The 72,089-nt window shown below is 37.3% G+C and overlaps 2 protein-coding genes and 1 pseudogene across 2 annotated transcripts; all 3 read left to right on the forward strand.

Annotated features, from left to right (window-relative positions):
• The first annotated feature begins 31,100 nt into the window (after positions 1 to 31,100).
• LOC142446866 (olfactory receptor 52K2-like) lies at positions 31,101 to 32,025 on the forward strand (annotated as a pseudogene).
• A 10,187-nt stretch (positions 32,026 to 42,212) lies between these two features.
• On the forward strand, positions 42,213 to 43,157 carry LOC142446867 (olfactory receptor 52K1-like). Its single transcript, XM_075548602.1, has one exon. The coding sequence runs from the start codon at positions 42,213 to 42,215 to the stop codon at positions 43,155 to 43,157; it is 945 nt and encodes a 314-aa protein (XP_075404717.1).
• Positions 43,158 to 67,956: 24,799 nt separating this feature from the next.
• LOC142446868 (olfactory receptor 52E4-like) lies at positions 67,957 to 68,904 on the forward strand. The gene has a single exon (XM_075548603.1). It carries the CDS (start codon positions 67,957 to 67,959, stop codon positions 68,902 to 68,904), a length of 948 nt encoding a protein of 315 aa, XP_075404718.1.
• The last annotated feature ends 3,185 nt before the right edge of the window (positions 68,905 to 72,089 follow it).

The raw sequence follows: 72,089 nt of genomic DNA on the forward strand, positions 1-72,089 counted from the left end.
ACCAGATACAAAACAAAAGGCTTTGTGATATATAATGGAAAGAATTCTAATGAAGGAAATTTATTAAATTCTGAAAAAGCACAAATCTGGTCACCACTATGCAGATGGGTCTGAAAGATATCTAAATAGTCTATGCTGAAAAAATTGATAGTACAAATGTCATAGAATAAAACACAAAATTAAGCCCTGTTGAAGTGACACCCAGATTTCAAGTTTGTTTTTACATAATTTTGATATTATTATAAATTGATTTCTATTAAATTAAGGTGACATATAGATTTATATGAAAAGCATGTTTACTCATCATGAACATATTTATTTATTAAATGTAGAAAACCATTGCTGTTGAGTCAAATTGAATTCATAGTAACCTTATACTCTTAGAATAGAGCTGTGCTATACAGAATTTGCAGGTGCTGATTTTTTAGAATATATTTGCAAGTCGTTCTTTCTCAATAGCTCAGGGTGAACCAGAATCATCCATCATTCGGTATGCAACAGAGTACTTTACCTAATTTAAGTCACCAAGGCACTAATAAACCAGCTAACCTAGAAGAAAACAAAATAAGGACAATATGATTTTAAGAAGGAATCAGAGAGAACATTCAGAATTCTAATGTATTTATTTAATACATTGTCTTATGTGGAGTTATCCTGCTGACTCCTCGTCCTTTTTTACTTCTAAGGCTTACCTACTGCAAATCTAATCTTATCGCCCACACCTACTGTGAATGTATGGTCCTGATCAAACTGGCTTGTGACAATAATAGGATCCGCAGAATCTATGGTTTAATTCTGGCCTTCCTTACTGGTGGACTGGATTTCATATTGATAATTTGCTCTTATATGTTCATTCTTTATGCTTTGTTTCAGCTCCCGTTGAAGAAAGCTAGGTGGAAGATCTTGAGCACCTGTGGTGTGCATGTTTGGGTCATCTTAGTGTTTTACACTCCTGCCTTTTTACCCTTTGTCACCCACAGATTTGGAAATAACATTGCTCAAAACATTTATATATTTATAGCAAACATTGATCTTCTTCTTCCTCCCATGTTGAGTCCTATCATATTTAGTGTCAAAACCAAAATATCTGGGATAAGTTTCTTAAATTCTTTTCCAATATGGATAATTGATTTTATATTGTTGTTGTCAAGGTTGTTCTGACTCATAGTTCTTCTATACACCATAGAATGAAACACTGCTCTGTCTAATATCATCCTCAAAATTGTTATGTTATAATTCTATATGATTTTTAATTATGTAGCATATCCAAGCAAAAGAGTGTGGTTCTACAACACAATGTGTTGCTTTATATTGAAGTAAATTAACTTTATGTAGGTATTTCACGTGAACATTGACTTTATATTTACTTGTTTGGTGAATATATAGTCTCGGTCTAGCAAATAGAAAGCAGAGAATATTTTATCAGAGATATTACTATCTGACAACTGTGGCAGTATAGCATGTGCTAAAGTCAGGTAAAGCAAGCCCTCCACTGTGCCCTTCTTCTTGAGGAGTTCTCTGCTAATTCTGGGCTTCTTCCCTCTCCAGATGAAGTTGGTAATCAGTTTTTCCATTTATTTGAAGAAAGATGAGGGTAATTGTATCGGGATTGCCACATATTTGTATAATACCTTAGGCAGAACTGACATCCTTACTATTTTGAGTCTTCCAATCCACGAGCAGGGGACATTATTCCTTTTTTTTTTTTTTTAGGTCACTCTTGGTTTTTTGTAATAGTGTTCTGTACTTTTCCTCATATAGATCTTCTGTTCTTTTAGTCAGGTATATCCCTAGATATTTCAATTTGTGTTTGACTATTGTGAAGGGTACCTTTATGATGTCTTCTTCTGTGGTTTTATCTGATGTGTACAGCTGTCTGATGGGCTTCTGTTCATTGATCTTGTATCCTGCCACTCTGCCAAACTCCTCCATTGCCTCCAGTACTCCCCTTGTGGAGCTTTTGGGATTTTCCATATATAAAATCATTTCATCTGCAAATAACAATAGTTTGACCTCTTCCTACCCCAGAAATATACCTTTGACATCTTTTCTTTGCCTTATGCTGTTATCTAAAACCTCCAATACTATATTAAATAAGAGTAGGGACAAGTGGCATCCGTGTCTGGTCCCCTTTTTTAGTGGGATTGTGTTAGTCTTTTCTCCATTATCCCACATTGACTGTTGGTGTTTCATATAAAGCTTATATTGTCTTGAGAAATTTTCCTTCCATTCCTATCTTCTCAAGTGTCTTAAACAAGAATTGGTGTTTGATATTATCAAATGTTTTTCTGTATCTATTGATATTATCATGTGGTTCTTATAGTTTTTCATGTCAATGTAGCAAATGATATTAACTCCCTGGTGGTCTTTTTATGTCAGTAATTTTGTACCCAAACTGGTACATTGTTTTGCATAAAATTTGTTGTTTTATATTGTAGGCCTGTAATTCTTAAGAAATTACTCATTTTAATCTCTTTAGTAGACATTCTAGATATGATAAACTTTAACAGACAATATAAACTATAATATAATAAACATAAAAATATAAAAATAAATTTTGTTTCAATAATGTAATCAATGTATCGCTCAATTCTGTGAGTAATTCTAAATCTCTGTCAGTATCATTTATCTGGTCTAAAACCCTTATTGTGCTAAAGTGACACTTTTTTGTTGCCGTGGACATAAAATTCCAGTCAAAATAAATTTTTCCAAATGACAGTAAAAAGGCAGGCAGGCAGGACACTAGAGACTGATCTAGGGTCAAATCTGAGGTGATATTCTTTGATACAATGTAATACTCACTGTTTGTATGTGTATGTTTCTTTTAGAATTGCAGATTTGAATTTTCCACCCAGTTCCGCCCCGTGCTGCAACAGTGCACACAGAGAATGGAACAGAGCGGATCGAGGAAGTCTGATGACTCTGTGATCATAGCAGAGGACACTGCTGGATCAGGGAACAGTTAAGAGACTTCTCTGCAGTGTAATCACGAGTGTGGCTGGGGTTACCGCTTCTGACAGTTAATATTTACTCTGAGCAACAGTAGGGATTACCTACAAGCAGGTTAATGGTCTTTCGCATGTTGAACCATCCCTAAGTCACTGGTATGAATCCCACTTGGTCATGTTTTTTATTTGTTTTATATACTTTGGTATTCTGTTGGCCAGTATTTTGTTAAGGATTTTTGCATCGATGTTCATTAGGGATATTGGTCTGTAGTTCTCCATTTTTGGGGGGATCCTTTCCCAGTTTAGGTATCAGAGTTATACTAGCTTCATAGAAGGACTTCGGGAGTTTGCTGTTCCTTTCTATATTCTGGAAGAGTTTGTGTAAGATTGGTGTTAGTTCTTCCCTAAATGCTTGGTAGAATTCTCCAGTGATGCATCTGGTCCAGGGGATATTTTTGTTAGGAATCCCTTGATAAGCTTGTCTATTTCTTCTATTGCTATGGGTCTGTTGAGATTCTTGAAGCTCATTGAGGATAGTCTAGGGAGGGATTGTTTTTACAAGAATTTGCCCATGTCTTCCAAGTTGTTGATTTCTTTGGAGTACAAGCCTTCATATTACTGTATAATAATCATTTGGTTTCATTAGGGTCTGTTGTAATGTCCCTTCTTCATCCCTTGCTGTTGAAATGTGTTCCCTCCTTTCTTTGGTTAGGTTTGCCAGCAGTCTGTCGATTCTCTTCATCCTTTCAAAGAATCAACTTTTAGCAGCATTAATTTTTCCATAGTTTACTTATTTTCCCTCTCCTGAATCTCAACCCTGATTATTATTATTTCTTTTCTTTTACTATTAGTAAGATTGTCTTCCTGACTCTACTCTAATTGTTGTAAATTTTGTGCCAGCATATCAAACATGAGTCTGTTTTACTTTTTCAGGTGTGCATGTATTGCTGTGAAACTTCCTCTAATAACTGCCTTTGTTGTGTCCCATTTTTTGGTACATAGTGTTCTCATTATCATTGGTTTCTAGAAATTTCCTAATTTCATCTCTGACCTGTGCCAGTATGCAACCCTTTTGCAAGAGAGTTATTCATCCTCCAATTGTTTGCTCTTTTATTCTTCATCTTCCTTTTGTTGATTTCCAGCCTTATGGCACAGTGGTCACAGAGAGAGGTCTGTATGATATCAATGTGTGTAAATTTATGTACCTTCACCTTATGCCACAGCATGTGGTCTATCTTCGAATATGTGCCATGTGAATCTGAGAAGAATGTCACTTCTTTGTATTTGGATGAAAAGCTCTATAAATATTTATCAGGCCAATTTGTCTATTTGTAGTGTTTAGATCTCTAGCCTCCTTGTTGAGTTTCTTTCTCTGTACTCTGTCTTTCTCGGGGAGTGGTGTATTGAAGTCACCCACTATAAGTGATAAGGCTGTGATTTCTTTTTTCATCTTTTGGAGTGCTTGGTTGGCATATTCAGTGGGTCTCTCATTCGGGGAATATATGATTACAATGCTTAGTTGTTACTTGTTTATCATTCCCTTGAGCATTATATAGAGTCCCTCCTTATCTCTATTTAGGATTAGCACTTTGAAGTAAATTTAATCCTAAATTAGTATTGAAACCCCTGCTTTCTTTGATTTGCTGTTTGCTTGGTATGCCTTTTTCCAGGCTTTGATTCGCAGCCTATTTTGGGCCGTAGCATTGAGATGTGTCTCCTGTAGGCAGCACATTGTCGGACTGTGTTTTCTGAGGCAGTCTGCTAGCCTCAGTATTTTAATGCTTGAGTTACGACCATTGATATTCAGGGTCATTATTTCCATCTGCGGACTCTGTGATGTCATTCTATAACTTTTGTATTGGGTATTTTCCTACCTTCCATTTTTATTAGTATGTTGTGTGTGTGTGTGTGTGTGTGTGTGTGTGTGTGTCATTCTTGCTTCTTTCCATTCTTAAGCCAATCCAACTTGGGGTCTGTTTTCTCTTTGTTGCCTTCTGAGTGAGATTGTTCTACATGGCAGTCTTATTTATGCTTGGTGAGTGTTGTTCCTTTGCCCATACTGGGTCAGAAAAGATCTTTTGTAGGCTGGGTTTCTTTTAATGTATTCTTTGAGCTTTATCTTGTCTGGGAAGAATTTTAATTCTCCATATAGCTTTTTAAAATCTTTTTATTGGGGGCTCATACAATTCCTATCACTATCCATATATACATCATCCATTGTATCAAGGGCATATGTACATTTGTTTCCATCATCATTATTCTAAAAGAATTTGCCTTCCAATTGAGCCCTTAATATCAGCTGCTTATTTCTCCCCTCTCTCCCCACTCCCCTGTACCTCATGAACCCTTCATAATCCATAAATTGTTATTTTGCCATATGTTACACTGTCCAACGTCTCCCCCTGCCCTCTTCTCTGCTGTCTGTCCCCCAGGGAGGAGGATATCTCTAGATTCTTATAATCAGTTCCCCATTTCTATCCCATGTTCCCTCCACCCTCCAGGAATCACCACTCTCACCACTGGTCCTTGAGGAGTCATCTGTCCTTGATTCCCTGTGTTTTCAGTTGCTATCTGTACCAATGTACATCCTCTTGTCTAGCCAGATTTGTAAGGTAGAATTGGGATCATGATAGTGGGAGGGAGGAAGTATTTAAGTACTAGAGGAAAGTTATATGTTTCCTCATTGCTGCCCTACACTCTGACTGGCTCATCTCCTCCGCACAACCCTTCAGTAAGGGGCTGTCCGGTGAGCTGCCGATGGGCTTTGAGTCTCCACTCTGCACTCAACCATTACCGATGGGCTTTGAGTCTCCACTTTGCACTCACACATTTAAAATGATATGTATTTTTTTTTTGTTTTTGACGATTGATACGTGGTCCTTTCAATAGCACAGAGTCAAACAGGCTGGTGTGTTTCTCCCATGTGGGCGTTGTTGCTTCTGAACTAAATGGCCACTGGTTTTTCCTTGAGCCTTTAAAACCTCAGATGCTATATCTTTTGATAGCTGGGCACCATCAGCTTTCTTAATCACATTTGCTTACACATACGTTTGTCATCATTGATTTTATCAGGGTGGTGGGTACCCATTGATATAATTTTTAGATATTTGATGTCTATAACTGGTCCCTTCTATACCTCGTGGTCAGTCATACTGGTGTGCTTCTTCAATGTAGGCTTTGATGCTTCTCAGCTAGATGGCCGCTTGTTTATCTTCAAGCCTTTAAGACCCTAGACACTATATCTTTTGTTAGGCTGGCACTATTAGTTTTCTTCACCACTTTTGCTTCTGCAGACATTTGTGTTCAGTGATCATATAAGGAAGGTGGGCAGCCAATGATATGATTTTTAGTTGTTTGATGTCTGATAACTGGTCCTTCTATACCTCGTGGTCAGACAGGCTGGTGTTCTTCTCCCCTGTGGGCTTTTATTCTCAGCTAGATGGCTGCTTATTTATCTTCAATCCTTTAAGACCTCAGACATTATATATTTGGACAGCTGGCACCATCAGCTTTTTTCACAACATTTGCTTATGCACACATTTTTCTTAAGCAAGCAAAGGCGTGCATCCTGGAATGCAAATTTAATGGAACAACGTGTTCTTGCATTGAGTAAGTACTTGAGTGGAGGCCCAATATCCATCTGCTGCCTTAATACTAAACCGATAAATATATGCACATATTTCTGTTTCCCCACACTCATATAAATATATTTACATATGTACACTCCAGTCCTTAGACCTCTATAAATACCCTTTGTCACCTAATTCTTTCCTCTATTTCCATTTATTTTCCTCTTGTCCCACTACCATGCCCAGCCTTCATTTGGGTTTCAGTAATTTCTCTCAATTACCTTGCCCTTGCTGAATCACTACCAGGCTCCTCAGAGTCTCCTTGCCACTGACTTTGGATCACTCGTTGCTTCCCTGTCCCTGGGTTTGTCAACATCACCTCCCTACCCACTCCTCCTCTTCTCCCATGCCCCCCTGGAACCATTGATCCCGTTGTTTTCTTCTTTATACTCTTCATCCATTCTATCTTATCTGGACAGATCAGTAGAGATAATAATATGTACCAAAGATCAAGCCAGAGGAATATAGGAGATGGGTGAGAACACAGCGATGACAACAAAAAAGGAAACCAATTACCCATAGAAGAATAAATTAATTAAAAGAAAAAAATTAGAAAAACCTGTAAATAGATAAAGGTCTGATTTTTTTTATCTCTAGGCATGTCCTTCAGTCAGGTACCATGCTTTGACCCCAGAGTTTGTCCTTTGTACTCCCTCTGGGGTTCCCTGCTTTGTTCCCATGGTTACTATGCCGCACACATTTAGTGGTTTGACTCAGTGTCACAGGGTCAGTCCGGTCCAGTCCTGACACTGAGTCTCCACTGTTGTCCCCCTTAGGACCCTGGGCCATCAAGGGATGGGGTGTCTCATAGTAGAATCAGCCATATTGTCCACTCTGTCCACTGGCTGTTCAGAGAGGGAATATCATCCTCCAGGTCTGATGAGCCAGGATGTGCTCCACTCTCAATTCCTCCCCATTCATTTGCTCCCATGTGCTCTGATTAGACATGTCCTTCTCCCCTATCTGCAGCTTCAGTGCTGTCCTCTCAAGTAAATTTTTCTGCGGTAACAGGTGGTTGTCCACATAGCTGGTATGAGTGCCGAGCCATCAGACTCCTCCACTGGCTCCCCACTCCTTGCCAGCACACTGCATTCATCTGACACTGGCTTTGTATCTGGTCCCTCTTTCCCTTTGGAGACACAAACAATACCCTCCCCTTGGGTGGATGAGTTCCCTATTCCCCCATCACACATCTTGTTTTCTTTCCCCTTTCCTCCCTCCACCCCCTCTTTAGTTGACTATCATAAGTATCCCTGGATTTGGTCTGGCACCTGCCATACTTCCTGGACCTCACCCCTTGTGTGTTTGTATACAATAGCTTTTACCCTGTGCCCCTTTTGCGCTTACCATTCTGTTCTCTTTATATATATATATTACCTCAGAGGACTCATGTTATACTTGTCCTTTTGTGCTTAGCTTCCTTCACTTAGCATAATTTCCTCCAGTTCTTCCCATGTGGCGATATGCTTCATGCGTTCATCACTGGTTTTTAGTGATGCATAGTACTCCATTGTATGTATGTACAACAGTTTTTTAATCCATTCGACTTTTGATGGAAATTTGGGTTGTTTCCAACTCCTTGCTATTGTGAACTGTGCCTCAATGAACATTGGAACACAGATGTCTGACCGTGGTTTGTTTCTTGCCTCTTCTGGGTATATGCCCAGTAGGGAGGTTGCTGGGTCATATGGTAACTTTATTTCCATCTGTTTCAGAAATCGCCAAATCGATTTCCATACTGACTGTACATACCTACAGGTCCAACAGCAGTGGAGGAGTGTTTCTATCTTACCACCCACAGCCCCTCCAACACTTGGTATTTTCTGATTTTTTTGAATTGGGCTATCTTTAAGAGTGTTAGGTGGTATCTCGTTGTTTTGATTTGCAATTCTCTTATGGCTAATGATTGGGAACATTTTCTCATATTTTATTGCCATTCAGATTTTAGACTCTGTGAAACTTCAGTTCAGGTCCTTTGCCCATCTCCTCAGTGGGCACTTAGGTTTTATCTTATTGTAAGCTTGCAAAGTATTGTAGATTTTGGAATAAGGTCTTTGTCAGATGTGTTATTGCTAAAGATGTTTTCCCAGTCTGTGGACTCTCTTATTACTCTCTTGGTGAATTCTTTCAATGTACACAGGTGTCTTATATCCAGTCTATCCCATTTGTCTATTAGTGACTTCTCTGTATTTATATCCTTCCCTATTTTTGATACCTAATATATTTCCTGTGCCAAAGTTCTCACGTTTGTCCCAGTTCCCTCATGAATGGCCCTAATTGTTTGGGGTTTTATCTCAAGGTCTGTGATCCACCTGGAGTTTATTGTTATTCAGGGAGTGAGGTAAGAGTCTTGCTTCATATTTCTGCAGGTAGATAGCCATTTTTTTCCAGCACCATTTGTTGACAGAGCATCTGCTTCCCATTTAATATGTTTGGTCCCTTATTAAAGATCAATTGCCTGTATGTTGATGGTTTTATTTCTGGGTCTTCAGCTCTTTTCCTTTGTTCTCAATATCTGTCATTAAGCCAGTACCACACTGTTTTTACTACTGTGGCCGTATAATATGCACTAAAATCAGGTAGAGCAAGCTTTCCCACTTTGTCCTTCTTCTTGAGGGTTCTCTGATAATTCTGGGCTTCTTCCCCCTTTATATGAAGTGGGTAATCTGTTTTCCCAATTTTTTTAAAAAGGATGTTGGCATTCGTATCGTGATAGCATTGAACTTATATAGTGCCTTGGGCAGAACTGACATCTTCACTATATTCAGTTTGCCAATTCACAAGCATGGGATATTCTTCCATTTGGTGAGGTCACTCTTGATTTCTTGTAGTACTGTTTTATAATTTTCCTCATATAAATCTTTTGTTTTTTTAGTCAAGTGTATCCCTAGGTATTTCAATTTCTGCTTGGCTATTGATAAGGACACTACCTTTTTAATCCTTTTTTCTGTGTTTTTTGTCAGTCCAATAAACTTCTGTTTGTTGAGTTTGTATCCTGCCACTCTGCCATATTCCTCTATATCTTCCAATACCCCGGTTGTGGAGTTTAAGAGATCTTCAAAATATAGAATCATAATGTCTACAAATAATGATAATTTCATGTCTTCCTTCCCCAGCTGAATACCTTTAATATCTTTCCTTTGTCTTATGTTATTAGCTAGGACCTCCAGTATGATGTTAAATAGGAGTGGGGACATGGGGCATTCTTCTCTGGTCCCCTTTTTCAGTGGAATTGTTTTGTCTTTTTCTCCATTAACTACCACATTAACTGTTGGTTTTTCATATATGGCTTGTATAATATTGAGGAATTGTCCTTCTATTTCTATCTTCGTAAGTGTCTTAAACAGGAATGCGTGTTGGATGTTGTCGAATTCTTTTTCAGAGTCTATTGAAATTATCATGTGGTTCTTATCATTTTCCCTGCCAATGTGGCCAATAATGCTGATGGTCTCTCATATGTTGAACCATCCCTGCATCCCTGGTATGAATCCCACTTGGTCATGGTGAGTTAGTTTTTTAATATGCTTTTGTATTCTATTGAGCAGCATTTTGTTAAGGATTGTTGTGTTGATGTTTATTAGGGATATTGGTCTATAGTTCTCTATTCTTGTGGAATCTTAGCCCCCTTTGAGTACTAAAGTTATACCAGCTTCATAGAAAGAGTTTGGGAGTTTTCTGTATGTTTCTATATTCTGGAAGAGTTTGGATAGGATTGGTGTCAGTTCTTCCCTGAATGCTGGGTAGAATTCTCCTGTGAAGCCATTTGGCCCTGGGGGATTTTTTTGGTAATCCCTTGATTACCTGATCTATTTCTTCCATTGCTATGGGTCTGTTGAGGTTGTTGTCATCCATCTGGGATAGTCTAGAGAGGGATTGTGTTTCCAAATGTTTCTCTATGTCTTCCAAATTGTTGAATTCATTAGAATATAGACCTTCATAGTACTGTGTAATTAACCTTTTGATTTCATTGGGGTCTATTGGAATACCCCCTGTTTTATCCCTCGTCCTTGCAAATGTCATTTGTTCCTTCCTTTCTTTGGTTAGGTTTTCCAGAGGTCTAGCAATTCTTTTAATTCTTTTAAAGAACCAGCTTTTAGCGGCATTAATTTTTTTCCGTTGTCTTCTTGTTTTCCCTCGCCTGTATCATGACTCTGATTTTTATTGTATCACTCCTCTTGCTATTAGTGTGGTTGTTCTATTGACTTTGCTCTAATTGGTGTAAGATTTGTGTCAGTATTATCATCCACACGTCTCTCTTCTTTTATAATGTGTGCATTTATTGCAATCAGCGTTCCTCTGATAAATGCCTTTACTGTATCCCTAAGGTATTGTTACATCGTATTTTCATTCTCATTGGTTTCTAGAAACTTCCTGATTTCATTTCTGATCTGGGTCAATGCCCACTCCTTTTTCAATAGGAAATTTTCATCTTCCAGTTGTTTTCCCTTGTTTTCTTCACTGTCTTCCTGGTAACTTCTCGCTTTATGGAGGAATGATCAGAGAGAGATGTCTGCATACCTCTGTGTGCTTGAATTTACTCACATTCGACTTGTGTCCCAGCATATGGTCTATTTTCTGATATGTGCCATGTGGGCTACAAAAGAATGTGAATTTTTTTTCATTTGGGTGGAAATCTCTGAAAATATGTATCAAGTCGTTAAATGGTGCTATATAGAGCTGTAGCCTCCTTGTTGAGTTTCTTTCCCAATGATCTGTCTTTTTCAAAGAGTGGTGTATAAAAGTCACCAACTATAACTGTTGAGCCTGTAATCTCTTTTTCTCAAATTTTGCAGGTCTCTCGTTAGGTGTATATGTTTATTTTACTCACTGCTTCTTGGTCTATTGTTCCCTTGAGCATTATATAGTGCCCCTCCCTGTCTCATGTTATGGCCTGTATCTTGAGATCAATTTGGTCAGATATTAAGATCGCTACCTCTGCTTTTTTTGAATTACAATTTGGCCTGTATATTTTTCTCCAGCCTTTAATTCTCAACCTATTTTTCTCTCTAAGCTTCAGCTGAATCTCTTAGAGGCAGCAGATCAATGGGTTATGTTTCCTCAGCCAGTCTGTTAGCCTCTGCCTTTTAATGCCTGAGTTTAAGCCATTGATATTCAGTGTTATCATATCCATCTGTGGACTCTATGATGTCATCTTGTACATTTTGTTTTGAATATTTTCATATCTACCTATCTTATCCGTTTGTTTTGTGTGTGGTTTATGTTTGCCTTCTTTCCACTATTGAGCAGATGCAATCCTGGGGGCACTTTCCTCTTTGTCGCCCTATGGGTGGAGTTGTTCTATGTGATGGCCTTTTATTTGTCCTCTGTGAGTGCTGATCTTCTGCCCATTCTCAATCGGCAAAGATATTTTGGAGGGCTGGGTTTTTTTTAATGCATTCTTTGAGGTTGTCCCTGTCTGGGAATACTCTTACTTTTTCCTCAATTTTTGGAATATGTTACTCCATTCCCTCCCCTTCTTCATAGTTTCCGCTGATGTATCTGAACATACCCTTATTGGGGTACATTTATACCTGACCGTTTGCTTTTCACTAGCTGCTTTTATGATCTTCTCCTTTTCCTCGTAGTTGAATACTTTGACAACTATGTGTCTTGGTGAATTCTTCTTGGGGTTCAATCTGGCTAGTGTTTTTCAGCCTCTTGAATGGTTGCCTGATTTTCATTTATTAAGCTGGGGAAGTTTTCCTTTAAGAATTCCCTTGATATTATCTCTGTTGACTTCTTTGTTGTATCTTATTTCTGTAGTCCAATCATTCTAATATTGTTTCTTTTCATAGCATCAGACATGGCTCTCAAGTTTTCTTCTGCTATTTTATTTTCATATTTGACTGCTTTTTCTGTTTGCTTAGGTCTGCTTGGTTATCCTCTAAATCACTGGTGCTATTCTCTGCCTCCTCAAGCCAATTGGCAAGGTCTGTTTATTTGTTATTGGATTTTGTTATTTCATCCGTTAACTCTTGTATTTCCCTTTGGCATGTTGCCTTTATCTCCTCTATCATTTCCTCTTTTTTCTGCATTGCTTCCCTCATATTCTTTATGACTTCAATCCGCATTTTGGACATTTCTTTTTGTGCCAGGTCAATATCTGCTTCTTCTTTCCCCATCATTAAGTTCATGACTAGTTCTGACATTGTTTTCTGTTTCTCCTGCTTTTTCGTTGAACCTCTTAAAACTTGTTGCTGTTTATATGTTTTTTAGAGGAGCCTGGAGCCATCTTCCTGAGTCGAAGAGCCCTAGGCTCTCTCTTGGGAGGGTTTGTATGAGTACTTCTACGAACTACCTTCCGGTAACTGTACTGAGGGATGAGGCTATCTCTATATCTTCCTGTGGTTTCACTCTTATCCTAGCCATCCAGTATTCCATTGCTTGGAATATATGTTGGATATTTCTCTTATGTGACACTGGTCTGTTTGTTGTGGGCCCATGATGGCGTCACTTCCCTGGCTGAACTCTAAGTAGGCTTCAAGGTTCTTGGAGCACATCGGCTGGCCTGTGGGGTTTTTCTCTGCAACTGTAGTGCTGAGGACGTCGTGCAGGTATACCCTCATTGGTGTAGAGCACTATAGTTGGCATAGGAATTACCTTAGACAGAGAAATCTCCTTGGAAGTTGATAGAATGTTCCTGCAGTAGTGTGGAACCCAACAACTTGTGGCCAGGCGTTGCCCCCAGTCACTTGTAAGGCCTCGGCATTTAGGCTGGAGAAACCCCCATTTTTTAGGGAGAAGCCCTGCTGCTTGGTGTGTGCAAGAGGTCTGGCGTGAATTCCCAAACTGCTTGCCAAGTCAATAAAAGTGTGTGGGAGATCCTATAGTTTGACCTTAAGTGTTTCCCTAGGCAGCGGTGAGTGGCCCTGAGGCTGCTAATGGCCTGTGACAGGAAAGAGTGTGAAAGGAGTGGAAAAAGAGAGGAAGAGGAAGACATAGACTGGAGCAATAATGCCAAGCAAATGGACACCCACTCACACATACACACAATAAAATGCACGGAGTGGAAAACGTGAAACAGTAAAAAAATAAAAAGAAAACAACTTAAAAGGAGAACGAAATCTGATGAGGCTGGGGAAGGGAGTAGAGAAGAGATAGAAGAAGTGGAGAAAAGACGAAAGCACAAAAGAAGAACACAAAGAAAGAAAAAAGGGAAGATAAAAGGAAGGAGAAGAGGGAATTTTTTAAATTGTTAAAGAAATAGCTGACACTGTGCTGTGCTCTGTGTAGCACTGACTCGTCCTTTGTGCAGCACTGTCTTAGGGGTCAGTGTGCCCACTAGGAGGACATGGTTGCCCAAGCAGAGTGTAGGGGTCTTGGAATCATCAGTGGCATGTGAAAGGAATGAGAGGGTGCAGAGAGAATCAAGCAGAGTATTGAAGAGAGCAAAGACATAAAGAGGGAGCAAAAAAGAGAATAAAGAGGAAGAAGGGGAAAAACAACTTTGTTCACTAATATTGGCTATGATGGGAAAGTTGGATGAGAGAGAGAAGGTGGAAATAAAGACTAACAGATAAGTGATCCATGGTTGCTTGAATTGGGGCCAGAAGGGTGTAAACCCTGCCCTACAATTTCAGGTTGGCGTAGCCTTTTAATGGCATGTCCCAGTTCTGCTGGGCAGAATTACCCTAGTGGATGAGATCAAATGGTTCCTTAGCAGTGCAGTGTGGTGTAGAGCTTTGTCCCAGCAGCCTTATGTGGGGTACAACACTCCCACAGATGGCAGGCTGGAGTTCCTCCTGCTATTTGGGTTGATTTGCCCTCAGCAGAGGGTATTGATCTGGAAGCCAGTCGTGGCATATGATAGGAGAGAGTGGGCAAGAAGAGGAGAAATGAAAAAAAGATTTTTTAAAAGTGGGAAAAAGAAGAAAGAAAAAGCAACACGAACTTCAGCTCATTGAGATTGTCTGCAGTGGAAAAGATAGAAGGGCTTGTGAATAGATAGAGAAGAAATAGAGAAGTAGGTAAGGAGATAACTGAGACTTGATCACCTGTCTATGAGGCTGGAGGCATTCCAACTCTTCCTCAAGGTAGCAGGGTGATGTACCAGTTTGATGTAGGCAAGATCACACCGTGGCCATGCATCAGTTGAGTGCTTGAGTTGGTTGGAATGCCTGCCTTATGCTGTATGTATAAGGTGACCAGATGTCCCGCTTTGGGTGGGACAGTCCCAAATTTTAACAATTTTTCCCAAGTCCCACAGCATTTGTTAAAAAGTCCCTATTTTTTGGAAAGAATGCATGAAAAGCTAAGGAATACTTTTTTCAACTTACATATTGCTATTTTGCCAGGATATGAGTTTTATCAATGGTGTCCCGCTGGTGCACTGCTTTACAAATGTCAAAATCTGGTCCTCTCCATCTATCTTGATTCATAATTTGGCTGGATAGGGTATTCTTTCTTTTCCTCAATTTTTGGAATATGTGGCTCCTCTCCCTCCCCTTCTTCATATTATCTGTTGATAGGTCTGAGCATTTGGCAACCTTTATATGCGATTGCTTGTTTTTCCCTAGCTGTTCTCATGAGTTTCATGTTTTCCTCAATGTTGGATAGTTTAACTATTATGCAACTTGGTGACTTCTTGGGATTTAGGCTAGCTTGTGTTCTTTCAGCCTCCTAAATGTTGCTTGGTTTTCATTAGTCTTGGGAAGTTTTCCTCCAATACTTCTATTATTATTGTTGCACATGCCTTCTTTGTTGTGTCTTCCACAATGCAATAATTCTAATGTTCCTCTTCATAGCATCAGACATAACTCTTGGGTATTCTTCAGTTTCTCTGATCATCTTATTAGAGCTTTTTTTGCATTTAAGTCTGCTTATCTCTCCTCCAAGTCACTTGTCTGGTTCTCAGCTTCCTCTAGTTGATTCCTCTAGAGGTCTGTGTGTCTGCTACTGGTTTTTGTTATCTCCTCCATAAGCTCATGTATTTCCCTTTGATGTATGGACTTTATCTCCTCTATCATTTCCTATTTTTCTGTATTGTTTCCCTCATATCCTGTATGACTCCAAACAGCATTCTGAAAATTTCTGTCTGCAGCAGTTCAATATCTACTTCGTCTACGCATGTCATTATATTCAGGACATCTTCTATTCCTTTTTATTTCTCCTGGTTATTTTCATTGACGTCATTTGGGCTGATGACTGTTTGCATTGCTTTGTTTTAGAGGAGCCAGGTTTCATTTTTCAGGGAGTCAAAGAGCACTGGATCTCTCTGGGAGACTGTAAGAATGCTTCTTGGAACTGTCCACAGCTAGTTTCACTATGGAATTCTCCTCTGGTGGCTTTCTCCTTTATCCTCCTGTAGCTTCCCTCTCAAGGGGGTACTCCAGAAGGCTTGTGGTTTGCCTTCTTTGGTCTAGAACACCACAAATGATGGGTGGAATTGCCTTGACCAAGTAGATCACTGCAGAGGTTGGGCAGAGGTTCTTCACGTACTTTGGAATGTTGGCAATTGTTGGAAGACCTGGATTAGGCCGGGTGAGGCACTAGGGTGGCGGGAGGAAGATCAGATGAAAAATAGCAGTTCCCACAGACTCAAAGGCAGGAATTTCTTGGTAAGAATTTTGGGGAAGTATCACCTGGTGGAGGTCTGCCAGGCTTTCTCAAGCCTCAGGCTATGCTGCACAGGGTGGAGCTCACCTAACTGGCTTGGGGGCAGGTATAAATGCTCTAGACAAAGGGGAGTGGATTCAAGGTGGGCAATGAAGTGTGAGAGATCAGGAAAGAGACAAAGAGGAGAAAAAAAAACTAAGCCTGCTGACACTGTAAGGGAAGAGAGTGTAGAGGGAAACAAGAGTAACAATATAGCTGAGCCTTGATCACTTCCCATGGGGCTGTAAGGGTTTAATCCCTGCCCTGAGGCTGTGGCAAGTTGTGGCTGTGTTGAGATAAAGCCCCTGGGCCAGATCCAAATGGTCCCAACTCCAGCCAAGACAGTGCAGGGCTAAGTTCAAACCCTAGCCAGCCTCCACTGTGCCAACACCAAATCCCCCAGCCCCTCAAAACCTGTGTATCTGGTGTACTTATCTTACGAGGCTCCTCCTGGGATCCAGCAGTGTTTAATTTCCCTCTTAGTAACTTTCCTAGGTTTATTTCTGTGGAGTCCCTCTGGTGTGTGTTACTCAGTCGCCATCTTCCCTGAAGTCCTCCTATACTTCAGAATATAGATGAAAATCTAAATCCATTTCTTTTTAGACTATATATTTACTTAGCTTTATTTTATTATTCTAAGTCTTACATAGACTCAAGAGTCTTATTGAAGTTGAGAAATGTGAATCACATGTTCACATATGCACACATTCTATTTGGAATACAAAATAAGGAACAAGTGTATGATGATGTTCTTAGTGTTGGGTGCACTGATTTGGTTCTGACATATAGTGTCTCTATGCATACTAGAATGAAACACTGTCATTTATCTGCACAATTTTCACAATTATCCCCAAGTTTAAAACTTTCAGCAAAAGTGTCAATCCATCTCCTTGAGAGTTTACTGCTTTTTTGCTCCCCTCTCTTTTACCATACCTGATACCTTTCTCCAGGGTCTATGATGTGAGGATTTTCATTTTGTTTTGATGTGAATTTTAAAAATTACATAAATATGAATATATCTTAATAGTATTATAGAGTGTGCACTTACTGATACCTTATTTTGTGAGGATGGATAAATTGGCATAGAAAACTCTTGTATCATTATCTATATGTTCCCATTATTTTACCGAGGAAGATTCTATTGAATTGATAAATTGCAACTTATTCAATTAATCTCTGTTGATGCCATTAAATTTCTTCTTAGCTCTGATTTTTAATATTTCCACATTAACTTTTCTTCCCTATACATTCTGCTTCAAATTATTTGGGTAAAAACCTAAATCATTTCATCACTATTTAAATATATGTATTTTATTTTTTACAAATTTTTCAAATTACCAAAACACTCCTAAATAATTCAAAAGAATACATATACTCAATTTTATTTTACATTTACATTCTACTGAAAATTGCTGATATGTGTAAATGGTTTTGTTTATAAGACAGTTCAGTATTGAACAACATTTAGGGACATATTAATAAATTTTTCTCTTTGAATGATTTATTTTTAGGTCAATGTTTATCCATCCAATGAGAGAATTGTCTGCAAGATAACTGTGTTCTCCTAAATTTCATTTTTTCAAAACGTGATTCTGTGATCAATTCCTATAAGGTTAAAAAGCACCCCTATATTTATATATAGCTATACACTATTACTGGCAGTTACTATCATGTACATTTCTACTTATAGACAACCATGTATGCAGGCTAGATCTGGTATGTATGGGATTCTCATGAGTTAATTTTATGAGAGAGGATACCCAGGTCATTTTTCTAAGGTTCATGTTGGTGGATTTATGCTTCCTCAATCTTTAGGTAATAACTGAGTGAGTTAACCATTTGCACAAATCAAGTGCATACAATTTGTATATGTATGAAATGATAACAATTTAAGTTCATAGCTAGTGGGGTAATTCTAACTCATAATGAACCTGTATTTGGTTTCTGAGATTGTAGCTCTTTATGGGGACAGATAGCCTCCTATATCTCAATTAGCTGGGTTTAAACAGTCCAGAGCCTTACCTATAAAGCCACCTCACTCAATCAACTCATTGTCATTTAGTCAATCTTAATACGTATCTGCATATATACATTTAGACATATATTTATGTACATATGTATATGCCCATGCATATAGACATGTGTATATAATCTGGTAATTGTCTAATATTAAACTATGTAGTTAATAACAGAATAGACCTTATGGGAATATATTAATTTTATATTCAATGTTTTTGTTGGTAGAATTCTGTGAAGCCTTCCGACCCAGGAGCATTTTCAGTTGGTAGTCTCTTGATTACCTTAACTATTTATTCTTTTCCTATAGGTCTGTTGAGATTCTTGACCTCTGACTGGGATAATCTATGGAGGGATTGTTTTTCCATGTATTTGCCCATGTTTTTCTCATTGCTGAATTCATTAGAATACAACTTTTCTTCTGTAAAAGACACTTGTCTCACACTTTACAGGTTGAGATACAGGAAATCAGGTGGTGGAAAGCACAGCCCCAAAGACTTACATGTATTTCAAGACAAAGAAGGGGAAATTGGGGGTGGGGGAACAAAATATGGGAAAATAGGAAGATTATAGCACTGGGCGATCAGGAAACTAATCCACCCGACACCGGGTATTGTATATGTCTCTATAGAAGTGAGAGTGTGCATACAGACCCCACCAGAGTGGGGCAAACTTTGTTGGCAACATAACCACATAAAGAAACTCATGAACAGAAAGTTCTATAGGCTGGCCCCAATCTGAGCCAACCTGACTCCCTTAGTAGAGGTTGTTCTGCTAAGAAGAACAAAACTATACCTATAGGTTAAGGAGAGGGGCTGGGCTGACATGCCCACATGGAGGCAAAACAAGAAAGAAAAAGAGTGAGCGAGGTACTAGACACCATATTGGCACACCAAGCACTGAAGAAAATGTTCCCACATGGAAATGCTAAGGCACAGAGACAACTGTAAGGGCAATAACAGCTCGAGGCATGATGCCCCCTCACGGGAGCATACTGTGACAGAAAACAACACTGGGGACCCAAGGCAGGAAGTTGAGTTATGTCTGCCATAACCACCTCCAGTGGGGCTAACCAAGAAGGGAACATAGCAGGTCAGCAATGGGTGCAAAGCAAAGCCATAAACCCCAGAGGAATCACAGAAATACACTTCTGGTTATCAGGGGAAGTTTCTAGAATCCCTCAGGACAGGTGGGGAGATAGTCATTAAGGTCAGCAGACAGACCTGGAATTATGTATGCCTTTTGGGGTGGTTTTTTTTGTTTGTATTTCTTTTTCTTCTTCTTTATTATACCTCTTGTTCTTTCTTTTATTTTTGTTTCATTTTGTTTTGTTTTTGTCTCTGTTATTTATTTATTTTTTTGCAAAACCAAGCAACATTATGCAACAAAACAACAACAAACCACTGACAAAAAACAAAATAAAACACAAGAAAGAAAAGCTTGTAGTTAGTTCAAGGATCGTTTGCTGGCCTTTAGGGGTGTTTTCCAGTCCAGTCTGTTGGGGCATCATGCTCTGACCCCAAAGTCCACCTTCAGCATTCCCTTTGCACCTTGCCACTCCATTCCCTTGCTGTTCCGCTGCACTCCCCCAGTGCTTTGCCTCAGTGTGGCAGGATCAGATCAGGTTCAATTCCCACACTGTCTCCAGTGCTATCCCACGCAGGGCCATGGGTCAGTGAGGAGCATCATGTTTCATAGTGGGGTTGGCCATGTGGTCCTCTCTGTGGACTGGCTGCTCTAATTGGGATCATTGTCCTCAAGGCCTGGTGGGCCAGGATGTGCTCCACTCTCTCCTACTCCCCCTTCATCTGCTCCCGTGTGTTCTGATCAGATATGTCCTTCTCAAGGAGCTGCAGATTCAATGTCGTCCTTTGAAATAAATTCTTCTCAGTAGACTCATGTTGTACTTGTCCTTTTGTGTCTGACTTTCTTCACTTAGCATGATTTCTTCCAGTTCCTCCCATAGTGATGTGTTTCATATGTTCATCACTTGTTGTATAACACTCCATTGTATGTATATACCACAGTTTTTTTTAATCCAATCATCAGTTGATAGAAATTTGGGTTGCTTCCAACTCCTTGCAATTGTGAAATGTGCCACAATAGACATTATAGCACACATGTCTGACCTTGGTTTGTTTCTTGTATCTCTGTTACTTTTGTTTTGCCTACCAATATAAGATAGGTATGGGAAGAAGCCCAAGTAGTAAGCAAGGGGACTGTTGGTTCCAGAGGGACTTTGGGGTGAAAAGCGCAGAGGAAAAGGAGTGGTGAGCAAACAATGCCATAGACAGGGGAACAACTAGGGAATTTAAAGCAACAATGAGGAAGACATAGTGATCCATGTGGTGTTGGAGCAACAGCAATCTAGCTGATAGAAATTACTAAGAGGCAGAAGAAGAGTGAGTGTGATGGTGAAACAGGAGGAAGGTAAAAGAAATTAGGAAAGATGTAGGAGCAAAGGTATGGATAGATGTAGAAACATCGATAAAAATATAGGGTTTAAACATTAGTAAACATATCAATTCATAAATGTAGAGGTATTGGCTATGTACATATAATTATATGGCAATGCATTGAGGAAGAGGACAGACTGGGCCTCTGCTTAATCCCTGCCTCAATGTAAGAACACTTTGCTCTGACAACCTGGAATTCTGTGATGCTCCCCCTCCTGACATGATTACTGAAGATAAAATGGGAGCATAAGTAAACGTGGTGCAGAAAGCTGATGGTTCCCAGCTATCAAAAGATATAGTGTCTGGGGTCTTAAAGGCTTGAAATTTAACAAGTGCCAATCTAGTAGAGAAGCAACAAGTCACAGGGAAGTACACCATCCTGCGTGATCATGAGGTGTCAATGGAATCAGGTAACAGGCACCAGAAGAACTAAAACAAAAGTAAAAAAATCATATTGTTGAGAATGTAGGTGATCAGAGTAGAGACTCAAAAGCCTTCTGTAGATAATATATCCCATCACAGAAGAGTCACATGGAAGAGATGAGTTAACCAGGCATCCTACATTTCCTATGAACCACACAATATTCCTATGGTTTTGAGGCTTCCTCCTCCTCTCCCTTCCCCCCCTACCATGACCCCTGTCCTGCCTTCCAGTTCTGGTTAGAAAAAAACATGTACACTGGTACAGATAAGAGCTCATTGCACATGGAATCCAAGTCAGATAAACCCCTCAAGAAAAGAAATGGGAGTAGCAATACCAGAAGGGTCGGGGGAAGATGGAGGAGGAGAGGTAAAAGGGGGAACTGGTCACAATGCTCACTACATATTCAACCCTTCCACCCAGTGGAATGAACAACAGAAATGTTGGTGAAAAAGACAATGATCAGTATAAGATATCAAACAATAATAATGTATAATTTATCAAGGGATCACAAGGGTACGGGGGTATAAGGGAAAAAAGGAGCTCATACCAAGGGTTCAAATAGATAGTGCTTAGAAAATGATGATGGCAACATGTGCACAAATAGGTTTAATACAAATGATGTATAGGTTATTATAAGAGTTGAGCCCCCAATAAAATAATTTAAAAAATGAATACAGAGTCTTTAATCTCATTGGGGTCTTATGTAATTTCCTTGGTTTCATCTCTCTTCCTGGCTATTGATGTTTCCTCCTTCTTTTCCTTGGTTAGGTTTGCCATAGGTCTGTCAATTCTGTTCATCCTTTCAAAGAACCAGCTTTTTGCCTCATTTATTTATTGCATTATTCTCTTTTCTCTTGTCTTCCCACTCATTTAACTCTTCTTTGATTTTTATTTTTTCTTTTCTTTTGTAATTGGTGGGGTTTTTCTATTGAGTCTATTCTAGATGCTGGGTTTTTTTTGATATCATGTCAGTCATAAGTCTCCCTTCCTTTTTCATAAATGCATTAATTGCTATCAAAATTCCCCTGATAACTCTTTTTACTGTATCCCATAGTTTGAGGTATGCTATAGTCTCATTCTCATTACGTTCTTGAAACATCCTAATTTCCTCTCTATTCTGGGCCAGAACCCGTTCATGTACTCAGGGTCAACTTGTGTCTGAGCGTATGGTCTATTTTCAAAAATGATCCATGTGCACTTGAAAAGCATGTGAATTTTTTGCATGTGGATGGAGAGCTCTATATATGTCTATCATGTCCAGTACCCTAATTGTAATGTTTAGCTCTATAGCCTTCTTGCTGAGCTTCTTTCCCAGTGATCTATCTTTCTCTGTCAGTGGTGCATTAAAGTCACCCACATATGTACAAATATGCTTGACACAATTGATGTATGGTTATTTTAGGAGCTCTAGTGTCCACAATAAAATGAATTTTTAATTAACAAATTAAAAAAAATAAAGTAATCTACCATGATTGTAGAGCATGTGATTTCTTTTTAAACTTTTAAATAGTTTGTTTGACGAATATCATGTGTCCCTCACTAGGTGCGTATGTATTTATTATGCTTACTGCTTCCTAGTCTACTGATCCTTTGAGCATTATGTAGTGCTCATACTTGTATCTTGTTATGGTTTGCATTTTATGGCCATATTTGTTGGAGATTAGGATTCAACCCCCTGCTATTTTTAAATTGCAGTTTGCCTAGTATATTTTCTGCCAGCCTCTTATTCTTAGTCTATATTTGCCTGAGAGCTAAAGCTGTGTCTCTTGCAATTAGCAGATCGATGCATTATGTTTTCTGAGCCAGTCTGCTAACTTATATATTTAGTAGGCAAGTTCAGGCCATTGGCATTCAGTTATTCCCACCAGCTATGGATTCAGTGCTGACATGTTGTACCTTTTGTGATGGGTGTTTTCCCATCTTCCTTCATATTAGTGTGTTATGTTTATGTGGGGGGCTTCATTCTTGCCTTCTTAATGTTATTTTGGTAGTTGTTTTTGGTGTGTTGACTTCTGGACAGAGTTGGACTATATGGCTGTTCCCTGCCTGTCTTGGTTGATGTTGGTCTTCTGACCACAGTGAGTCAGCAAGGATTTTCTGGCAGGGTTGGGTGTCTTATGGTGTATTTGAGTTTTTCATTGTCCAAGAAGACTCTTATCTCAATGTAATCTTAATAGATAGTTTGGCTGGGTAAAGGATTTCTGGTTTGGTGTTTTTTTTCTTTCAGCTTTCCCGAAGATGTAACTCCACTCTTTGCTCTTCATGGTATCTGCTGAAAGGTCTGAGATATTCTTATCTGAGCACCATTGTATGTGACCACCTTCCTTTCCTCTTGCTGCTCTTAAAACTCTTTTTTTCAAATTTGGATAATATAACTATTATGTGCCTTGGTGAGTTCTTCCTGGGATTTAGTCTAATTGATGTTCTCTCTACTTTGCTGGTAAGTTTCTCTGCCTCTTCTCCTCTGTTAGTAAGGTCTATATTCTTGTGCTTTGCTTCTGTTGCCTCATCCATTAGTTCTTGTATTTCCCTTTGGTGCTTGGACATTTCCCCCTATGTTGTGGACTTCATCTCCTCTATCTTTGCTTCCTTATTCTCCCTTGCTTCCCGCATATCCTGTATTGCTCCAAGCAGCATTCTGAAGATTTCTTTTTGTTACAGATCAACATGTTGGTTTTTTCTATGAGGAGCATTAAATTTAGTATTTCCTCTGCTGTTGTGTTTTGTTATTTTTGTTTTCTGGTAGAGAATATTGAGGTATATTGCTTTCTGCATATTGTTTTGGAAGAACTGAGTTCCATGTTCCCAGAGACTGATGGGCCCTGATTTCGTTCTCTGTGTGACTGATAAAAGTGGTTTTGTGAACTACTTGTGGCCTACTATGGTGGTGTATCATATTTCTGTGTAGGGAGATGGTGTATCGACTCAGTGGCCACCGTGGGGGGCTGGGGAGTTGGGCTGATTCTGGTTACTACAAGCATGCCATTGGGCCAAGTTGGGTGTGCCTGAAGCTTGGTCACAGGCCTGGTCTGGACAATCTTGCCAGATTTTCAGTTCTTTAAAAACTCTCCGTGGAGCCCAAAACTGGTAGAACCAGTTTGGGATTTAGCCTCTGGCTTTCTGCACCTGTCCACTTTTCCTGTTTTATGTTAAAATTGTAGGCTGTGCTCTGGGGATTAGATTCTACCTGTATTTTATGTTAATGTTATTCTAATGGACCAGATTACTGTTGACTTACATTTGAAGTTACACAAAGAAACACAGCCTGAATTGAAAGCATTTTACAAAATGTGCATTTTATTCTTTTTAAAATGTGCTTTCCGAGTACCCTGGTATTTGGGCTATGTTACCCTGTCCCCCATGGAAGAAATACCAGATTACCTAGGTGGGTATGGGTTTACTGTGTTTCAATTCTCCTCAAGCTGAACTGCTGTTTCACTCCAGCACTCTCCTGCACATTATCTGTAGACTATACTCAGGGGATCTGTGATCTGTCCCTAGTAAATTTCCAAGGGGATCTTCACTTGCTGCAAATTAGTGTCTAATTATCTATCATTAACCATGCCGGCAGCCTGAGAGCTGGGAGAGGGGGAAAAGCGATGGCTGATGTAGTCACTCCATTCTGGCTTTGGTGGAGAGATGCAAAGTCCAAGAATGCAGGAGCATGGAGGATAGCAGAGAGGGGACTCCAGTGTGAAGTCTTGTGGATACTTCTCAGAGACTATTCAGGGCTGGGATTATGACTTCCTGGGGAAATAAGTGCATACTTTGGGTCTTGGATCTTCGGAGCAGGAAGGGGTTGTGTATGCCACTCTGCTAGATTTTGTCAGAGATTATCAGAGCCCATGGGCAGACAGGGTGAATTTAGAGCATTTCAGCAAGTTCTCACATTGCTCCAGGGGCTAAAACTGCAGGGGGAAGTTTGAACCAGATCCTAGTACACGAAATCTATTTTTATACACCCAGCCTCCCAATATTGTTCTCCTTACCTCTTAATTTTCTGATCTAATAACAGGAGCATCTGACCATTGATTTTATATGGACACCATCTTGACTCTCTTCTCTATTCAGCTTTTTAAATTTAATGCCAGTTTTAGCAAAGTATCTTTTAGTTGCTGTACAAAAAAAGCCTTCAGATAAAATGTAAATACAATATTTATGCTCAAAATGCTCAGTCTTTATTAATGGATGCAGACAATCAATTATTAATAAAATAAACATGGATAAAATGTAAAAGAATATTGTTTAACCAAAAATAAACCTTATTAATAGTTACTTCTAATTGAGGTCTAAATTATGACAAATAGTATTCATGGAAAAATATTAATGAAGCCTTCCTGAGAAACAGAACAAATGAGTTCTATTAGTTTAATTTAATTAATTAAAAAATTTGTCTTAAGGGATGGCCCATATGACTTTGGAACTAGGACCTCCAGTGTTTGTATGGTTGGTGGACAGATGCTGCAGTCTGGAGGCAGAATTTCTTGCTCTCTGTGAAACCTTAGCTTTCTTAATTCCAAATGAAGGATGAGGTTCCCTCACACTATCTAGGGTTATCTCTTAAAACAAACTGATTGTACATGATTGTGTTATGGTGCTTTCTCCAGATAAACAAAATCAGTCATCTTTATCTATAGAAAGCAAGGAATTTATATTAAGATCATGGATCACATAGGTGTAGGCGCAGACGTGGTTAAGTCCAATCTGTTGCAAATGTGTCTATAGGTTGGTAACTGAGAAGATTGTGTAGCTTCTTAATCCAGAAGCTTGGGTAGCTTGTCTGGCTTGTGTATCTTCCAGGGTTGAGGAACCATGGAGAAAGAAGATAAAATATTAAGCAGGAAGATAAAGCAGGGGAATTAAGCAGCATATAAATCAGGAAGTTCAAAGCTGGTGGATGCAGAGACAGATCAACATGCTAGATATTAGGCTCCAATTGCTCCCAGATTTGGAAGGCAATATGGTGGCTTATTGTTTCAAGTCTCGAGAAGTAGATGCAAAGGATGCCATATCCACACTGACAACAAAAGGGAGAGGTTCAACATAACTTACCTTTACATATATGAAGTATACCACACCCACAAGGAGACATCATCAGGCTGTGGCATGAAAAAGAGGTTATACTCCACCCTCATTTTCCCATAACTCCTTGCTACATGGGTCAATACCTATCCTGGAGTTGCTTAAAATATGTTAGGTCACACTATAGTTGTAGGGGAACCATACAGGGGAATGTGGTACAGTCCACCGACAGAAATCTAGCTCTTGCAAAAGTGATAACAACTGCATAGCATATATAGATAGATACACATATCAGGGTTATATACATCAGGATTGGAGAAAGGTTTATTAACATTCTACAAAATGCAAATAACACAACCTTGCTTGCTGAAAGTGAGAAGTATTTGAAGCACTTACTGATGGAGATCAAGGTTTTCAGTCTTTAGTATATACTACAAAACAACGAAAAGTAAATCCTCACAACTGTACCAATTAGTAACATTATGATAAATTGAGAAAAGATTGAAGTTGCTTGGGTCTGCAATCAATGCTCAGGGAAGTAACAGGCTACAGACAAAAGCATGTATTAAATGCATTAAGCTAGCTGTCTAAACAAAGGTCATTAGTTTGAGTATTGATTGTGAGTGAGCGAAGCCACAGTATTTTCAATTGCCACATAAGCATGTGAAAGTTGGACATGACTAAGAGAGACCAGAAATGGATCAACACATTTGAATTGTGGTGTTGCTAATGAACATGGAAAATACCATGAATTGCCATAAGAACCAACATATCTGTCAAGGAAGAAATACAGCTAGAATGTTCCTTACAAGCAATTTTTGTATGTTATCAGTAGAGACCAGTCCCTGGAAAGGAACCACATGTTAGGTAAAGCAGAGGAACTCAAAAGAGAGGAAGACTTTTGAGAAGATGAATTGACACAGTAATGGAAAAAATGGGCTCAAACATAACAATTATGCAGGATAGGGCAGTGTTTCATTCACTCAACAGCACCCAAAAACAGTTTATATCATTTTTAGAAAGAGAGTAAAGCATAAGTGAAAGCAAACAAAAAAATCTTGAAATGTGAATGAGTCTAACATTTTCAAGAAACTAAAGAAACATATGTTATCCTGATGCTCTCTGTACAAATATGACTAGTGAAGATATTTTAGATCAGAAAATCATCTAGAGTAGAGCAGGTCAGGATTTTATTTTCAATAAACGGAAAGTCAAAAGATAATTTAAAGGAGAAGATACAAGCAGTTTAAATGAAATTTTAGAAATATGGTATGTTTTACAGATGTTTCCGATACTCATTTTGTCACAGTGTGTAAGAATAAATGTTTCTATCATTGTGTTAGGCTTTCAGGAATATAAGAGCTAATTAGTCCACGTGTAGTACAGAGGGTTCAGCTCAACTCACTTTTCTGGAACAGTTAATATACTGAAGCCCTTCAACTCACAACTCACATAATGGGCTTTGGTCCAAGGTCAAGGAAGCAAACAGTGGAGTCTTCCCTCAGGCAAAACAGGCAGAGTCTGCTGGCAGGCAGCAAACAGCAGGGTGGGTCAGCAATAGTCACCAACAGTCAGTAACACTGGAGCTTAGTGAAGCAGACCCAGATGGTATACTGAAACTCAAGCAATCCAGGGAGACAGGATCCACCTGCCTCAAGCTCAAGTGACAGCTTGGTAAAGCAGGTCTCAAAGGAGCCTTGAGGTCAATCCACGTGATCCACACATTGGCTTGGCTTACAGATAGTGTAGCACACAGGTTGAGGCAGAGAGCTAGCTAAAGCAGCAGCACGCTGGTCCAATCACCAGAGCGCAAGAAAGACGGGGACCAACTTTGCAGTCATTTATCTTTATGCCCTCCAATCAAAGTGCTACTTGATTAATCTCTGCCCACATGTTCCTATTCACGAGGTTTGCAAAATAAACCTAACTATCACAATCATACTGGAAGGTTTCCAGCAGAAATAAAAATACCAGCAAGATCACCTAATTTAGGACATATTTCAGCAGAGGGCCCATGCTAAGAAAGATCAGAAAAGAGGACCTGGTGGTCTACTTCCAAAAAAACTTCCAGAGGAAACTTGTGAGTAGCAGTGGAATATCGCTTGAGACAGTGCCAGAAGACAAGCCCCTCGGGATGGTAAGCACACAATATGCAACTAGAGAAGAGTTATTTCTTCAAGTGGAACTGATCCTAGAGAAGTGAATGAAATAATAATAATAATTCATTAATAATTGGGTTTTGAAATGGGTCAAGAATATATAAAACTATGGAAATCAGAAGCCATGAAAGTGAAATGGAATGCTTACATATTGTGAGCATTACTGAACTAAAGTGTCCCAATACTAAAGTATTGCCATTTTGAATCAGACAATCAAGTACTTTCCCATGTTTGGAATGAAAATTGAAGAGGAATTATGTCATAGTTATCATTTCAACATCTATCCTTAAGTAAAATTCTATCAGTAATAGAATAATATCATGCTCCTACAAGGATGATCAGTTAATGTGACCATAATCTAAACTTGAGTGGACATAGATACATTGATAACTGAAGATCAGAATAAAAATCTTTTAAAAAATAGGTGATGGCTGTGATAACAGAAGCAGGCTCAGGAAAGTATTATAAATTTTTGTAAGATCAATGACTTCTTAATTGCAAATTCCACTGAGGAAATACAGCTGAATACAGAAGCATGGTGAAAAACTGCCATCTTTACTCTCCTATTATCTGCTTTATTTCTGCCAGTGTCATTCTCTAACCAAACCCAACAGGAAACCACATTATCTGTGATCATAGGAAATAAATCTTGCAGTGTTCAAAACTAACTATGAGGATAAATTAGAACAGATCTGAGGAAAATGAATCCAACTTTTTCATAAATTCACAACCAAACCATAGATTATGATGCTCCATATGGAGAAAGAGCTCCAGTGGGCAGTGGAACTAGGCATCTACCCTAAAGGTCAGTCAGTGATACTCATGAGAGAGTATGTGGCAGTTTGCTTCCATAAATATTAGACTTGAGTATCCTTTGGGACACTTTTTTCTACCCTACATTGTAGCTATCAGTTGGATTCATTTCAAAATGGAAACTCCCTATTTTGTTAAACAAAAACTCTCAGTAAACTCAGGTACAGACGCATGACTAGGAAAGTACTTTTTAGAATAAAGTCTGATTCAGGGTATTTTACTTATGAATATGTGGAATCTTATTAATATATTAATGTTTTTCCTCCAATTACTACACAGACACAGCCCTCCACCTCTAACTTAAATTACATTTATCACAATGAAATATTTATAACCTGGCTGTATGTACTTTAGTCAAAGTATGTACTTTAGTCAATGTACTTTAGTCAAAGAAGTGCAATGAATCAAGTAGAAGAAGGGCCTGAAATCCAGATGCCATCTTCTCTTTTAGTTTCTCAGTCCAGAGCTCGGGTGCACAGCCACCACAAAGACTGAGTGCCTTCAAGAGACCCAGGTGTGCCTAGGGAGTCTAGCAAATATTAGTGTAAATGTGTACGCTCAGAAAACATTCTCATGAGAGAATTTATTCAGGATGCTCCTTATAAGTCTGTCACCCCCGCTTCTCCCCTCCCCCCCCTTGAAAAGAAGTGTAAGGGGACTTGCAGTTATAGGTTACATTAAGCTAAACTCAGGCTGGAAGCAAGATCGTTCATTTGCTGAGGTAAGATAAGCAGGGTCAGGGTTGTGGAAGTGAGAAGAGAGAGCTCAGTGTTTCCGTAGGAAGGAATGGAATGAGGCTCTAGGTCAAGCAACAGGGAGTGAACATTTCATACTCATGAGTCCATAAAAGATCTTCCTACATCTTGACTTTTTAAGAGAAAATGTTATTGACAAAAGAGACTGTGTGTAAGCTGTGATTTGTATGTTTCTCACAATGTTTGTAGTGTAAGCCATCTCCGGGATAAAGACTTGACCAATAATGATCAAAACCTTATTTTGCTTAATGAAAAATTTTATTCAGCTTATTCTATTTTGTTCAGTTAAAATTTTCCCACATTTTATATTATGTAAGCTCATTATATATTGGTATTTGAGACAAATAGTTCTTTTAACTTAGAATTTGGCGGTGGTATGATAATGTTCCAGTATTCCTTTTTATGCAACCTGAGAAACCCTTTCTGATAAGCTGATGACTGTGAGCCAAGAATTCAATAGGAATGTTTTCTTAGAAAGCAGACATTTGTGTCAAGTGTATTGTGCAACTATGAAGAACATAATGTATGCTTCCATGAAAAATCTGATCAACCATTTATAAAGCAGCACCTATCTCTAGGAACCAGAATACCCATGTTTTCCATAGGTACTCCTCTTTTTATTGGATAGTCCTTTTTAGCACTGGTTATTTCCTAGCATATCATTGGATTGATTTAATATGAAAGGTTTAATGATTTAAATGTCTTTCTTTATTGCATTAACCCAATGCTCACCTTTTGGTATTTGACCAACTTTGTCCACACCTCTGTGTACTTTGATAATTCTCAATTAATTAAGCTGCTTATTCTTTGATTCTAAGACCCGTTGTGCTCATATTCACAAGTTTAATCTTGGAAAAGAGTGAAATCAGCTAATAAGAATAATTTTACATGATATTGACCTTTCATTTTTTTGGCTTATCCACATGTTAAAAATATGTCTCAGCTTCTAAAAATACATACTACCACTGTTATACTACCTAAACATATCTTGCCCACTGAACAACACTTTTTGAAAAAAGATCAAAGACATCTAAACAAATGACAATTGTTTAACAATTACTGCTCTCTTCCTTCACAGCTCCGGTGTTATCTCTGAAAAATCACAGTCCATGTGCTTGAAGCATTGAAAGAAGATACTACAGAGAAATTGTTCTATGATGTTTTATTGGAAAATCAACATTTTCCCATAGCCCATAACAATGAAAAGACATAATTGGATTCACATATTTATACTTTTTATTTTTTAAATTTGGACCCAAATAAAGAATATACATTGTTTGCGTCATGTTAGCTTCTAACAGAACCAGTTATCAACCTACCACCTTCATACTGCTTGGCATTCCAGGGCTGCAGGCTGCCCACATGTGGATCTCCATCCCTTTCTGTCTTGTCTACCTGGTGGCACTAATGGGAAACGTTGCCCTTTTATTAATTGTCAAGTCAGACCCTAAGCTGCATGAGCCTATGTACTTCTTTCTATGCATGCTGTCCACGGCTGATTTGATGCTCACTTCTTCTACGCTTCCCAAGATGCTCAGCCTCTTTTGGTTCAATGACAGAGAAATCTATTTTGAAGCTTGCCTCACTCAAATGTACTTCATCCATTCTCTGTCTACCATGGAATCTGGATTTATCTTGACTATGGCTTTTGACCGGTATGTGGCCATCTGCCAGCCACTGAGACATTCTACTGTTCTGACACCTACAGTCATTGTAAACTTAGGTCTAGCCATCGTCTTCAGAGGAGCGATCCTGCTCAGTCCGCATCCCTTTCTCCTGAGGTGGCTCTCCTACTGTAAAACTAACACCATAGCCCACACTTACTGTGAGTTCATGGCCTTGATAAAGCTGGTTTGTGATCCAACCAAGATCCGAAGAGCCTATAGCCTCATGGTGGCCTTCCTGACAGCGGGGCTTGACTTCATCCTGATCATTAGTTCCTATGTCCTTATACTTTTCACTGTCTTCCATCTCCCATCCAAGGCAGCGCGCCTAAAGACTTTAAGCACCTGTGTCTCCCATATATGGGCCAGCCTTTTTCTCATTTCTTACTCACAGATTTGGTCACAATATTGCTCCACATATTCACATTTTTATAGCTAATATATATATACTCATTCCACCCATGATGAATCCCATTATTTATGGCATTAAAACAAAAAGGATCAGGGATGGATTTTTAAAAATCTTAACAATTAAAAGTGTTTGACTTTGCAATGATTTGTGAATCCCCATGTCATCAATAAAGAAATGAGTGTTTAAACCATTAAAAAATGAATGGAATAAGATTCTCTTACATTGCAATGCTTTTCATTGCACATTGACTTTAGGCTAGTAAAGCTTTAGGCTAGTTCACATTGACTTTAGGCTAGTAAAGCAAGGTAAGCATGTTGATTCCAGTTAGCAGTATAATGTACAGAATGCAAAATATAAGGAGAAAGATTATTTGTTTTTATGATTTCCCTAGTTACCCTAAGAATTTAATATATATTTGGGGATTTATTTATTTAATCAATTTGAATGCTTATGTTTTATTTCTTTATTTGCAATCATTTTATTGGTATATAATTCACATTTCATACTATTCAATAGCTCAATCATATTAAATTTTAGGATTCATTAAATGATAATTAAATTTAATTGGGAGGATATTTAGAGTTAGTCTTTGTTGACTATGCAGATCATAAACCTGAAGTTCATAAGCAACAGAGTGGGAATAATAATTTTCATGTTTTCTTCACTGAAGACTCACTCTTCAGATGTGCTGCATTGTCCTCAAATTAATAAAGTTAATATAAGGGATACATTACAGATTAATACTTAATACCTCGATATATGAGTGTTAAGGATAATTATGCACATTATTAAAGAAAAATAATACATGTACAGTGTTAGCTAACTTAAAATTATTGCAACAAATATAAAATAACTACTCCAGTTTTACAGCTGCAATTTTCACAGTGAACACACTATTGAGAGAAGAGGAGGATTTGGTCAGCAAAAATACCTCCAAAGCTCAGTCTTCTCCAAAATATTGGATACGTTTCTAGGATTAAAAACTTCTTAAATTATCAAAATAATTTCCAAGAATTCTGTAAAATAATATTGATTTGAACAGATTTTCTCAATATTCTCAGTTCCTCTGTGGAGGAGAAAATATGAAGCAGCATATAATAATTTCAGTACTTTGCATACAATGCTCAGCTCTCTTCTAGTTGCCATATTTTCCTTGAGAAACCTGCTATCATGTGCTGATCTTCAGTACATAACGCATATTTTTCTGTTGATATCTTTATCTCTGTCTTTGTGAGATTTCATGATGCTGTGCCTTTAGGTTGTGAAATCACTGAGTAGCAAAATAGTTAACACTTTCATGACTTTCTCAAAGGCTCTCAATTTGGATAGACTCATTTGCACTGCAGACAAAAGAGCCTAGAGATCAGGCCAACATCCCATGAATCACTTCCACTCTATCAATAGTGAGGTCACCGTAAGTTAGAATTGATTCCACAATTGGTTTGGGTGCTCTTATTTTTTATTATTTACTATAAATTTTGGATCGCTGTGTTTTGTTAAGTTTCTTGGATATGTAGATTTTAAATCTTTATGAAATTAAAAAAAACTCAGCCTTCCTTCTCTCTTCTTCATCAGAACTCAGATCACATTATTAATTCGACAGAATGAAGTTGTTGTACAGTTAATTGATTCTTTACTTCTTAAAATAATTGATCTGTTTTCATCTTTCATAGTCTTTAGTCATTTATCCTCAAGTTTACGAATCAATTATTCTGCAATATTGTAATAATGGAAATTCATTCCAACATACATTTCACCTCAAAATGTTTCTGTATATGTTTTTTAGTTTTTTGTTGTATGAAAACCAGAACTGATTAATCTATCAAGTGAGCAAATTGAGTAAAGGTTTTAGGGGAGGGGAACTCAGAAGAGTTTACAGGGTGAAAGGGTGATAATGCCAACAGGTCCATAAAGAAAAAGAATATTTGGAAAGCGATTATGGTAACAAATGTACCATTCTGCTGGACATGATTGAACTATGGAATGAATGGATACATGTATTAATCCCACTTAATAAAAATTGTAATTGTAATAGTAAAAATGTGTTCTGAGTTATTTCTATCATCCATATTTATACTTATTTTTTAACATTTCCTATAACTTATGTATGGAGTATATAAGAACTTCAAAATTTTTGTTTTTAATTCTAATACGCTGGCATTTTTGGTTCAAAATAATTTAGTAATTTTTTAAAATATCATTTTATTGGGGGCTTGTACAATTCATATCACAATCCATACATACATCCATTGTGTCAAGAACATGTGTACATTTGTTGCCATCATAATTCTCAAAACATTTACATTCTACTTGAGCCCTTAATATCTGCTGCTCATTTTCCCACTCCCTCCCCATTCCCCCCTACTTCAGGAACTCTTCATCATTCATGCCCTCTTCTCTGCTGTCCATCCCCCAGGAAGAAGGCTATTCTTAGATTCTTGTAATCAGTTCCCCCTTTCTACCCCAATTTTACTCCACCATCCAGGCATTGCCACTCTCACCACTGGTTATGAAGGAGTCATCTGTCCTGGATTCCCTGTGTTTCCAGTTGCTATTTGTACCAATGTACATTCTCTGGTCTAGCCAGATTTGTAAGGTACAATTGGTATCATGATAGTGGGTGGGGTGGAGGCGGGCGGTGGTGGAAGTATTTAAGAGCTAGAGAAAAGTTTTATGTTTCATTGTTGCTACCCTGAACACTGACTGGCTCATATCCTCCCCACAATCCTTCAGTAAGGGGTGTCCGGTTGGCTACTGATGGGCTTTGACTCTCCACTCTGCACTCACCCACATTTACAATGATATGATTTTTTTGTTCCTTGATGCTTGATTCCTGATCCCCTCAACAGCTCGTGATTGCACAGGATGATGTGCTTCTTCCATGTGGGCTTTGTTGCTTCTGAACTAGAGTGCCACCTCTGTACCTTCAAGCCTTTAAGACCCCGGACACTATATCTTTTGATAGCTGGGCACCATCAACTTTCTTCACCACATTTGCTTATGCACACATTTTTATTCAGCAATTGTGTCTGGAAGGTGTGCATCCTGGAATGCCAATTTAATAGAACAACATGTTCTTGCATTGAGTAAGTGCTTAAGTGGAGGCCCAATATCCATCTGCTGCCTTAATACTAAACCTATAAATATATGCACATAGATCTGTTTCCCCACACTCTTATATAAATATATTTACATATGGACATTCTAGTCTTTAGACTTCTATAAATACCCTTTGTCATCCAGTTTTTGCCTCTATTTCCTTTTAATTTCCTCTTGTACCACTCTCATGCTCAGCCTTCATTTGGGTTTCAGTAATTTCTCTCAGTTACCTTGCCCTGGCTTGTTAGAGAAAGCCAGCCCATAACACATCAGTACGGGTCCAGTAGGTGCAATTGTACAGCGATAATAAGTAAAGATCATAGTAAAGTTACAGAGAGCATGAAAGATAGAAGTATTGAAATAAATGGAGTCAGACACAATTCATGGTAGCATGATCACCTCAGCCCCACTTTGTGGTCCACGTGGAGAGAGAGAGAGAAAGTTTAATGCTAGCCCAGACTTTTATCTTCTCTGGGGACATCCAAGCCCCCTAATTACAGGTGAGGACATATATCACAAGAAGGGGTTGTGCTATAGGTAATACAATAATGAGGGGGGGTGGTCTAGGAAATACACGCAATAGGGAGAGGAGGGATTGGGGGTATACATGTGACAAGATGGGCGGACCCTAGATTCATGATGGTGGCTGAACCTTGGTTATCCTGGGGCGGGTTTGATGTCTCTGGGGTCTCCTACAAGGAAACAGACAACTGCTATCCTTATCAGAAGGGAGTGGGTCCTACTTGTTGTGGGATAAACAGTGATGACTGCTTGCTCTAGATGGCTGATCACTCTCAGGGAGAATACCCCTGACCTACTTCTGATGACCTCCAAGTGTAGTCATTCGCAAGCAGCTGTTTGGCATATATTTGGGGGAGACAGCTTGGGAGAAACCCTTCTGTATCCCACACTTGCTGAATACCTACCAGGGCTCTCTCACTCTCCTTGCCACTGACTTTGGATTACTGTTGCTCCCCTGTCCCTGGGTTGGTCAGCACCACCTCCTTACCCCTGCAACCTCATCTCCTATGTCTCCCCAGAACCACTGGTCTTGTTGTTTTCTCCTCCATACTATTTTTTCCATCTGTCTTATCTAGATAGATCTGTAGAGATAATAATTTGCACCAAAAATCAATCTATAGCAAGATAGCCAATGAGTGAGAACACAGTGACAACAACAAAAAAGGAAACAAATTACCCATAGAAGAACAAATTAAAGAAAAATTTTTTAAAAAGAAAAAAAACCTGAGAATAGATTAAGGCCTAATTTTTTATCTCTAGGCGTGTCCTTCAGTCAGGTCCCATGGGGTACCACGCTCTGGCCCAGAGTCTGTCCTTTGTACTCCCTCAGGGGCTCCCTACTCTGCTCCCACAGTTGCCTTGCCACACACTTTTAGTGGTTTGCCTCGGTGTCACAAGGTCAGTCTGGGCCAGTTCTGAACCTGAGTCTCCAGTGTTGTCCCCCTTAGGGCCCTGGGCCATCAAAGGACGGTGTGTCTCGTAGTGGGATCAGCCATATTGTCCACTCTGTCCATTGGCTGTTTAGAGAGGGGATATCATCCTCTAGGCCTGATGGGCCAGAATGTGCTCCACTCTCTATTCCTCCACCTTCATTTGCTCCTATTTGCTCTGATCAGACATGTCCCTCTCCTCTAGCTGCAGCTTCAGTGCTGTCCTTTCAAGTAAGTTCTTCTGGGTGGAGGGGAAGTTGTCCATGTAGCTGGTATCGGGGTTGAGCCCTAAGGCCCCTCCACTGGCTCCCCACTCCTTGCCGGTGCACTGCATTCGTCTGGCACTGGCTTTATATCTGGTCCCTCTTTCCTTGTGGAGACACAAACAATACCCTCCTCTTGGGTGGTTCAGTGCCTAATTCTGCCATCATACATTTTTATTTATCTTTCCCTGTTCCTCCCTCCACCCCCATTTTAGTTGGCTAATATGTATCCCAGGATTTGGTCTGGCCCCTGCCATACTACCTGTACCTCACCCCTGGAGTGTTTGTAGACAGTAGATTTTTTTCCCTGTGTCCCTTTTGCATGTACCTTTCTGATATCTATCTATCTATCTATCTATCTATCTATCTATCTATCTATCTATCTATCTATCTAAACTTACCTCAGGTCTCTCCACTGGTTCCCTATTCCACGCCAGCATGTTGCATTCACATCTTGGAGCACTGGGGTAAGATATGGTCCCTCTTTCCCTGTGAAGACACAAACAATATCCTCCCATTGGATGGGTTAGTGCTCTGTGTCCTGCTACCCTTTTCTTTTTATTATTATTTTTTCCTTTCCCCACCTCCTTTTTAGTTGTCTACCATGTGCATCCCTGTATTTGGTCTGGTCCCTGCCATATCACCTGTTCCTCACCCCAGAAATATTTGTATACCATAGCTTTTTACCTATGCCCATTTTGCCCTTTTTAAAAAAATCTTACCACAGAAGCCTTTCAAGTCTTTCTATATTTAAGTCAATGCTATCTTGAGGTCTGTTTTCTCATTTTTTTGCCCTCTGGGTGAGGTTGTTCTATATGGTGGTCTTGTATTTATCAACTTGGGTTGTCCAATTGTACTATTTAGATCTATAGCCTCCCTGTTGAGTTTCTTTCCCAATGATCTGTCTTTTTCAAAGAGTGTGGTATATTAAAGTCACTGACTATAATTGTTGAGCCTGTGATTTTTTTTTTCATCTTTTGGAGTGTTTGATTTACGAATTTCACAGCTCTCTCGTTAGGTGCATATGTTTATTATGCTCACTAGTTCTTGGTCTATTGTTCCCTTGAGCCATATATAGTGGCCCTCCTTGTCTCTTGTTATGGCCTGTATCTTGAGGTCAATTTGGTCAGATATTAAGATCGCTACCCCTGCTTTTTTTACATTACCATTTGCTTGGTATATTTTTCTCCAGTCTTTAATCCTCAACCTGTTTTTACCTGCAAGCTTGAGATGAGTCTGGAGGCTGAAGATCGATGGGTTATGTTTCCTGAGCCAGCCTCCTAGCCTCTGCCTTTTAATGCCGGAGTTCAGGCCATTGATTTTCAGTGTTATTATATCCATCTGTAGACTCTTGATGTCATCTTGTTCCTTTTGTATATATTCCTATCTAGCTATCCTATCCGCTTGTGTTGTGTGTGTGGTTTATGATTGCCTTCTTCCCACTATTGAACTGATGCTATCCTGGTGGCTGTTTCCCCTTTGTCACCCTATTGGTGGATTTTTTCAATGTGATCATCTCTTATTTGCCCTCGGTGAGTGTTGATCTTCTGCCCATACTGGATCGGCAATGTTCTTTTGAAGGCTGGGTTTCTTTCTATGTATTCTTTGATATTGTCCGTGTCTGGGAAGATTTTTACTTCTCCATCTATCTTAATAGATAATTTGGTTGGGTTAAGTATTCTTGGGTTTTTGTTGTTTTCCTTTAATTTTTGGAATATGTTACTGCATTCCCTCCTCTTCTCCATCTTTTCCGATGCTTGATCTGAGCCTACTCTTATTGGGGTACCTTTATACGTGACTGCTTTTCCCTAGCTGCCTTTATGATCTTCTCCTTTTCCTCATAGTCGGATAATTTGACAATTATGTGTCTTGGTGACTTCATGGGATTCATTGTGGCTGGTGTTCTTTCAACTTCTTGAATGGTTGCCTGATTTTCATTTACCAGCTGGGGAAGTTTTCCCTCTAAGAATTCCCCTGCTATCCTGATGATTCTAATTAATAGTGACCCTTTTAGGAAGACAAAAATGGCCCTTTTGTGTGTCTCAAATTGTCACTCCTTATGGAACCAGAAAATGTCATCTTTCTCCCTCAGAGCAACTGGTGGATTCAAACTGTGGATCTTCTACCCCAGGCAAGCAAAACTTCTCTAGGCAGTAAACTTAGGACAATGTTAGATATGGGTATTTGTTTTTCTTCTCAGCATGTCCAATGTTTTTGATAGTCTATGTTTCATATATTTTTAAGATATTTTGGGTTATTTCAGGCATTATTAAAACCTTGCAAAAGTAGATGTCTCTGTACCATCTTTAAAGCCAAAATTTAGAAACTTTTAACTACTTGATCTGATCTCTTATTTTCATAATATTCACTACAGAAAGCCATAAAAACTTGCAAACATTTCACCAAACACTCACAAATAGAAAAAATGACATAAAAATAAAATTCAAAATAGGCCTGTATAAGTGAACACAGAGAAATTTTTTTTAATTCTGTTACAGTATGGAGAGAGCATACTTTAATCTTCCTCATGTTCCTGCTTTCTCTTTCTCGTACTTTAAAAATGCATTTTATTTTATCATGATTTTGAACCTTGCATTATTTAGTGAATGAGTAATAGAATTTGGAAAGAGTGTCTGTGAACCTAAGAGACGACCAACAACACCCTCCTTTAGGGAATTCATTCTCATTTTCCTTCTTTTTCAATGAACAGAAATGCTCACTTCCCATCTATTGCCCCATAACTTACTTGGATAATATTTTAATACACAATTAGCCAACTTAATATGTCTCTTTTATTCTATTTTAATTCTCTAATGACACGAACGCAAATTCACTCTAAATATCTGTACTGTTTGTTACAATAGTGTGTATCATTTGCAATACAAAAGTGTAAAATATATGTTACCATTAAAATTCCCCAATAAATATTAGATTCATGTTATTATCCTTGCATATCCACACAAACATACAAGTAATTAGGAAATGTAAGAATTAGGTAATATATATATGTATATATATATATACATATATATATCTTATAATAATCCAGTCTGTTATAGAAAATGCTTAGAAACAGTGATGAAAATGGAGGCAAATGGTCTTATTGTACATTCTGTGGTGCCTCATCTTCTTTGATCATCAATGATTATCACTGCTAATTCTATAGTTCATCCCAAGTCTATCTATTTAAAACAAAAAGGGTCTTTAATAACATTTTACACCACTGCTTTTTATTTTCCATGTTCATTCGAAATAGAAGATTTCAGGTTTACAATTGAATGAAAATATTAATAAAAAAATAGTAATAGAAAATGTAGCATGAATTTTAATTTGATGCAAGGTATAAAGAACTTTGTTATTTAATTATCCATTTTAATATTCATAGATTTTGAAACAGAGATAATCTGGTTTAATATTAACTAATTTTTCATTAGACAAGTTGATTAAAACTCATGTAATATATGGAGGAAATATAAAATTTAAATCAGTACGTAAGTGTGAAGCCATCACTCTATAGATGATATCTTATTATTGTTACAAGTCCTATGGACTTATGACCCTTCAAAAATTGTAGGAATATGTAAAGTTTAATAGATTTCAAGTTGGGTATCTCAATGTTTTCCCCATGACATATTTGTGCAAGTTATTGCTCCTGCAAACTCCAAAGACACAGTAATTATTATGAACAAAATAAACATAGATTCATAAATTGTTGTTCCCTGAGGATAGTACCCAAGTGACTACAAAACTCTGCCCAACAGAGTAAGATTTCTCATGAGGAACAAAGAGAAAAATCCTCCTCCATCATCATTGGCAGTCATTCTCATGAGCCATTATTTTCTCATAACCTCTTACCAAACCCTCGGGTATTAGATAAGGAAATTTGGAGGTGGGGTATTTGTCTTATAGTCGCTGAGAGATCTATATGCAAACCAGGCAAAAAGACCAGCCAGATGACAAGGTAGGAGGGTTATGTAAGGCAATGACATTGCTACTGGAGTAGGATGCAGGTAAAGAATTTCAATATTGAACAATCTTTGAAGAATATTAAACAATAAATTATATCCAATCATAGCCTTGTAACCCAGATGGAAACTCGTTTGTAGTGCCAGCTTTGAATACATTAGCAGCTGAATTGAGGCTAGGTCTACACAGTCTCCCTAAATAAAATAAACACAGCAGGGGGGGGTGTCAATGATTAACACAGACTCTCCAGGGAATGAACAACAGAAACATGGGTGAAGGGAGACAGCAGTCAATGTATGATATGGAAATATTAATACTTTATCAAAGGATCATGAGGGTGGGAGAGGGGAAGGAGGGAAAAAGAGGAACTGATACTAAAGGCTCAAAAAGAAAATAAATGTTTAGAAAATGATGATGGTAGCATATGTACAAAGATGCTTGATACAATGGATGTATCAAATGTTTTAAGACGTGTAAGACCACTAGTAAAATGATGTTCTTTAGAAAAAGGAAATAGAAGCTATTTATTATAAATAAAAAGATAACTTTTTAAGTATGATGATAAGTTTAGACACACTAAGTGCTTTACAGATGAGACAAAAAGCTTTGTGATATTCCATAGAAAGGCTTATAATGAATGAAATAAATTAGTTAAACTCTGAATTGCACATACCTGGTCACTGTGCAGATGGGTCTGAGAGACAGGTAAATGGTCTGTGCTTTAAAAGTTGATAGTACAAATATAAGTGAATAAAACTCCAAATTAAGCCCTGTTTTAATTATGCCAAATTTTAAATTAATTTTATACGTTATATTATTATAAATAGTTTCATATTAGGTATGATAAGCATGCTTAATTATCATGAATTTATGTACTAAACAATAAAAATATTAAATAGCTGCTGTTGAGACAAATCAATCCATAGAGAGCTCATCTTGTTGAAATAGAGATCCGCTGTAGAGTTTTCAAATGCTGAATTTTTAGAATAGATTTACAAGTCATTTTCTCAATGCTTCTGGGTGATCCAGAATCATCAGTCATTTGGTTTGCATTAGAGTAGTTTACCATGTGAGTCCCAAGAGGCTAATAAACAAGTTTCCCTTGAAGAGAGAAAAATAAGGACAATATAATTTAAGAAGAAATCAGAAAGAGAAATCCTTACTCTAATTTATTGTAGTCATTTAATGAAAATATAACCAAATAAGGACATATTTTATCTTTAATATTTCCTAGGTAGTGTTTATACAGAGGAAGATAAAAGGAGGTATGGAGTACCAACTTCAGATTCAGTTTTCTTTTTCCCAGAATATGGTTGACTGTCTCTTTCATCTTTTGAATTTTGAGAATAAAGAAAGTAGTCCTGGCCAACTCAGCATCCTTTCCACACTCATACCTGAACGTGGTAACAACTTTCATATTAACTGCTATATCACTGGACTGAAATGAAATATTTTATATATAAACAAAGAATATTACTGTGTTTGATGTGTTCAAAATTATTTTGAAAACACTCATAATACAACAGGATCAATGACTGAAAATGTTAGCTCAGAACAGAACTAATTTCCATCCAGCCACCTTTCTCCTCCTTGGAATCCCAGGACTGGAACCTTTTCACATATGGATTTCCATCCCTTTCTGCTTGGTCTACCTTCTTGCTCTGATGGGGAATTGTATCCTTGTGTTTCTCATCAAGACAGATTCCAGTCTACATGAACCCATGTATATCTTCCTCTGCATGCTCTCTGTAAATGATCTAATAATTAGCACGACCACTCTTCCGAAAATACTCAGCCTCTTCTGGTTCAATGACAGGGAGATCAAGTTTAAAGCTTGCCTCACCCAGATATTCTTCATCCACTCTCTGTCTACCATAGAGTCGGGATTCCTCTTGGTAATGGCCTTTGACCGTTATGTGGCCATCTGCAATCCTCTGAGGCATTCTACCATCCTGACACCTGGAGTGATCATGACTCTGAGTCTGGCCATTGTCTTACGTGGATTTATCCTGCTGACTCCTCATCCTTTTTTGCTTCTAAGGCTTACCTACTGCAAATCTAATCTTATCGCCCACACCTACTGTGAATTTATGGCCCTGATCAAACTGGCTTGTGACAACACTAGGATCCACAGAATCTATAGCTTAATGCTGGCCTTCCTTACTGGTGGGCTGGACTTCATGTTGATAATTTGCTCTTATACGTTCATTCTGTATGCTGTATTTCAGCTCCCATCAAAGAAAGCCAGACTGAAGGCGTTGAGTACCTGTGGTGCTCATTTTGGGGTCATCCTAGTGTCTTACATTCCTGCCTTTTTTTCCTTTATCAGCCACAGATTTGGAAAGCACATTGCTCCATACATCCACATATTTATAGCAAACATTTATCTTCTTCTTCCTCCCATGTTGAATCCTATCATATATGGTGTCAATACAAAAAGTATCCGGGAAAGGTTTCTTAAAGTATTCATCTATACAAAAAAATAATTTTATGTTGTTGTTGTTATTGTAAGGTGCTTTCAAGTTGGTTTTGACTCATAGTCATTCTGTAGACAATAGAGTGAAACACTGCCCAGTGCAGTATCATCTTCAAAATCCTTGTTATATTATCATTCTATATGGTCTTTAATTTGCAGAATATCTAGCTTGCCTACCCCCCAAACTAAAACAAAACTGTAATTCTACAAAACAAGGCAACAATTTACATTGCAGTAAATTAACCTTATGTAAAAAGACACATTTTAAGGTGAACATTGACTTTATATTTACTGTGTTGCTAATATATATAGAATAGCTCTAGAAAGTTAAAGATACAGAATACTTTCTGAGCGATTGCTATTTTCCCTATATATTTATACTCAGTTTGTGAATGGCCAACATAGAGAATTCAGTTGAAGATACATCTTTTACTTAATAACTCATTGTCATAAAAACTTCACTAATTTTGTGATTTCTAGGCAGAAACATGTGTGACTTGTTCATTGATGTCATTCTGAATTTTAGATATATAAGATTAATTCTCATGTTTTCAATTTCTAATAATCTAGTAACTAAATAAAGGTGCTTGACCAAATTTGTATCTACAAATAATGGGCATTATTCCATTATAAGATTCAGCTGTAACTTTCAGCACTATCTTTGTTTGCAGGAGAACAGATAGGGTGTACCTAATATAGCTGTTTTATATTTAACAGTTCACTTCACAGCTACAAATTAGATATTCTTTTGCCTCTGGGATAATTTATCCTTAGAAATTCTTGGTTTATGAAATATACCCAAAATTATATAATGAATAAAAAATGGAAAAATAAAATCATGGTATTCAATGGAAATCTGCATATGAAATTTTTTATTGTATAAGAATTTTCTTTTTCACAGTAATCAGTTAACTAAGTTTACAAGGGTAAATGCTATATGTGTTATTATTTTGGATTTATGTTATAGAGATCTTAATTTCTTCAGCTGAATGACTATATACTTCTGATTATAGAATATAAATATTTTCTTTATTTGAAACTTAACCTAGAAAAGGTAAAAGTGAGTCTAAAAACATACTTAAAATACAATGAATATTTGTTAATCTTATTATTGGGGAAAATTATATTTTTTTCTCTCTATAGAAATTATGTATATATGTATATATAAAATCTGGTAAATGCCTAATATTAAATAAAACATGTAATAACAGAATATTAAGTATACTATATGATTGGTACACAAAAGTACATATATATCATCCAATATACAGAATAGGTATAGATATATTCATTCCTAATTCCCCAAATTAGTTTAATGAACTCTATGGCTGTACACACACACACACACTTAGTTAAGTGTTTGAGGGACTTAAATTCTATTATCTTTAAATTCCATTTATCCACTAACTTCTTAAACATCCCAGTATATATTGATACATAGGATTACCTATTCATATATCACTAAGAGTGAATTCCAACTCTTATCAACCTTGTGGAACAGAGTAGAACAGTCCCGGTTAGTTTCTGACACTGTAACCCTTACCTCTTTCTCTTGTCTACCCGCTGGTGGTTCTTTCCTACTGACCTTTTTTATAGCCTAATAGCATAATCTATTATGCCATCAGAGCTCCTTATTTGTATATATTTAGATCTTAATAGATATCAATCAAAAGTCACCTCTCATAATGTTTATTTTGAGTTAACCAATATTCTTTTAAATTTACTCCATGTATATCATATTAAGAATTGCTTGTCTGAATCCCTTAATAAGAGTAATTTCTTGAACAGAAAGATTGTATTTGTTTGTTTGTGTTTTAATTTCAGGTTGTTTTTAGAAACAAAGTATCTAGAATGGTCCTAGCAAAAACTGGTATTTAGTAATAATAGTTAAATATAAAATTATTATATGCACCCAAGTGATATTCAAAAAGCTTGTATAAAATTAGAATTGAAAAATAAATGTATTTTTTCATGAACTTTTTGATGTCCCTTGTATATGCTGTGAAACTTCTATTCTTCAATTATCACTCTGAGGTATATGATTAAAAGTTATAAATTAATATGTGTTAATAATATACATATATGTTGATTAATTGGTCTATTATTAAAATAAGTGCATATATTTCTTAGGAGTTCTAGTGGTGTCATTGCTAACGATTAAACTGCTAACAGCAAATTCACCAGTTCTTTCGCTGTGGAATTTTCTAGTCCCTTTAGTATTGCTATGCGTCTTCACTGACTTGATGGAAATGAATTGGTTTTTGGCTTTAAAGAATTAGATTTAAAGAATTCGAGTCCTGGAAACTCAAAAAGAGAGTACTACCCTGTCCATAGTAGGGTTGCTATGATTCATATTGAATTGATAGCAGTGGGTTTATTTTTTTAATATATTCTTATGAATTATGACTAAGTGAAAAAAGAATAGAAGATTGGTAATATATATGGAACATCACAAAAGTTCATTAAAATTCAATTATTTTAAATTCCAATTTTCTACAAGTATTTTATTATTTCTTGAGTAAATATAATAATTTTATATTCAATAATTGTTCACGGAATGCCAATGTTAGCAATGTCTGTTATAGATGTTTTCAAAAACAAACTTCAAATAAAATACATATAAAATATTTCTGTTCAAGAAACTTTCCCTTTATTAAGGGATTTAATCATTGAAATCTTAATATAGTAAATTTGGAGAAAATTTGAAAAACATTGGTTAACCAAAAATAAACCTTATGAGAGAGGATTTTTAATTGAAATTAAATTATGAAAAATACTGTTCATGGAAAAATACTAGTCATAGTCCTCCACAGATAAGGAAAAATGTGATTTATTTTTGAAAAATTCATTTTAGAGGAACATAGAGAGCCCATGTCAACCATCAGGAGTGTGTTAGTCCAAGTATACTAGAGAAACAAAGCCATAGAAATTCATATGTGTATAAGAGTTTCATACAAAGGGTAATTAGACATGAAGAAAGCATCCCAACTCAGTCCAGTCCAAGCACATAAATCTGATATTAGCCCACATGTCCAATACCAATCTATAAAGTACTCTTCATTGTCATGAAACATATGTAATAACAATGAATGTGGGATGGTCACAGGCCAGTGGGTAGAAAGTCTTTGGATCCAGTGGCATTGTAAGCATCTCAGCACTGGCAGGGGCCTTTATGTGGCTTCTCTGGCTTCAGAGGTCTGGTTACATCAGGATGGGTCCATGTGACTTCTCCAGCTCTGGGCACTAGTATAGTTCTATGTGTCTTGTCAGCTGCAATGTCCCCCACATAGTGAGCCGAGAGAGTTATGTCTCCTTCCTCTGAGGGGGAATACTACCAGGAATTCCCAGACTTCTCAGGAGAAGGCCATGCCCACACAGAGGCCTCGTTGGCTGTGACCCAATTGACCTACTAGACTCCACTCCTTCACTCATAATCCTCTCAAGTCCCAAACTGACACCAGATTATATAACCACCCCAAGGAGCATCCAGAGTTGTACAAGCCAGAAGGAACATAGAGAGCCTGTACCAGCAGGAAAGAGATTAGAGAGCCGGTCCCAGCTGGGCGGAACATGTGGCTGCTGGGAAGAACACACCAGTACAAGAGTGCACACCAGTGTGAGGGGAAGAGGGTGACCAAGAACACACTCTCCTCAGAGAACAGTGCAAAGGAGTCACCAGATATCACCAGAACTTTTGAGAGAGCAGTACCAACGTAGAGAGACACCCAGCTGCAGTTCCGTCTGATTGGTTGTGAGATCTGCAGGTAAGGGTGCCTTTTGGATTTGGACCAAACTCTAGTCTTACAGTGTCCCAGGGGCTTTTGGAGGTTTTCCCACAAACAGTGTGGCTATATTTACCACAAAACTGATCCCTCTGAATTTCCCTAACCTGAGACCCATGTGTTGTGATTTCTATTGTTTTCCAGCATTGACAACACAAATCTGGGGTTCCCTAGCACTATGTAGCCCCAGATACCCTAAAGTGATGTATTTCCCTGTGACTGTCCCCCCCTAACCCCACACCCCTCGTACACACACACACACACATACGGCGTTCTCCTGGATCACACATCTTGATGACTGGCACATCTTGATTCCCCAAGTTGCTTCCACCATTCCCCTGGTGAAGCATGTGCCCTTGTGTCCTAGCATCACCAGTCTGTTCCTTGTATCACCTGATCCCAACCCCACCCCCTCAACCCATAAGGAGAGGAGGCCCAGGATAGTCTGTCCCTTTAGAGTAACATGGATCTTCCATGTGGACCTCTGGAGGCCATGGATGCTGGAGACTTCTGCGAACAGCAGATCTGCATCCCAAGTGTGATAGTCCTATTGCTGAACCCCTGTATATCCGTCTAACAGCTAGGATGCAACTAGACCTTCCAGATAGATAACAGCTTTCTAGCTAGACTGCCAGTCCCAGACAGTCAGACACTGCTCAATCCTGTCCCTTTTTCTGGCTCCAGGTTGTTCTTTGACTTACTCTTATTAGCTTTTGAGAAAGAAGAACTGTTTCTTGCCAGAGGAAGTGGAACTCAGCACATCAGGCTTATTCAGCAATCTTCCCTGTCCCTATCAAGGTAACCAGTGAACATGGGTCACACTGGCCTTAGCCAGATTGCCTTCTGATCGGAAGCCACTCCTTCGCGTGGCACCTGCTTCAATAACCTGTATCTACCCTGGGGCCATCCATTAGAAGCAAAGTATTCTCAGTTTTGCAGCGTGTTATTTTGAAGGGGCTGTCTGATATAAACACAAATGATTTATGGACTCTTCCTTTCATAATTTGCAGGGTCGATAATATACTCTTGTAGATTTAATATACACCTGTGCACCACAACCACCATAACTTCAAGGACCTACTTCTTATACTTGGACATTACTCATTCTCCTCTAACTTACCAAGTGAAAACTTATCTTACAAAACCCTCTTGGCCAAATCATTAAAAATTGACACACTTTACAGGAAGGTTTCCTAAGATTAATACTACTAAAGAAAACACTCCTGAGTACTTATATACTATTTCTCCTAATTCTCCTCATTATCTACACACAACACTTTTCTGACACCTAGACAATCCCCCTTAACCTATAGAGCAAGCACCTCTGATACAGCACCTCAGTTCCTCCATGATGTGATGCAGACAACAGCCAACATCAACAGCTATTAAAAAAATCTAGACAAAAACAATTGCAGAAGATGACTCAAAAGTAAAATTTACACAGAAGCAGCCCTTGAATTTCTAGATAGAGAATTTGAAAGAATGCTGTTGAGAGTCATATAATGACTTAGGGCACCAGTTTTCAACCTATGGGTTGTGACCCCTTTGGAGGTCGAACAAACCTTTCACAGGGGCTGTCTAAAACACATATTTCTGATGGTCTTAGGAACTGAGACACCACTTCTCTATCTGTCTACAGGCTGGTCCACCCACGTGCAGATATGCCCACATATGAGTACATGGTGTGAAGACTTTTACCCATGCTACACCATGCTTCAAGACAAAATTTCATTTATTTGTAATTAGAAATAAATATTTCACAATATATAACTACATATTGTTTTGTGCTTAATCACTATGCTTTAATTATGTTCAATTTGTAACAATGAAAACACACCCTGCATATCAGATATTTACATTACGATTCATAACAGTAACAAAATTATAGTTATGAAGTAGCAAGGAAAATAATTTTATAGGTGGGGGTCACCAAAACACAAGGAACTATTTTAAAGGGTTGTGGCATCAGGAAGGTTGAGGATCATTGACTTAGGGGCTCAATCCTGAAACAGATGAAAAAAGAGAGATAAAGACTATTCACACAGAAGGGAAATTCAAGAGTTAAGGGATGAGGTAGAAGAACTAAAACACAAGGGGAAAGATTTCAACAATAAAATAGAAGAAATACAAAATTGAATCAGTGAACTAGCGGATGACTAAGCAGAAATCAGCAAACAAGATAAGCCATCAAACAAAAAAACCCCCCAAAAAACAAAAGAAAGTGAAGAATCCCTGAGAATGATGGGGGCTTCCATGAAGTGCAACAATATTCAAACTTCTGTGTTCTGTGAGCAAGAAGAAACAAATAAGTCCACAGTTAAAATAGTAAGAGAATTCTTGGAAGAAAATACTCCAATATCACAAAGGAGGAGACAATAGCTATCCAGGAAGCACAGAGAACACCAGTTAGATGAAACATACCAAAAAACATCAAGACATGTAGTAGTCAAATTATCCCATTTCAACGAAAAGGAGAGAATGAAAGCAGCTAGAGAGAAAAACCCAGTCACACATAAATGTAAACAGATAATAAATTTAGACCTCTCAGGAGAGCCCATGAAGGAAAGAAATTGGAGCAACATATTTCAAAGTTGAAATACAATAGCTACAACCCTAAATCCTTTATCCAGCAATGCTTTCCAATAAATTTGAAGGAGAAAATCAAGACCAGCATTACAAAAAAAAACTATCCAGTTCTTTATTGACAGAACCAACAAATGTAGCACATGAACAAGAGAGCACCATAGGGCAGAACAATACCCAGAGAAGAAAACACAGAAAATAACACCCCAAACATCAAAGATCAAATGGAGAAACTAAGAAAAGAATAAAGTCTTCACACACATACACCACCCTATAAATAAGGAATATGAAAATATCAATCACAAATACAAAGAGACAAGAGCATCTAATCTGAAATTTAATTACAATGAATGCTAATAGGCTAAACACACCATTAAAAGACAAAGAATAGCAGACTGGATTTGATAGCAAGATCTAGTGATCTGCTGCCTTCATCAGACACATTTCAAATTCACAGACAAAATCAGACTAAGAGTCAAAGGTTGTTAAAAATTACCAAGCTAATGGCTATTAAAAATAAAAACATGGATAGCAATATTAAGCTCTGAAAAAAATAGACCTCAAGGTACACAAGATAATGAGACAAGATTGGGTATTACATATTGCTCAAGGTGTCATTAGACCAAGGGCACATAATCATAATAAGTTTATATGCGTCCCATTGAAAGACCCTCAAAGTTCATCAACCAAATCTCTAGAGATGAAAGAAGAAATCACTAGATCAACAATTAAACAAATTTTTTGTTTTGTTTTAATACACCACTTTCAAAGAAAGATAAATGAACAGGCAGAAACTCAATAAAGGGATCAAAGAGCTAAACAAGAAAATCAACCAGCTTGATCTCATAGATATTTATAGAGCACTCTATCCAACAGCAAAAAATATTCACATTTTTCTACAATGCACATGGCTCACATTCTTGAATAGACCACATGCCAGGATATAAAGCAAACTTAGTATGTTCAAACTCATAGAAATCATCCAATCCAACTTCTCTGACCACTGTGCCAGGAAGCTGGAAATCAACAATAGATAGAATAGACAAATAAAGACAAAAACTTGGACACTCAACCATTCCCTTCTCAAAAAGGAATGGGTCAGAGTCCAAATAAGAGAAGAAATTAGGAAATTCCTAGAAATTAATGAGAATCATAACACAACAAACCCAAACTATGGGACACAACAAAAGTGGCAATCAGAGGTCACTTTATTGCAATAAAGGCACACATGAAAAAAAAGGAGAGAATCACAGTCACCTCCTTTACATAGCACCTCTAACAATTAGAACAGAGGCAACATCATACACCCTCCAACAGGAAGAGAAAAGAAATCTTAAAAATAAGAGCAGAAATAAATGGGAGAATAAAGCAGAAAACAGAACTACAATAGAAAAAATTAAATCACATTGATGGTTCTTTGAAATTATTAACTAAATCGACAAAACACTAGCAAACTTAAAAAAGGTAAAGGAGAATCAGAAGACATTATGCAGAATTAAGGATGAAACTGGAGAAATTACAGCAGCCCCAATTGAAATTAAAAGATTAATAGCAGAGTATTATGAAAGACTGTATGCTAACAAATTCAATAACTTGGAGGATATGGACAAATACCTAGAAAAACACACCCCCCTAATTATTGCACATGGATATTAAGAACTTGAACAGATTGATAGCAAAAGAAGAAATAGATAAGGTCATGAAGAAACTCCCAAGTAAAGAAAGTTCTGGTCCATATAGTTCTACAGAAGAATTCTAACAAGCATTTAGAAAATAAATGACATCGTTCCAACACACTCCATCACAAACAGAACATGGAAAGGGACAACAAACTCTCAAACTCATTCTATGGAGTCAGAATAACCCTGATTCCAAAACTGGGGAAAGAGCCAACTAGGAGAAGGTAGCCAGATGTTCCGATTTTGGTGGGCCAGTCCGAATTTTAACAATTTGTCTCACGTCCTGCGGCATTTTTAAAAAGTCCCAATTTTTGGAACGAATGCACAACCAGCTAGGGAACGGCGGGAGAACGGGAAGGGAATATTCGGTTTTCAGCTGCCATGTGGCTATTTTGCCAGGATATGGTTTTATATTATTTTTGTTAATTTTATAATGTTAGACTTTAATAATAAATAATTGTTGAGAAGTGATTATCGAGAACTGCTTATCAAAGTTCGCATTGTTGATCAGTCTTTAGAATTAAACCACCATTGTTTAGACTTAATAAACAATGGCATTTTTTGGCATTGGCAACGACGAAAACATATTGTAACTGTCTCTCAGATGATACACATCATATTGCATGCCAGTGCTAGTTAAACAAGTGATGTCAACAAATCAGCTATTCAGATAATTTAGGTAAGTAATTTATTTACTTATTTCATAAGTACATAAATTTTCTTGAATTTAACAGATAGTACTCGTATTATTTATATTTTATAGTGGCGGCAAAAAGTCTAGCGCTGGCCTTGAAAGCACGACTTACATTACGGCAAATTCAGAGAAAAAAATAATTCAAGTTATTATTGTAATTATTTAGAGAGAAATATAGGATTACAATTAAAATAATTTAAAGTATATAGTTACTTTATAACAATCAAAGTAATTTAATTTATAAACTAACAATAAAGTACATTCATGTAATTATGTACTTACTTGCTGTGTTTTTAAGCAATATGTATATAATAATTTCTAATATAATTTTAAGTTATGTTTTTTAGATTTTAATATAATGAGTAAGAACAGAGGATGCAAATTCAACAATGATCTAAGAAGTGAACTTCCTTTTATTAAAAAAATCAAAAGCTATTACATGGTAAAATGTGAGAAATGTAATGGTGAATTTTCTATTTCGCACAGAAGGAAGAATTTTATTTCAAAGCACTTGGAGACACAGAAACATAAAAGATATTTAAATACTGCTGCATCTTCCTTCAAAATACGTGAATTTTTTTTTAAAACAATTTATGGAGACAAAGAAAAGAAATTAGCATTAGCAGAAGGACTTATGTCTTTTCATGCTATTAGTCACAATTATTTCTTCAGATCTATGGACCGTACATCACAAGTTGTCAAAATATTATTCAATAAAAAATTTGCCTGTGCTAGAACAAAATCTGAGACAATTGTGTGAAATGTGCTTTCCCCATATGCATTTTCAGAATTAAACAAAAATCTAGAAAAATTAATTTTATACCCATATATTCTGAGGTATCTAATCATAAGGATATAAAGTTATTTCCAACCATTATTAGATTTTTTGATTCAAAAACTGGAATAAAAATTAGAATTTTAGATTTCGTTTCTGTGCCCGGCAAAACTTCTGAAGTAATTTTCAGTTCCATTATTAATATTTTGGAAAAAAACAATTTAAAACAAAATGATCACACATTGTGCAGACATCACAAACACAAATTTTGGAGGAAAAGTGAGAAGAGGTACAAATAATATTTTTAATAAATTAAACAAAAAACTTAATCAAAACATTATTGGTATTGGTTGTGCAGTGCACATAATACATAACGCCATTCAAACAGCTGCTGATTTGTTACCCGTAGATGTGGAAAATATTGTTATTAGTATATTCTTATTTCTTCAGTATATATACACTGTGCACGTTGAAATGCTAAAAGAATTTTGTGAAACTGCGGAAGTCGAATATTAGAAAATACTTGGATACAGTAAAATGTGCTGGTCAGCTCTTTTGGCAGCTGTCGAAAGAATTTTGAAAATATACGATCCTTTGAAATCCTACTTTCTATAACAAGATAAATGTCCTAGAATTTTAGAAGAGTTTTTTGAAAAAGAATCTTCAAAAATTTGACTAGAGTTTGGATGCAATCAAGCAGCTCATTTTCAAAATGCTATAAAACTTATTGAAGGTGACAAAATTTCGGTAATCAAAGTAGCAAATGAAGTTAATAATTTAAAATTTCAGTGTCAAGAGCGGTTAGAAAATAATTTTCTTCCGTTAACTATCCATAATAGTATAAGCCAGCTAGAAGAACAAGGTGCAATAAATCATACAGTTATTATGAATCATGTTAAAAAGTTCTATAGTAACTGCACAGAGTATTTAGAAGAGTGGTCGGTACATTACAATGATATTGAACATTTTCATTGGGTTTCATTAAAACAAGAACTTAATTGGAATGATGTGCAAAAATCATTCGATCATGTTACTAAAAATTTCTCTTATAGTAATATTTCTGAAAATGATCTTTATAATGAGGTATCATTATTAAAATATATTGATAAGGAAAAGGTTAAATCTTGGACATCAGCAAAAATCACAATAGAGAACAAATGGTTAGAAATATTTTATTATTTTGAAAAAAACCATGTTCCATACAATAATGCGCTAAAAATTATGGAATATGAGCTATCCTTTCCAGGAACTAATGCTGCGACTGAATGCATTTTTTCTACAGTAAATAAAGTGTGGACAGCAGAAAACCCACATTAACTTTTGAGACTTTGAAAGCCATTTTATGTGTGAAATATAATTTAACAAATTATTGTGAAAAATTTCATGACCTTTTAAATGACAGCAATGTACTAAAAAATCACTCAAATGAGACATATACCAAAGAATAAAATAAAATAATACTATATATAATTTTAATGTATTATATTTGTAAATTATACTTATGTTGAAATTTAAAATATATATTACAATACTATTTTTGCGTTCTATGAAAATTTTTGTTGCTCCATATAGACCATATTTTTAATCAAGTGCCCCCCCACACACCCCCTCGCGGTGTCCCACTTTTCCAGTGTTAAAATCTGGCCATCTTAAATTAGGAGAGAGAACTACAGGTCTATATCTCTCATGATAATAGATTCAAAAGTCCTTAACAAAATCTTGGCTATAGAATCCACCAATATATCAAAAAAAATAAAACACTGTGACAAAGTAAGATTCATACTAGGGATGCAGGGATGGTTCAACATAAAAGACAATTAGCATAATCCACTATATTAACAAGAAAAGTAACAGGAAATATATAATTATATCAATTGCAGAAAAAGCATTTGGCAATATGCAAAACCCATTCATAAGAAAAATTCCCAACAATAGAGGAGCTGAAGGGAAAATTATCAATGCAATAAAGGCCATAACAAAAAGCCGATAGCTAATATTACAATCAAAGAAAAAATGCTGAAAACATTTCCACTGAAAAGGGCAACTCCTTGAGGATGTACATTATCCCCACCTTTTTTTTCAACATTATTCTGGAAGTCCTAGCCCATACCATGAGACAGTAGTAAGAATCAACGGAGTTAAATTGGGTAAAGAAGAAGTATAGTCTTGCTATTTGCAGATGATATGATTTTACATATTCAAAATCCCAAGGTGTCCACAATAGTTTTAGGGGAAACAAAGTAATTTGTGTGTGTAGTAGGATATAAGATTACTAAGTAGAAATCAATTGGTTTCCTATGTAATACCAGTGAGGGGAATACCTAAAATATACATATGAAGGAAACAATATGATTACAATAGCCACACAGAAGGTGAAATACTTAGGCATAAACATAACCAAAAAAAAAGACAAACTAAAGACCTGTGTGAAGAAATCTACAGAACATTACTACAATAAACCAGAAGAGATCTACACAAATGGAGGAACATCCCATGTTCGTGGATTAGAAAGCGCAATATTATGAAAATGTCAATATTACCTGTAGCACCATACAGATTCAATATACTCCTGATCCAAATCCCAGCATCATTCTTCAAAGAAATGGAAAAATAATTACAAATTTCATATAGGGAGGAAAGAAACACAGGATAGGCAAAGAACTCCTCAAAAAGAAGAACAGAATAATAATAATAACAAAAATAATAATCTATAAATTATCAAGGGCTCATGAGGGAGGGGGAAGGGAGAGGGAGGGGGAAAAAAAGAGGACCTGATGCAAAGGGCTTAAGTGGAGAGCAAATGCTTTGAAAATGATTAGGGCAAAGAATGTACAGATGTGCTTTATACAATTGATGTATGTATATGTATGTATATGTATGAATTGTCATAAGAGTTGTATGAGCCCCTAATAAAATGTTCAAAAAAAAAAAAGAAGACCAAAGTAGGTACTCTCGCTCTACCTGACCTCAAAACCTACTATAAAACTGCTGCTGTCTAAACTGCCTGGTACTAGTATACTGATAGACACACAGACCATGGATCAGACAGAAAATCCAGAAATAAATACATCTGCATACAGACAACTGATTTTTGACAAAGGCCCCCAAAACTTTAAATGGGCAACAGATGTCCTCTTGGATAAATTGTGATGGAAAAGCTGGATATCCATGCGCAGAAGAATGAAACACCCATATTTCATTCCATGTACAAAAACAAACTCAAATCAGATCAAAGCCATAAATGGAAAATCCAAAATGATCAGGATCATCCATGAGAAAATTGGAAAAGAGCTAGGAGCACTAATGCAGGGCACACATGGACTATCAGAATTAACAAAGTAAACACACTCCATGGAATATAAAATAGATGAATTGGACTAATTAAAAATAAACCAGTTGTATTCATAGAAAGACTTCATTAAAAGAGGAAAAAGAGAGAGCCTACTGACTGGGGAAAAGACATTTTGTAATGGCATAACAGACAAAGGACTAATTTCTAAAATTGACAGAATTTTATAAGACTACAACAAGAAAAAACTAATAACCCTCTGAGAAGATAGGCAAAATACTTGAAGAGACAATTCACAAATGATTACACTCTGAATGGCTAATAAACACAAGAGGTAATGTTCCTGGTCATCAGTCATCTTAGAAACGCAAATCAAAATAACTATGAGATACAACCCAATGTCCATTACTGTAGCTCATTAAAAAACAAGCAAAAAACAAACTGAGAGCAATACATATTGGAGAGGGAGTGGGGAGATAGAAACTCTTCTCCACTACTGATGGACTTATAAAAACCTGTAGCCACAATGGAAGATGATATGGTATGACCTAAGAGAGATGGAAATTGAACTACCACATGACCCAGAAATATCATTTCTGGGTATATACCCAAAAGAAATACGAAAGAGATCACAGACGTTTATTTCCTCATGTTCATCACACCACAGTTCACAGTAGCATGACGTTGGAAATAACGTAAACAACCTAAATGTCAACATGTGGAGGGGTGTAGTCTATCCTTTCAATCGGGTCACAACTTGATGAACTAATTTGAAGACATTATAGAGATACATAGCTCACTGGAGGTAAGATACACACAGACTCTCTGCTTTCTCTTCCTGCTGACAAGACACATGGAGCTACACTAGAGCCCTGGAGATGGAGGAGCCACTGGAGACACCTGCCAGCACTGAGATGTTTCCACTGCCACTAGATCCACAAGACTTTCTATCCACTGTCCTGTGATCTTCCAGCTTTTGGCGTCATTGCATGTGTTGCATGAGTCTAAAGAGGAATTTATGGACTGGTGTCAAACATATGGGCTAATATCGGATTTATGGACTTGACCTGGACTGGGCTGGGATGATTTCTCAATATACAATTGTTCTTTCATATAAAACTCTTTAAATCATTTTATTAGGGGCTCATACAACTCTTATCACAATCCATACATACATCAATTGTGTAAAACACATTTGAGCATTCATTGCCCTCATCATTCTCAAACATTTGCTCTCCACTTAAGTCCCTGGCACCAGCTCCTCATTATTTCCCCTCCTTCCCTGCTGCACACTCCACTCCCTCATGAACACTTGATAATTAAAAAATTATTATTTTGTCATATCTTACACTGCCCAACGTCTCCCTTCATCCAGTTTTCTGCTGTCCATTCCCCAGGGAGGAGGTTATATATAGATCCCTGTAATCAGTTCCCCCTTTCCACCTCACACTCTCTCCACCTTCCTGGTATCGCCACTCTCACCACTGGTCCTGAAGGGATCATCCACCCTGGATTCCCTGTGTTTCCAGTCCCTATCTGTACCTGTGTATATCCTCTGGTCTAGCCAGATTTGTAAAGTAGAATTGGGATTATGATAGTGGTGGGGGGGAGGAAGCATTTAGGAACTAGAGGATAGTTGTATGTTTCATCTTTGCTACACTGCACCCTGACTAGCTATTCTATACCCTGTGACCCTTTCTTATACATATATGAGTTTCCATGAATTTGTTCCTCTAGTCAATCCGGACTAACACATTATGATACCTTGGGGATGAAGGACTAGAGAAACAATTTGTGAAGGTGGAGAGTGGATGTTTGTTTGACCTCTGCCTCATGGTAGTTTTTCTTCTTTGGCTCTCCAGAAGTCAGATATAGCCAGGCAGTTTACTGGGTTGTTTTCTGGAAAGAATGTGGGAAGTTGAAGGTTGCATTATTTTCTTTGGTAGTTGTCTTTGGTTATTCCTATTTGAAATTGTAAAAATGAATGTGATTAATTCTCTTTGGAGCTCAGCGGATGAAATTGCCTTTAGAATTTCTCAGCGATCCTGCTGCTTTAGTGAAAATGTTTGACAGAAGATCAAAATGGCTGAGAAAATTCCTTGCCATTGCTTGATTCAGTCAAAGCCCTAAGGTCAAACTTCTTATCAATTGTACAGTTTAGATAAGGATTAAGATAAATTCGATAAGGATTGAATTTGAAGGTATTAAGAATTCAGTTTAGGATCTGATTCTACTTTGTTTATACTTATTTCTTCTGCTTATTATTATTGATAAGAATTTTTATTGGGAACTATGTAAGCCCACTTGTCTCTAGCCATTAAAATTGACCATTAAATGGCCTTAGAACATGCCTGCAAAGAAGGCTCTGAAAAGATAATCCCCACCCAGTGTCTTGAGTGCTCAAGACATTCAAAGGCAAAGAGACTTGCCTAGGGGCTGTTGACACATTGAAGAAGAAGAAAAAGGAATTCTTTCAATTTTAAAAATTTTGAATTGTTTTGTGCTTGAGACTGGAAAATTATGGTAACCTGAAGAAACTCATCTCTCTAGGACTGAACATTAAACGGAGCTTGTGGGTAGGCTAAAATGCTTGCTAGATGACCACCTGGATCCACTTATTGAGTGGAAGTATGAGAAATACAGCAAAAAATAGACGGTTGAGTCTGGTCACTGACACTTATGGGCCTGGTTCATATGAACTAGAGGAGAAGACAAGAGTGGGTTGGGTGTTCTGAAATTTATAGAGTTGTGTGGAACCTGAGCCTATGGCATAACTAGCCCAAGGGGACTGGGATTGTTGAGAATTTGTGATGGGGCCATGGTCTAAAGGCAAGGTAACCAATAGGCACCCTGGTGAGGCTGTGAGGCAGTCCATATTGATTTGACCAGAACCCAACGATATGAAGAGAATGTTGAACCTGTGAACTGGTGCATATTGCTGCTGACTTTATGGGTGGTCTGCCCTGGTTTGACTTTGCTCATGCATGCGGACTTTACAAATTTCCAATTGGAAAGAAGATTCTTCACATCACAGACTGTGATTGGCTCCTCAGAGCACTGGATTGATGTAAGTGGGCAATATAGAAATCAAATACCCTAAATTGGGTGGATAAAGACTGGCCCACAAACTTTCATATTTGGGGGAATATATTCATAGGATTAAGGTGTAGGTGTTACTTAATTGATATTGGTAGGCATAAAATATTGTTGTGAAGTTCACTTATGGAATATTATGTTGAGATGAAGCTTTGGCACATAGTGAGTTGTATGCATTTTAGTTTATCCTGTTATGTATAGATATGATTCTATTAATGTTTTGTTTAAAAATTATATATGGCTAAAGAGTTGTGTAAATGTGTCAAGTTGACAAGGGGTGGTCTATGGAAATTACATAATCTGTTAATTTGAGAAGAGGTGGAGTCTAACCTGTCAATCAGGTTGCAGCTTGATGACCTCATTTGGAGATGTGACAGATATAAATAGCTCACTGGAGGCCAGATATGAACAGACTCTCTGCTTCGTCTTCCAGCTGACAAGACACATGGAGCTACACTAGAGTCCTGGAAATAGAAGAGCCATGTGGAGACCCCTGTCAACATTGAGATGTTTCCACTGCCACTGGATCCACAAGGCTTTCCATTCACTGTCCTTTGATCTTCCTGCATTTGGCATCATTGCATGTGTTGCATGAGTCTGAAGAGGAATTTGTAGATTAGTATCAGACATATGGGCTAATATCAGATTATGGACTTGATCTGGACTGGTTTGGGATGTTTTCTCAATATATAATTCTTCTTTTATATAAATCCCTTTCTTATTCACATATAAGTGTTTATGAATTTGTTTCTCTAACACAGTGGCTCTCAACCTTCCTAATGCTGCAACACTTTGATGCAGTTCCTCATGTTGTGGTGACCCCCAACCATAACATTATTTTCATTGCTACTTCATAACTGTAATTATGTTACTGTTTTGAATTGGGAGACCCCTGTGAAAGGTTCATTAGACCCCCAAAGGGGTCACAACCCACAGGTTGAGAACAGCTGCTCTAACACAATTCCCATCAGTAGAATACTCTATTAAAAATCTGGTACACAATGGAATCCTAAGCATCCATAAAAGATAGTGATGAAACCATGAAACACCTAAAGACATAAGGAATTTGGAAGACATCATACTGAGTGAAGTTAATCAACCACAAAAGGACAATTTTATATGAGTCCACTGCAGTAGGAACAAGCAGCAGAACAGGCACAAGTTCAAGTTTGCAGGCCTTCCAGTCTTCTGGAGATCAGACAGCTTGGTAAGAGACTTTACATGAACCACACACCACCTGCTCCTGGTAATTACAGTGTAGCTCACTTGGCCAGAAGCACTTCACCACAGCTGGATCAAGTGGATGGGGGAGTTGGGGATGTTGTCTTCTGAGTGGTAGTCAGGTAGATCTGGGATGAGGTCCCCAGAGAGGGTGAGATTTATTGATGGTAGGGGTAACATGGATATGGGTAAATGGAAAGGTCAAGTTTTGGAGAAACATCTGTGCATGTCTGTTAAGGGGAGAGATGACCTACAAGTCAGGGGAAGAGAGATTGAGGATGCTTTTGAAAGCTTCGGGTTGAATGGGTCTTTAGTAGCATGCAGCCAGTGGGCAGAACTAACCTAGAGTATCTGGGAGTATCCTGGGGAACCACACTGGGTTCCATAGAATACTGGGGCACTGAATCCTGCATTGTTGGGGCACATGGTATGCTCCAGATGTTGCATCAGTGAGACCCCATATGGGAATCCCACTGGGTGAACTGGACACACCTCAGAAACATTTGTAACCTGAGGATTTAAACTGGAAAAGACATGGTGTCTGAAGCAGAAGAAGACAGCTGTACCAAGAGAAATTCCCTTCTTGTTTAAGAACAAACAAGATCTTGCTACATCAACACCTTATAGGCCATATTAAAAGAGTTATTATTCTGGCAATCCTGGGAAGACAATTCTGTTATATTTTGCTTATGCTTGTGTGTATGTGAGGGTATATCTCAAAGGTGCACTGCCATTGGATGGGTTTCCTTCTCAAAGCTGTGCTATGTGTTTCTCTGTTTTTCGGTAAATGAAACCTATGGAAATTGATTCTATTGGGAAAGACATATAATAGCATTGGAGGGGACAGCATAGAGGGGTGTGGGAGATAAGATAGACATGGCATCAAGATGCCCAGGAGGGAAAATGTGTTTGGTAACTGATTATGAAAGGAATTATACAAATACATGTGACAAGATTGAACTATGGAAAGATATGACACATGTTTTAATTCCCAAGTTCTAACAGATTAAGAAACAAAACAAAAAAATATATAGATCCAGGAATAGCCTGGGCTCACACTGAATTTTAACTTCAACTTAACATCAATTAGTTCTTACATCATGACCTATTGATACTCAACCTTCATGAAACTATCACTGAAGAAAAGGGTGCTACATGAAAGTGTGGCAAAGAAAGTAGATGATGCCTGACTATCATTTGGAATAGGGTCTCGGGTCTTAAAGGTTTGTATTCAAACAAGCAATTATGTAAGCGAGGAATCAACTACATCTAAACAGAAGAAGCACACCAGTTTGTGTGATCCAAGATGTCAATTACAAAACTTGAATATGGTGAAAAATATCAGAGCTAAAATCATGAACACACAAATTTGTAGAAGGCTATGGGGGGCAATGGTAACCCAAAACTAACCTGTAGAATATCTAGTCAAACAGAGATACTGGCAGATCTGCTCTGGCCAAAGGCAAGAGTCCCAAGCAATCTTTTTATTGGGCAGAGAATATTGTCTGTGGATCATGCTGGATCGAACTTGATAGTTGGCTAGTTGACCTCACCATAGACATGACCTGATTTTTTTCTGGGTGCAAGCATTTCTTAGTTGTTCCATGACAGAAATTTCTTCCATGACTTCTTGAATGTTGATGGGGTCTTCTCTCTCATGCATTATTTGTATTTTTATCTTTATTCTGTTATGATCTTATCCTTACGATTTGTTTTCCAATTGTCTTCTATTGGTTTTCCCAGATGTGGAGCAAAGGAGGAGTGGAGGTATAATGATAACAACTTAAAGAAGGTGTAATAGGAAATGCAGGGTGGGGGATGGGTGATAGGGAGAGAAAGGGTATTTGGAGAGTAAATAATGAAGGTGGGAGGGGGGAGAGAGCACTAGAACTTACAAGGATTGCACAACTCATTTTAAAGTTTGTTTAACCATGTGCTAAGATAGATGTGATACTGATTTTACAATTCCTATTGAAATTATTGCATGTCTGAAATATTCAATTTTACAATATGTAAATTGTGTGCCAAGCAAATGTTGAAAAATTCATTTTAAGGAATTGACTCATATGATTTTGTAACAGGCAATTTCAACGTTTATATGGAAGATGGGCAGATGCTATCTGGAAGCAGAATTTCTAGTTCTCTGGGAAACCTTAATTTTCCTTTTTTCAAATGATGGATCTGGCCCACTCACAGTTTTGAGGGTAATCTCTTAAGGTAAAGTGATTTTATATGATTGTGTTAGGGTGGATTCTCTAGAAAAGTAAAACCAGTCACATTTCTCTATAGGAAGAAATAAATTGATATAAAAAATGTGGTCCTCATAGTTGTGGAAATGGTTAAGTCATTTCAGACTCAAGCCTGTGTGTAAAATATTAACATGGAAGTTTTTTTATATTTGTGTAGCTCCCATAGCTTGGGAACCAGGGAGCAAGAAGACAAATCAGGAGGCAAGAGGATGAAACAGGGGAATTAAGAAAGAAGAAAAAGAAGAAAGACCAAGGCTGGGAGATGCAGAGGTGGATTGATGGGATAGATGTGAGGCTCTGATAGCTCCCAGAGTTGGTAGGTAATATGGTCTCTGTTTTTTCAAGTCCAAAGAACTGGGTGTAGATGCAGCAGATGTACCATCCACACCACCAAAGATTGATGCATGTTCTCCATGGCATCAATTTTAGATATATGTTGGCCATACCTCGAGGACACATCATCAGGCTGTGACCTGAAAAGGGGGTTATGTCCCATGCTAATTTTCCCATAACTACCTCTTACACCGGTCAGTACCCATCCTGCAGTTGTTTACAATATGTAATAGGACCAGGCTAAGCAAAGGATGATAGATTTTTGCAAGATCAATGATTTTTTTTTCATTGCAAATACTTTGTGTATATAGCTGGATGGAATACATAGGAATCAGATTAATTACATCTCTAGAAAGAGAAGATGAATTTCAATATGATCATTCTGAACAAGGCCTGTAGCCTACTCCAGAACCAATCATTGATTTCTCATATGCAAGTTTAAGTGGAAGCTGAAGAAAACTAAAATAATCTACAAAAGCTAAAGTGCAATTTAGAGAATATCCCACCTGAATTTGAGACAGCCTGAGTATATACTTGACACCTTTAATGCTAATTACAAGAGGAGTTGTGGACAGCAGGGATATCATATAGGATGAAATTATAAGGGTCATTAAAAAGGCAAGAAATAGGAAAAGACCAAAATTAATGTTATTAGAGATTATGAAACTTAACATTGAACCTACAGATGCTAAAGGTAAGAAAATATATAGTAAAGAACTAAAGAGAAGATTTCAAATGATAGTTCAGAAGACAAAGTGAAGTCTTATAATGAAATGTGTGAGAACCTAGAATCAGGAAACTAAAAGGGAAAAACATGGATTTCTCAGGTTAAAAGAACTGAGAAACAAACAAAAGTCAGGTTCCAGTTGAAATACTGAAGAATTCCATGGACTATATATCAAATGATTCAGGAAATCCCAAAGATGATGGAAGGAGTACACAGGCACTGGACCCAAATAACCTTTCACTAAGAAACCATTTGAAGAGTGTATAGAACCAGGAACTGATAATACTGAAGGAGGAGGTACAACCTACACGAAAGGCACTGGTGAAAAAAGGCTTAAGGAATTACAGAACACAAATTGAAATTTTTCATCAAACAGAGACAACAATGGCATCTATGACAAAAATATCAGAGTGCTAGCTGGCCAACCAATTGGAAGAGATCCATGTTTTGCCCATTCCAAAGATAAGGGATCCATTCAAAGAGGAAATTATCTAACAATATCATCAATATCTCTCACACACATTTTTCTGAGATACTTTAAACAACACGGGTTGCAACGTGACATTGGATAGGGAACTTAAAAATATTCAAGCTGAATTCGAAAGAGGATGTGGAAGGATGGGTACCAGTGCTGACATCAGAGGGCTATTTGCTAAAGGCAGAGTATGCCAATCAGATGCTTACCTGTCGCACTCATTGTAATAAGAGTTATTCAACTGTATGTCATACAAAATTGGGCATGACATTGGAAAGAAAGGGCTTCCAGAAAATTATTCCTGTGGGAAACTTGTAGTTTGAATAGAACAATGAGATATTTCAGAGTTTAAAATCTAGAAAGTGTTTATCGTGGTTATATCTTTACACCAAAATTAGTCAAACAATGTTGAGGAAGTAAACCAAAAACTAAATTCTATAGTCATTAGGAATAGAATAATATTCTTTTAAAAACTACAATATGGATATTACATACCTTTGAAGCCTAGTAGGACTTGAAGCACTTACTAATGAAAATAAAAGACTACAGTGTACAAGTGAGATTTACCCCTCAACATCTAAGAAGAAAATATCATCACAATTGGACATGTAAAACATTATGATAAACAGACAAAAATGTAAAATTCCTGGATACTTGAATCCATAATCAATGCCATTGAAAGAAGCAGACAAGAAAAAAAAAAAGAAAAAGAAAGAAGCAGACAAGAAACAATACAATATGTAGTACTGAGCAAAATTTGCTGTAAAAAACTCTTTAAATATTAAAATATTAAAGACGTCAGTGTGAGGATCAATATGCACTGACCTAGGTCATAGTATTTTCATTTATTTCATGTGCATAAGAAAATAAGTAAGACTGAAGACAAATTGATGCTTCTGATTAATGGTGTGAACAAATTACATTGTACATATCATTAACCCCTAGAAGTAGCAAAGCTGTCTTGAAACCAAAATGCTACTTAAAGGCAAAGATAGTCAGACTTCATCTTAATTTGGGTATATTAGAAGAAATCAGTCCATGGAGAAGAACACCATGTCTGGAAAAGTAGAATGTCAAGAAGAAGAAAAAAGAAGACTTCAATGAGATAAATTGACACAGAGCCTGAAACAATGGGTTCAAACATGGAAGCAATGATGATGGTTTAGGACTGGTGAGATTTCATTCTGCTGCAGCTAGATTGTAATAGGCTCATCCAGAGGTGCAACAGACTGGCAAGTAACAGTCACAATAGAGATTTTTTTGCATGCCTACATAATTTTGGATGAATCTTCAAAGCTGAGGAAAATATTTGATAGGTTTCTCTGCACTTTGAAGAGATTTTTTGGTAACTTCTAATAACCACGTGAACCATTTGAAACTTATGTAAGTTTAAGCACTTTAATGTACATACTTGCAATGTACTTATAAAGTCTGACAGTACCACGCAGATCCAGGATTTTCTGCTTCAGTCATACATTTCTCCACCAGGCACGTCTCTTCTTTGATTATACATTTAATTCCACTACATTTATTCCCTGTCAGAGGTCAGGGATTTAGGAGAATAAAATATTTCCATCAACAGCACATATATTCTCCCCAAACTAAACTACTAGTTTGTGGCATGCAGAAGGCTTACTCCCTTAGGCTTCAACCATACTTCCAAGATGTAAACGAACAATTGTGGCAAATGCTGGCCTCTGGGACTGACCCAAGTGGGACTATAGAACCTATAATGAGTTTGCCTTGCACAGAATGGCTAGGATCTGCTCTTCTTGGGTTTGACTCAGCACAATACAATCAATCTGGAAGAAAAAACAGTTCCTCTGTGTGTGCCCAGTCTAACAAGGAATGGCAGTACTGATAGGGCACTGTAGGAGTTGAGGGTGAAGAGGACTTCCCTAAAGGTGAGGAATAGTTTTCCAAAATTATTGAGGATTTCTGGTATTCAATTATACCGAAAATGGATTGAGAGCGTACTGCAAGGGCAGAAAACATGGCCCTCCAAATCTAAATAGACTTCACCATGTTGCATCATTTGATAGTTAAAAATAATGTATTCCCATCATATGGGATAAACTCTTTTTAAAGTTATCTCTGCCAATGCTGAGGTTTTCCTGATCTTTAAGAATTTTGTTTATCAGACAACTAGACAACTAGTACTATCATTGAAACAGGACATATGTGCAGGAATATAGTTTGGGTTGTCTCATTAATAACACTAATTTCAAAATGGGCATCTCAGCATTAATGTTGACACAGAAAGAGTAAAGATCATTTTATAAAGAACAAGGATCATTTTTAATGCAATTTCTATAATTCATTATAATGAATCCATGAAACCTGATTATAGCATCTGTCCTTCATGCTTCTGAGAGATCTTGTGGGACTTAGTTATGTTAACCTCTGGCATGTGAACAGCCCTTGACATATATCTCCCCCTTTTTTTGGATTGTCTGTTGTAGTGGAGCAAGGATTGAAATTTGGAGGAAAAGATGATCCGAATTCTTCTGTGGCACATACCAGTTGTGCAGTTTTGGAAAAATAAATTAGCCTATGTAATGTACATGTTCCTTATTTTATAAACTGTGGACAATAAAAATCTCATTAGAGTGCATACAAATTATCAGTTGGCCCCTTAACACTTTTTTGTGCATGTTATACTTTTGAAATATTTTGATCATCTGACTCATTTAGAGCTTGTTGATTATTTCTATATAATTTAATTAAATTCTTATGTGTGGTAAGATATCCCATGTGTCTTAGCTAGCATTTTGATTTTAAATAAATAAAAGAATAAGTTACTGGTTAGTTCTTTGGGGAAAGCAATATATATATGGCAAACTTTTTGAAAGTTTTGTGCTATATGTGTGTTTGTACATAGACACAATATATACAGATATATTAAAAAAATGGTTCACAAAGTTTGTGGGAAAAAAAATCCATGACCTCTGAATAGATTTTTCCATGAACTTTTTATTCTCCTATTGTTTCTGTATATATATGAATATAAACCACTTGAAATCATATAAATGGAACCATATCATATATATATATTTCTAAAGTAAACCCATAGTATATCATTATATCTATATAGATAGATACATATTTTAGAAGTAAACTCCCTGCCACAGAGTTGACTCCCACTCAAGGCAACTGTGTATAAGGATTCTGATAGTGTAAATCTTTATAGCTTCATCTTTCATCCATGGAATACATACCACTTTCAAAATCTTACCAAACCTGATTTCTGTGATTTAAGAAATTAAGCTAAGGATTATTGTTTTACTTTTTAGACAACTGAAATATGTACTGGGAAAACAAAGCTCTAGAGGCATTGACATTCCAAGAGTGTGTGTGTGTGTGCATACATACACACATACATACATATATATACATATACACACATACATATACACATATATTTCTCAAAAGCTTATAATTCCTTCATATGTAGTTTTAACAAATATATTGAAGTTTTACCTCATGCGATGGCTTAAAAACCATCAATGATTTACAGAGATACCTTTCATTAAGACAGCCTTAGGATTTTTCCAAGGGCTTATTAAAATGTGAAAAAACAATGGAATTAGAAACTTTTCCCATCCTGTCTTTCCAATGTCAGGTGAAGTTTCCCTGTGACAGGTAAAATACTCTAGATGTTTGGAACCTAAGGCAGGATTATTACTAGAGAAGAGTTACTTTATTCTGACCAGTATTTAATTAAATTAATCAATGAATTAAGAAACTCAAGAATAGTGGATGAATAAATATTGTCGGTATTTTGTTTTTGTTTAATTCTGAGCAATTTTATTGCAGATTTATCAGCATGTATCCACTTTTGACTACATTCTGACCTATTCCAAGGATGAATAAGGAACATAAAAATTACATGTATTCAGATTAACCATGTTTACGGTTAACTTCACTGCATTCACCAATCCCAGTTATTTCATCCTGATGGGCATTCCTGGTTTAGAAGACTTTCACGTTTGGATATCCATCCCTTTCTGCTCAATGTATGTGGTTGCCCTTATTGGAAACACCACTGTCCTTTTCATCATCAAAACAGAGGCAGTTCTGCATGAACCCATGTTTTACTTTCTTTCCATGTTGGCCACCACAGACCTCGTCTTGTCAACCTCTACCCTTCCCAAGATGTTGGGTATCTTCTGGTTCAATTACCATGAGATCACCTTCCATGCCTGTCTTACTCAGATGTATTTCATCCATGCTTTCTCTGGGGTGGAGTCAGGACTTCTTGTGGCCATGGCACTGGACCGGTATGTGGCAATCTGCAATCCTTTGAGGCACACATCTATACTAACAAATGTTGTGGTAGCCCAGGTTGGCACTGTGGCACTTTTACGGGGGTTGGTGCTGATGACACCACATCCTTTTCTAGTAAGAAAGTGGCCATATTGCCAAACCAATGTGGTCCCACACACATATTGTGAGCATATGGCTGTGGTAAAATTGGCTTGTGCTGATATTTCCATCAATAGTCTTTATAGTTTAGCAGTCATCATCTTGATTGTTGGGACTGATGTGACATGCATCTGTTTTTCTTATGTACAAATACTCCGTACTGTATTCAGTCTTCCTTCTAAAGATGCCAGGTTGAAGACTCTCAGCACTTGTGGATCCCATGTTTGTGTCATCCTTATCTTCTACATCCCTGCTCTTTTTTCATTCCTCACTCACCGATTTAGTAAGCAAATCCCACGCCACACCCACATTTTGTTGGCTAACATGTACTTACTGGTACCCCCAATGCTGAACCCCATCATCTATGGGGTGAGGACTAAACAGATCCGAGAATGTGTTATACAATTATTCACAAACAAAATGAGCTGAGAATTCTGGGTTCAGCTTTTTGTCTTACTCGCACATTCCCGCATTGCTTTAATGGTAAAAGTTCTTGGATTATAGAACCAATGCAAACAAGAATTAAAATGAAAGTTAAATTCACTATATTTAACTACATGAACCTGTAGAATGGATCTAACATCTGTCCTTTTCTAGCCTATTTAAGCATTTGATGAAAATTAGATTGCTTTAGTCTTTTCTGTACACGTGTTTCTTGGGTATCTTTGCAAAACATGTGTATTGTTTTATCTTAAGTTTCTAATAGGAACATTCTCCTGAGTATAACTTTTTAAGAGAAGAAATTTGGAAGAGCATAATTCCGACATCTCAGAGTCGTTCTATAATCTATTTGTAATTTGGGAGTGGTAATGAGTGGTTAGAATAGGAAATTTAGTGATAACCTGTCACCTTGCAAGTGATGAGAAGGGTACAATGTGAGGACTTACTTGAGAATAAATATGAAGTCTAAAATTAATCATCAACATGATGATGTCCAGTAACTGTTGAACTGCTAGCCAAATGTTGTAAGTTCAAACTCACTAGAAGCTCGGTGGGAGAAAGATGAGGCTTTCTGTATCAGTAACAATTTATAAAGCCTCAGAAACCCTGAATACACTTCATAGCAACGGGTTATTGATGGTATATAAATTCCAGATCTTTCAAACTTCTGGAAAATTGCAAATAATCACAAATCATTCCTCCTTATGTATCATAGTTAAGTTAAGATCTATATTTATTAATTCAGTCAATAAATATTTAGTGGTCCTGTTCCATGTGCTGTGTACATACCTGGCCATTTAAAAATGTAAACAAAACAAGCAAAATTTCTTTCTTTGGTGGAGGTTACAGTTTAGTAAGGAAAGATGGCAATTATAAATGACATATTTATTATGATATACATTTCCTATAGTATTTAGAGCTACCCATTTCTCGTTAGCCAATGCTTTGACTGTATCCCCCTGATTTTGATTCTTGATTTTTTTCTTCCCTTGTCTTATGTATATATAGAGAACAATCTTGAAGTCTTGGCTATATCCCATTAAAATTCTATTCATTTCTGTTCATGTATTTACAGGGTTTTCTGTTATGTGGTGAATTGACTTTTCCATGCCTATGTACCTCGTTGTCCTTGTAATATTCCTTGTTATGAATTATATTATATTAGTAATAAAAAGAGACTTGATGGGTTCATGGGTTCAAAGTTGAAAAGTAAGGGATTCAAACCCACCAATGGCTGTGTAGGAGAATAATGAGGCTATATGCTACTGTAAATATGTACAGTCTAAGAAGCTCAAAGAACAGTTCTATTCTGCTTTATAGAGTCCTGAAGAATCAAAATTGACTTTATGGCAATGGCTTATATTAATATAGCTACTGCACTCATGGTATATATTTTTGCTTTTGATCTATCTATTTTCATTTAAAATGGGCTGTTGTAGACAGCTGTGTTAGACAGAATTCTCTAGAGAGACAAAAGAAGATTGCTAATTATATATATATATATATATATATATATATATATATATATATATACAGGTATATAGATATATAACACAAGAAATGAACAGTTAAATTATAAAGTCGTACGAATGACTCAGTGTAACTCACTCCTATGAGAGAATTGTGAGTCACTGGAATTCCTTCAAGTCTTGAGGGGCCACCAGGTAGTCCTCTGTTGAGAGATTCAGGCTATCCAGGCACAGGCAGCAAGCAGCAATGCAGGTCATCAACAGTCATCCCGGTCACCGACAGTCAGTCCCCCAGCTCAAGAGATGTAAATTCCAATTGTGTGGTGAAGCAGGTCTTGAAGGAACCTCAGATTATAGCGACACAGTCCACAGGTTAGGTGTCCCACAGGTAGTGTAGCTTGCAAATTGAGGCAACAGAACAGCAAGGCAGCCACACACTGGTCCGATGATCAAAGAGCGAGAGACAAGAAGGCAAGGCTCACTGAGTCATTTATCTCTCTGCCCTTCAATTAATCCCACATGTGTTTATCAGCCAGGCTGGCACAATAAACTAAATTCCTCAACAGCATTTAGTTAAATCTTAATTTTTATTGGAATTTGCTATCCTTAACTGCTGTGTTTAGACTATTTTTAGTTAATTAATTTCTTTGGATGTATTTCATTAATTTCAAAATATTTTAAAAGCTGTATTTTTATTTATTTGCATGTTAAATATATTGTTTTACGCCTTACAATGTACTTTCAAATTTGCATAAAATTCCTATTCATTTTCAGTTATCCATTGCCTTTTTCCTGTGTCTTTTTTTATTTTTTAATGATTGATATACTTTGGCACTTTATCACCTGGAGGCTTAGATAATACTTAGTTATCTGGGATGCCTGTACACAACAGAACATGTAGCAGCATTTGCTTTCTACTTGCTAGATACTTAGATACCAATAGTAACTAGATGTGTGTTCAGAACTGGGCAAATAGTCTGACAGGTGTAGGAGGGACCAGAGAGATATCTATCCTGACTGAGCTCTTCTGCTCTAGATAGGTAGGGCACTTTGTCTCTGTTCCTTATGCTGTAGCTTTCAAATGTAATAAATGGTAAATCCACCAGAAATGTTATGAGTACTCTGTGTTTTCAAGAGTTATGGGTATTTTAAAATTAAACTTCCCACAGTCTTCTTACATTGAAGCATAAAATTACAATTACTGTTGCTCTTCCTTCATTTCTGACTTATCATGTTTCTTGCTGGTTTAATTGCTGTTCAACATGAAGCATCAATGAGTCAGTTGAGGTCATATCAGTGACTTCAACTAAACACAATCACTTCAGTTATATTAAAAGCAGCACGAGCGCAGGCACAGATACCAACACACGGTGGCATGGAGGATGGGAGGGAAGACGGAGATGATATTGAGAATGGTCTCCAAGGCAAGGACGTGAGGAAAAGAGAGACGAGCTCCAAAGAGACAGTGGACCTTTATTTTAACTTTTCCCTCTGGAACCATTAGAAAAATAAATCTCTGTCTTCAAAATCACCCACTTGTGCTATTTTTGTTTTAAATGTACCCGGGACCCAAGGCACTGGAACTTATTGGGCAGGCTATAGAACAAACAGAGAATTTATTTCTTATATTTCTGCTGGTAAGACTCTTCAGCCTGGTCTCGGGGTCAGAAAGGGTAAGATATATATTGCAGGGTTTGCCTGTCC

This window comes from Tenrec ecaudatus, chromosome 4, assembly GCF_050624435.1.
Source record: "Tenrec ecaudatus isolate mTenEca1 chromosome 4, mTenEca1.hap1, whole genome shotgun sequence".
NCBI classification, from domain to species: domain Eukaryota; kingdom Metazoa; phylum Chordata; class Mammalia; order Afrosoricida; family Tenrecidae; genus Tenrec; species Tenrec ecaudatus.

What these genes read in the sequence shown, in the direction of transcription:
- LOC142446867 (XM_075548602.1), top strand. Translation starts at nt 42,213, where the DNA reads ATGTTAGCTCAGAACAGAACTAATTTCCATCCAGCCACCTTTCTCCTC.
- LOC142446868 (XM_075548603.1), top strand. Translation starts at nt 67,957, where the DNA reads ATGTTTACGGTTAACTTCACTGCATTCACCAATCCCAGTTATTTCATC.